Source organism: Castanea sativa, chromosome 5 (genome assembly GCF_040712315.1).
Source record: "Castanea sativa cultivar Marrone di Chiusa Pesio chromosome 5, ASM4071231v1".
In the NCBI taxonomy this organism is placed as follows: Eukaryota; Viridiplantae; Streptophyta; class Magnoliopsida; order Fagales; family Fagaceae; genus Castanea; species Castanea sativa.
The window spans coordinates 10,817,001-10,889,089 of NC_134017.1; the positions used below are offsets into that span (position 1 = coordinate 10,817,001).

General features: G+C 33.9%; 4 protein-coding genes across 4 annotated transcripts; 2 read left to right on the top strand and 2 right to left on the bottom strand.

The window, feature by feature from the left end:
- Window positions 1-1,855: 1,855 nt before the first annotated feature.
- Window positions 1,856-14,136, bottom strand: LOC142633645 (uncharacterized). The gene is made up of 4 exons (XM_075807885.1): window positions 13,745-14,136; window positions 12,947-13,033; window positions 8,103-8,624; window positions 1,856-3,950 (listed from the first exon to the last, which is right to left on the bottom strand). The coding sequence occupies exons 2-4, from the start codon at window positions 12,991-12,993 to the stop codon at window positions 2,630-2,632; spliced, it is 1,890 nt and encodes a 629-aa protein (XP_075664000.1). The 5' UTR covers window positions 12,994-13,033; window positions 13,745-14,136; the 3' UTR covers window positions 1,856-2,629.
- Window positions 14,137-29,788: 15,652 nt separating this feature from the next.
- On the bottom strand, window positions 29,789-42,425 carry LOC142636011 (protein ROOT HAIR DEFECTIVE 3-like). The gene is made up of 23 exons (XM_075810071.1): window positions 42,167-42,425; window positions 40,329-40,478; window positions 39,786-39,852; window positions 39,599-39,701; window positions 38,044-38,114; window positions 37,822-37,885; window positions 37,669-37,734; window positions 37,538-37,585; window positions 37,390-37,452; window positions 37,224-37,280; window positions 36,529-36,687; window positions 36,378-36,446; window positions 36,158-36,249; window positions 35,554-35,632; window positions 34,888-35,053; window positions 34,452-34,576; window positions 33,371-33,633; window positions 33,188-33,284; window positions 32,938-33,102; window positions 32,189-32,293; window positions 31,569-31,663; window positions 31,370-31,466; window positions 29,789-30,501 (listed from the first exon to the last, which is right to left on the bottom strand). The coding sequence occupies exons 1-23, from the start codon at window positions 42,168-42,170 to the stop codon at window positions 30,256-30,258; spliced, it is 2,451 nt and encodes an 816-aa protein (XP_075666186.1). The 5' UTR covers window positions 42,171-42,425; the 3' UTR covers window positions 29,789-30,255.
- Window positions 42,426-51,962: 9,537 nt separating this feature from the next.
- On the top strand, window positions 51,963-58,801 carry LOC142636877 (WD-40 repeat-containing protein MSI4-like). The gene is made up of 15 exons (XM_075811166.1): window positions 51,963-52,344; window positions 53,480-53,543; window positions 54,070-54,156; window positions 54,294-54,356; window positions 54,489-54,554; window positions 54,702-54,776; window positions 54,976-55,051; window positions 55,342-55,567; window positions 55,908-55,989; window positions 56,291-56,364; window positions 56,554-56,665; window positions 56,791-56,865; window positions 57,839-57,906; window positions 58,099-58,198; window positions 58,401-58,801. Exons 1-15 carry the CDS (start codon window positions 52,217-52,219, stop codon window positions 58,494-58,496), a joined length of 1,392 nt encoding a protein of 463 aa, XP_075667281.1. The 5' UTR covers window positions 51,963-52,216; the 3' UTR covers window positions 58,497-58,801.
- An 8,015-nt stretch (window positions 58,802-66,816) lies between these two features.
- Window positions 66,817-72,036, top strand: LOC142636105 (transmembrane 9 superfamily member 7). Its single transcript, XM_075810183.1, has 7 exons — window positions 66,817-67,099; window positions 68,385-68,549; window positions 68,679-68,788; window positions 68,976-69,084; window positions 69,161-69,273; window positions 70,353-70,503; window positions 70,601-72,036. Exons 1-7 carry the CDS (start codon window positions 66,986-66,988, stop codon window positions 71,756-71,758), a joined length of 1,920 nt encoding a protein of 639 aa, XP_075666298.1. The 5' UTR covers window positions 66,817-66,985; the 3' UTR covers window positions 71,759-72,036.
- Window positions 72,037-72,089: the final 53 nt, after the last annotated feature.

Consider the following 72,089-nt stretch of genomic DNA (forward strand, 5'->3'; position numbering starts at 1 on the left):
TGAGAAAATCAAAAGGCAAGCTACTATTTACATCTGAAAAGTCTTTTCTTGGGCAGAGTGGTTTGAAAAACTGAGAAAAGTTTCAAGAGAGAGAGAGAGAGAGAGAGAAAGAGAAAGTTAGACAGCCACAAAGAGAGAGAGAAAGAAAGAGAGAGGAGAAGATGAAGATAAAGATGAAGATGCAGTAGTAGCAGCCAAATCAGTCCACACCCCCGACTTGAGGTTGAGAATGTAGAGATCATCGTCGGTGGAAGGTGAGAGTGACAAAGAAACATTTTTCTTTTTCGGGTCTGGTATGCATTTACCAGCTGGAATCCGATATTTCCTCCGGTATGACCGAAATGACCCGGTATGGGCCGGTATATTTCCCAGTATGAAACAACCTTGTTTCTGTACTAGCCAAGATACCGAAACGGTAAATACCTGCCGTACCGGCCGGTACGGTACGAAACAAACTTCCTTAGTATGCATAGTTAGTGTCATCAAATAAAGGAGGTATGATAAGAGACTGTCCTCTATCCGTGACAAACAGGGGTCAATGGATCACATAGCAAATATTAAAACCTAATCAGAGTGTGCCTGCTCTGATACCACTTGATAGGCCAAGAATATATTGACCCCTTGTGATGAATTAACCAATTAATTAGTCAAGTTGATTAATTAATCATATTAACATACAATATACGTGGCAGCACAAACAAATTACCAACTAAAATAAAATGCAGCGGAAAATAAAGTAGACACGGTGATTTGTTTATGAATAAAGAAAACCTCCAAGGCAAAAACTCCACCGGTTGATTTTAAGGTCACCACTCCCGAGAATCTACTATTATCACAACAAGTAATTACAAGTAAAGGAATCTCAGTACCTTATACCAATCTACAGTTGAACCCTTACCACAATACACAATTGGACTTGTTCCGTAGTAACAATCTCTCCTTTAATGCACGGCTCCCAGTACATAACTAACCAATAAATGCGCGGATCCCAGTATTCGACTTAATCACCAACTTGAGAAAGATGTTGGCTGCAAAGTTCTTCATTTCATCAACACGATCAAGATCATGAAGCTGCTTGGTCATAAAACCTAGCAGTGTACAAAAGTGGTAACTTCTTCAAGAGAAAGAAGAACTAAGGCAAATTAAGTTTCCGGTCGCAATTTGTATGAACGACTCTTTGCTTCACACTCGTGCAATTGTGCAACTTGTGACGACCCTTAAAAATAATCTTTATATATGTTTAAGGTTGTGAGAAAAGAAAGTTCAAACATCTATTCACACATTGGATGAAAATCAGAACTGAAAATCTATTTTTCATAAATCTCAATAGATACCCTATCTATCGAGCAGCTGTCGAGCATTAGGCTAAAACAGTTTTTTAAACCTTGATAGATACTAACTATCGAGATTTAAAAACCAGCACTTCTTCATTTGTTTCTTGGACAAATTCGCATGTCTTTAACACTTGATCTTGAAACCTTGTTCCTTGAAGTATTAAACACATCCTAAATCTACCAAATTACAAGTAAAGTGTGTTTTGTCAAAGGATTAGCCAATACATGATAAAATTTGTTCCTAACATAAATCTCATATGTCCTAACACTAATATTGTGCATTTGGATGATTCAAAAAGTTATATAAACATGAGTTTATGCATTAATTTGTGATGTTTCTTTTGGGAAATTTTACACCTTCGAGGTTTTGAAATCCAATTTTTGAATAAATGAGCATTTTTTTTTTCCTCCTATGTATGTGTGTGTTTTAATGTGCGCTATATATGTGTTCCAGTTTTTGGTATTATTCATTTATGAGAGATGGATGTTATTGTGTTAATGTTATAGGAGTCTAACACTAATAAACCTTAATGCCATTTGATTTTCATAGGAATTGAAACTTCATGGAATATGTTAGTGTATTGGGAAAAATTTTCAAATCATAGCATCTAGATAGAGATGGTTTCTTCGAATAGAATGGTACCCCGTGCATAGCCGAGTCTTAAGCTAGTGAAAATAATGGCAAGACTTCTACTGCTAAGGAAGTCGACAACTTCAGCCAAGAATCCATGCAATAAATCTACAACATTTAATGCAAGCTTGTGATATTTCTTCACGCATGCTATTTGTTGGATTGCCAATCTTGGGCTTGGTTGAATATCAAGTTACCAACTTTTGACAATTCAAGTCATTCCAACAGTTTAACAAGCTCATTTCATTTGGTTGGAAACTTGATGAAAAATATTTTGAAGTGTACTAACTCTAATAAAGAAATCTTAAGTAGGAGAAAGTATCTCATGCGCCCAACGCATGAGACATCTCTCTCACTGACAGGTGGGCTCCACACTAATAAAGAAATCTTAAGCAGGAGAAAGTATCTCATGCACCCAGCGCATGAGACATCTCTCTCACTGACAGGTGGGCCCCACACTTGTGGGACCCACCTATCAATGAGAGGGATGGCTTATGTGCCGGGCACATATAAGATTTTTTCCTTAAGCTGTTAGGAAAAGTTTGAGGTCATGCATAAGGTGAATCCTATCATGATATTCTAAAGAACTCTAGCGAAAATTGTCTTACCCATTCTACACATCCCCCAACTCCTATAATGTAAACATCATCTGGAGTGCAAATCTTCAGCACTCAATTAGAGGGACTAGTGCGTCTTTTAGGGCTAGTGGTATAGCAGGTGGAGGAAGATCCTCCATCCATACTTGGAATGATTTAACATTCCATGCATATTGAGCTAATGCATGTGCCACCCGATTACAACTTTCATTTACAAACGTGAAATTACACCTCTTGAAACTTACTGTATGGAGCCTCACATCAGCAACTAGATGCCCTATTGACACTGAATTAGAATTCCCCGTCTGAAGAGCCTGCATTAGCATCTGACAATCTCCTTCTAATACCACCTGACGCAGGCCATGTTCTCTGGCAAAAATTATGGCTCTTCTTGCTGCAATAGCCTCCACAACCCCCGGTATTTGTTTTCGAGGACCTCTCAATTTCTCACTCAAAGCCGCCGTGATTCGTCCTTCACTGTCTCGAATAACAATACCAACGCATATCTTCTGAGATTCTGGAAATACAACTCCTTCAAAATTTACTTTAAAGACATTAGTTTCTGGAGGTGTCCATCTCGCTACTGGTGGTTGAGGTTGCCCCTGTTTTTCATCCTTTAACCACACTAACTCTGCTTTAATTGACCCCACTTCCGAACCCACCCTTGTCTTATTTCTACTCAGCCAAACCAGCCACAGTAGATGAGCAAAAAACTCTGCCTCATCTTGATTCTTTTCGAGTCCAATCCACACCAGTTCTTGTTCATCTCCAAAATGACGTCCCAAAAGAGAATCTAGCATAATACTCTTTTGCCAAACTTCCCTGCCTTGTGGTTGTGGACAAGACCACAAAGCATGCACAGCGTCCTCAATACTAGTGGTTTTGCATTTGCAGGGCTCACAGCCGAGGTTTCCCACTTTTTTCCGCCTGAACAGAGCCTTTAACCACATATCCATTAACCATATCATGTCCTTTAACCACACTAACTCTACTTCAATTGACCCCACTTCGGCACCAACCTTTTTTTTATTTCTCCTCAGCCAAACGAGCCACAGTAGACGAGCAAAAAACTCAGCCTCATCTTGATTCTGTTCAAGCCCAGTCCACACCAGGTCTGGTTCATCTGCAAAATGACGCCCCAGAAGAGAATCTCGCATATTACTCTTTTCCCAAACCTCCCTACCTTGTAGTTGTGGACAATACCACCAAGTGTGCACAACATCCTCAGTACTGGTATTGCAGCAGGGCTTAGATCTGGGGTTTTCCACTATTTTCCTTCTTAACAGAGCCTTCTTAGATGGTATAATATCTCCACATGACCTCCATAAGAATGTTTCCATTTTATTTAATATCACGTTCACAATGTTTTGGACACATTCTGCCTCAGACCTGTAATGGAGAGAGAAAGAGAACAAGTATAAGCTGCGATTCTAAATCGGCTATGACAGGATCCAAAATTATAATTTAGTAGGTATATGGAATTCAGTTTAGTTGGTAAAAACTGAAATTGGGACCCATATATGTAATTGAATGCTTAAAGCTAAAATTTAAAGAACTACCCTCATAAGATCATTCACAGTGGGAATGGCATATATAATATGTTGGTAGTATTTAGCATTTAAGCCCTAAAACTCCCCAACAGCCGATCTTGCAAAACCTAACTATTACAAAAAAAATTTGCAATTGTCTAAATGTAAAATTGCACTATAGCACAATTGTAAAACTAAATAATAGTTTTTTATTCAATCTAACTTTTTCTCTCTTTATTTTATGTGTTTTTCAACTCCTCTCTTCGATCTTGCACAACAGCCTCTCTCTCTCTCATCACATCTCTGTCACAGTGGGCATATTCTAGCATGGGTCTAGCTTGGGTTGCTCAAGCTCGCCGATGATGGGCTGTGATTCTTGCCGATGATGGGTTGCTCAAGCTCAGTGAAGATGGGCTGGGTTTTCTATCTTGTGGTGCGATGGAGGAAACATTGTTCTAGTGGCAACAGTGGTGGTGTTGATCTAGCGGCGGCGGTGCGATGTGGGTTTGGTCGAGATTTTGCTTAACAACTGTTTTGGTTTTGATCGAGGTTGATCTAGGTTTTTTTTTTTAATATGGGTTTTTGTTCCAGTGGGATTTTGGTGTGCAGTGGCAGTGGCAGTGGTGGCGTGGTGGTCATGGTGGAGGTGCAGTGGTGGTGACTGGGAAGTGGAGGTGCAATGCTAGAGGTTGAGGGAGCTTGTGAGCTTGTGAGACCCACTAATACTAGCGATGACAAGTTGTTGATGAGGAACTGAGAGTGAGTGAGAACCAGAGAGAAGCTTTATTGGTTTGGGTTAGACGAAACAAATGGGAAAACACAAAGAAAGAAAAAACAAAAATGAAGATGGAAGATAAAGGAGAAGAAGGTGAAAAGTAAAAGAATGAATGAGTCAGGAAGATACATATGCGTGTGGAGGAAAAAATTGGGAAAAAACAAAAAAGAAAAAAATATATTTTATTGTGTAGATATATTATTTTAATGAGTAGAATAGGAAAATAAAAGTTGGGATGTTAGGTGTGTTGTAAAATGGTATGGTATAATTGATAAAGTAGCTTTTTGGGATGGTAAAATAGGATAGGATAAGATTTTGGGATGGGGATGCTCTAAGAGCATTCCCATCAAACATTCTAAAAAATTTAACATTTACTACCTCAAAACACTACTTTTACAATTTTAACATCTCATTTTACAATATCTCAAACATCAAACATTCTATTTTTTTTACAATTTCATTTAAATATTCTTTCTTTTAATATTTTTTTCATTTTTATTATTATTTCTCACTCTCCCTCTGCCTCTCTCTCCCACTGTATCTCCATCTTTCTCAACCCGGTCTAGAAGTTTCTCCCACCTCCATGCCCTGAGCTTTTCACCTCTAACCACGGCACTCAACAACATTAAAAAAAATATAAAAAAATATAAAAAAATCCCACCCACCACGCGGCCTGAACCCACAACAACCAACCACCAAATCAATCAACCCACACCCATAAGCCAAAGCCGCCCCAATCAACTTATACCCTCGACCATAAAACAACTCAAGGCTACCGAAACCCACCCACAACCCAGATTCGATTTTACAAAACCCACCCACTCATACCCACGACTCAAGGCTTGCGATGGCTCCGGCGAGGCGATCTTGAAGAGCCGGTGAAGCGATCTTGCGGGGCGGGCCAAGGTGATCTTGAAGAGTGTGAGGCTTGCAGTGGCTTCGGCGAGGTAGACCGTCGGAGACGAAAAGCATAGAGGGAGAAGAAGAGCACAGAGAAAGAGGCAGAGAGAAACAGAAAAAGAAAAAGAAAAATAGACCTGGAGAGAGAGAAAGAAAGAGACATGAGAATAAAAAACCACTTTTTTTTTGCAATCCAAGCTACAGTGAGCTTGTATTGATACAAGCTCACTGTAGCAGTATGCCAAAACTTTTGCCATTTGATATTTTTGATGGAGTGGTTTTTTTGGTGTTTTGATGGTAAAATTTAGCATATACCCCTTTTAGCATCCTTAATGGGAAATGCTCTAAGTGTTGCATTTTAGTTAATTTTAACAATACAATTATGGATTGTTCATTGGCCCACTTCTTAATTTCCACATATTATTGTGTTTGAAAGTTCCTAGGTTTTACATACTTTGCATCAGTTCATGCAAAAGTTTCTATCTATTTTAGCATAAAAACCTATTTTATCTATTTTACATAATCACCTCTCAAAAACATTTATATCAAATTATTTACTTTACACTACAATTTATTAATACACACACACACACACACATATATATATATTAATAACTATCTCGCTACATGAATAAAGAAATTATTAAAAAATAGATTTACATGTAAACAGTAATTGCACTATTACTGTAGCAACAATGTAAATTTACACAATTTTAGCTTATTGATGTGAGTGATTTTTGGGGATAGATGTACTAAATTTAATCATTATGCTATTATACATTGCTAATGCGAGTGCTCTTAGCGTTCCATTCCTTAACAACATGACACCTTAATTTAATGTAAAATCTATATATTTTCAATATATATATTTTGCCATTTGCCAATGTATTACAACTATCATTATGGCCATCCTCGCTATATATGTAGTTATGTATACAATATATTATAGTGGAAGTTCAATAATAATTCAAATTAGATTCTAATATCGTTCTAAACTTGAGTAAAATGTCATTTTAATTAGATTTCATATGCTCTATTTACGTGCAATTTTCCTAAAATTAAAACTACTCTAGTCTGTTTAGAACTACATCAAGCCTAATCAAAACCACTTCTTCTTTTCTTTTTTTGATGAGTAAAAACCACTTCGAAGCACACTGAAAATTATACCTTCTAATTTATTTTAACTATTCCAAGTTTTTTTTAATTAAAAAAATTAAATTAAAAAAAAAACTATCTTATCTATATTATAAACTATTATTAATTCAAGTATGAAATTCAATGAAAATTTTTAATATATTCAAAAAATTTGATATTCCTTTTCAATATATCTTTGTAATAACCCAATTTTAATAATTTTTTAAAAATATATAAATCTTTTTTTTAGAGATAAAAAATATATAAATCTTTGAATAAATTACTTACATGACAATAACAAAAATTACGTTATGACATAATAATTAAGTGTATAAACAATTCAGCAATTCTTTTAGACTATAATAGAGAAAATAATAATGAATACTTACATACTCTAGCAAAAATGTGGTCCATACAAGATTTTTTCAAGAATTAACAAAAGTTCTAGAATGAACATCAATAGTATTATTAAAATTAGGTAGAGATATTTAAAACGCATCTAAGTTTATCCTTAAATATGTCTTTACCTATACAGGGAGTTCCAAGCTAGTAAACAAATTAATTTGAAGCTCTTTTTTCAATAAAATTTTATTTTTCTCAATTCATTTATTTAATTATCATTAACTCCTTCACTACTTTATAATTTATATGTATGGGCTAAGGACAATATAATTTTAAAAGATATCCATATGTTAATCACCTTTTTTTTTTTTTTTAGAAATGTTATGTTCATAACATTATTACAATACTTTTACAAAAAAATTTTAAGTGCTAAGTTTTTACGGGTTGTTACTGGTAAGACAAAAAAATCATTTTAGTGATAGATTTAAATTATGACCAATAACATCAAACTACTTATGATTTATTGTACGATATTGTGAAAATGTTATGGACATAACTTTTTTTTTTCTTCTCACTGTTCAACATTTAAGATTTTTCTGTATCAACTCTCTAAAAAAATTCTATATTTTTTTCTTTTGACAAATTTAAACTCACCATATTCTATACTTCAAATTTTGTAATTTTACTTTTAAATATTTATTTATAACTTTTTTGGTAGTCAAAAGAGGAAACCATCAAATCATATTTTGGTTATATATATTCAATCAAAATTCTGTTCTATTGTTCCCGCTATAGTTCATGCCATATATAGGAAGAATTTTTTGAAACATTTTAAAAAGATAGTATATCAAATTAAATTACCTATCTTGCAAATGCCACCCCGAGAGATTGGCCACTTCTCTTAAAGCAACTTTCCATGTTTGTACCTTCTTTGTGAGCTCCTTTAAATCTTTTTCGTATTTAACAAAAGCTTGTGCAAAAGTTCCTGTTTGTTTTCGTACCTCAGATGGATCCACATAATAAAAAACAGGTAGAATTGTTATTCCCGTCTCTTTTCTACATTTAATGATTTTTGCAAGTTCATTTAGGCACCAAGTAGAAGATGCATAATTTTTTGAGAGAACAACAATTGCAAACCTCGATTCTTCTATTGCTTTTGATATCTCTGGTGAAATTAATTTTCCTCTCTCAATTTTTTCATCGTCTCTAAAAGTGAAGATGCCTTTATGTTTCAAAGCAGTATATAAATGGTCAGTAAAACCATTGCGGGTGTCCCGGCCTCTAAAACTAATGAATACATCATACGTCCATTGAGGTGTAAATGAGGAAGATGGCGAAGATGATGATGATGATGAGGTTCTTGAGGAAGCCATTGAATCTCTCCTGGTAAATCTTGGAACATCAATTTAGGGGGAAAAAAAGTACACTCAATTATAACTGAAGTAAAAATTATGAGTAAAAATGATTTGATGTGGATTTTTTATTTCAAGCATGCAGTGTGTAAAATAGCTGAAGAAAGGATACAAGCAGTGCGTATCTACTTTAGTTTTCTTTTATCCGCCTAATGATGCACTTCAGTCATTAATAAGGACGTCTCTCTTTTGGACTAGCATGATCCGTAGAGTATAAAATAATATAAAAAGTTAGACAGGAAATTTGTATTCTTAATAAATAGTATGGCTGATTTTTCTTTTTCTTTTTTGGGCATCTCTTTGATATCTAGGACAATTTTTAAATGTTGTTGTAACAATTGTTTAAATTTAAAGTTTTGTTATCTAAAATTATGCATAAAAAACAAGTTTATGAACTGGATAGTAAGGGGCTGTTTGGTTTTTTTTTTCATCACTCATCACTCCTCACTCAATTTTCGTCACTCATCACTTATTACTCATCACTCATCACTTAAAATACCTCAATGTTCTAATACTACTCGTTTGGTTTTTGTTTTCACTTTACATCACTCAATTTTTTTTTACTATTTGTGGGACCCACTGCCTGACCCAATGTCATTTTCTTTTCTCTCTTTTTTTTTTTTTCTTTTTCTCCTGACTATCATCTCTTCTCTCTACCTCTTGCCCATCGTTTCTTTCTCTCTCCCACCACAGCCACCAAACTCACAGGAAAAAAAAAATTCAACACCAAACCACCATCGGCGCCAACGGCTCGTGGATTGGAGATCAAATTGCGTTGAGATTGGTTCGATGCTTGATTTGCGGTGGTAGATTAGAGATCAGATTGTGTTTTGGCCCTTTTGGGTTGCATCTGGGTTGATGCTATGGGTGCTGCGATGGCAAATCGGTGGTTGATATGTGGGTTGGTAGATCGGTTACTATGTTTGTATGTGGGTTAAGGTTGTGATTTGTGGTTGTCTTGGTGGTTGATTGTAACATGGCGTCGACGACGAGACAGTCTTCGACGGAGGTGGTGGTTGCGCAGATAACGTCGACGAGGTTCGCGTCTTTGATGTTGGGGATTTTGTTGGCTCTGACGCTTTGTGGATTTGTGACTTTCTTCATTGGGTTTTTGTTGATGCCGTAGGTTCTGGGCTTGAAGGTGAAAAGGAAGGAAAAAAAAAAGAAAGAAAGACTGAACAAACTGAAGAACAGAGAAAGAAGAAAGAAAAGCGGGAAAAAAAAAAAAAAACCCCAGCCAACAGAAGGAAGAAAGGAAGGAAGAACGAACTATGATGAAGAACAAAAAAAAAAAAAAGGAAGGAAGAACGAATTGACAAGAGCGAAAAGGAAGAAAAAAAAAACAACGGAAGAACAGTGGAGAAGAAAGAAAAGTGTAGAAGGAAAAAAAATAAAAGGTCAAAAGTTGCGGCTGACCCTGATTTGTGGGTCCTTCCATGTGTGTTTAATTACCAAAATGCCATTAAAAACTGAATTTTGGAAACTGAAAACACCTAAAATGTGTTTTTAGTTTCCATAACTCATAACTCAAAAATCAGAGAATTGAGTGATGAAAACAAACACTGGAAATAGAGTTATGAAAATCCAAACAAGCTTTTGAGTCATGGGTCACACCATTTTTGAGTTATGAGTTATGAAAACAGAGTTATAAATTATGGAAACTAGAAATCCAAACACCCCCTAAATAACATCCGATTGGAACCGAATTTGACATTGATGTTAAGAACATAAAAGAGCCTGCAATCTATCAATTTAGATTTTTAAGATATGTACTTATGTTAATTGTTTTAGTGATAGTAACAAATCTCTATCCAAAATTTTATTACATAAGCAAAAGTTGCCAACCTAGCCTTAAGAATTGTTAAATATTAGTTATGATATATTCCATGTTGAATATGCTTGAAGAGATGCGGAAGAATGAAGCATAAAATAGAAACACAAAAACATAAGGGTTATGTATTTCAGCCTTGCGGCCTACGTTTATAGAAGAAACCCTTAAGAGCTACATTTTTATTATTTAAGAGTGTAAAACAAAACTTGTGTTATAATGAACCATAAAATAGAAATATATAATAGATTAAACCCTGCACTAATAAATTTCTAATACAATTAGGAGACTTGGTTTGCACACAAAATAAAATTAAGTTTGGGCCTATGTTAATGGACTAATATATATCTAACAAAAAATAATAAAATTAAGTAAATATATTCTCTACAATTTTATATTTGGCTCCCTTTTCCAAAAGTTTTGGCCCCCTCTCCTACAATTTTACATTGATTTCATCATAAAGAGCACTTGCATTAGTGCTTGTTTAATAATAATAAAAATACCATATTTTAGCCAATCATGCAAGCCCAAAATTAATCCACATCAGACCATACAAAGTTGTGTAAAAATACATACTTATTACAATAACTATGTAAATTACATTAGTGCTATTCATTTTTGCATTTATTTTTTTATTTCACAAACCGCCCCTCCCCCTCCACCATTTTTTTACCCAATTTTTCTTGCTTTGCCAAAGGCTCCAACTCTCATTCTTTTTGTCCACAGCTCCCCTCCACTGACACTAATCTCCTCGGATGATGCTCCATATATACACCACTCCTTTGGTGTCACCTATTCACCCACACACAAGTCAAATTGACATGTTCATAGATCTCCCTTCTCAATTCAGAATATTTCTCCTCAACCCCCTCTCTCACTCTCTCTTTGCAATGTGTTGTGTGAGGCCTCTCTCTCTCTCTCTCTCTCTCTCTCTCTCTTCAAAATTTATGAAAGCCAGATCTTGGCACTCCCTAATCTCTCGCCCCTCTCTTGAATTGTGAATCTATGATAAATAAGCTTCTTGGCTAAATGATACTAATGCTAATTGTGACAAGGATAAATATTAGTACAGTAGTGCTACCAGATAAAGGTCAGGTAAACGTGTCGTTATCTGTTATGGTTAGAGGACTCTATCAGTGGATGTATAATAGAAAAATTCGTAAAATTTACACAATTTTGCTTTAAAATGATTCACATCAGTCAATATATAATTATATAAATTTACAAATTTACTTCTGTAACCATGTAAATTTATACTAACACTATTTATTTTGCATTTAGTTTTTTATTCTTTTTTTTATGTATCCCAATGATGAATAAAGAAGTGAATGATAGTTGTTGTATATAATGAAAGATAAACAATCAAAAAAATTTATATTTTAATAAAATGTAAGGTAGATAATTTGATGTGGAGTGCTTTAAAAAGTATGTAAAAAAAAAAAAAAAAAAGCATGTTCTTATCATAAAATAAACAGAAAATTTTTCTCGAGCGGTTGTAAATGATCTTAGAAAATTCTCATCAAAGCTTTCAAAAAATTTAGCATTTAGCATCTCAAAAAGTCACTTTATCAATTTTAACACCTTATTTTACAATACACCCTACACCAAAAACTCTATTTTTTTACCACTTTATTTAAAATAATACAAACAACTTATTAAAATAATAAATAAATTAAAATAAAATAATAATAAAAACTACATCTACAAACACTAAAAGCAACGCCACTTATCTAAGGAATATAATAATATTTCTTGTTAAAAGATTTGAGCTACAGTAGACTACATCTATGACAGTCTATTGCAGCTCATATGCCAAAATTTATAGAAATAGCATCTTTGTTGTAGAGTGTTTTTTGTGGAATAGAGTGCTAAAATTTGGCTTTTTAGCTTTTAAAAGTCTTATTGTGAATGCTCTTACAAGCGATGGAATATTGCATAGCAGGGGTAGTTGGAAAGTGGGAACATACCAAAATTGAAATTGGTATTGTATGTTTACTGATCCTGCCTACCTGCTGGTGAGTAACACTATTTTCTTGCAATGAATTATTAACCTGAAGTTTTTGGGACTAATTTTTGGTACAAAAGATTTGTAAGATAGAGAAAAAATGAAGTATCTTAAATTAAAAAAGAAATAAATAATGGAATGAAAACATAATAAAAATTGATGGAAAGAAAAATTAATTTTTATATAGGATAAGGCAAGAAATTATTTGAATTGTTATGTTGTTTTAAGTAGTAAGTTGGAACATAAAATAACCATAATTAAAATGACTTTTATTTGTTTAGTAGATCATGGAATATTCAACTACAACATTTGATTTCTATAAAAAAAAATTAAAATAATAAACTAATCTGTTCACAACCTTTAGTGTTAATATCCTAATATCTAGAAATCTTCAAACAAATATTAAATTATGATGTTAATGAACACGATAAAATTCAATGAGCTTAAAGAAGCCACTTACCTCAAAAGGCCAACCAATGTAACCTCATTCGGGCACCACAAAATCATCCAATCCAATCTCTAGTTCCATCACCAAAAATCTCAAAACCTAGAAACACAGTGATCAAGTTTATCAATAACAAGGTCCGTTGCAAAGTTTACCGTCATCCTGTCTTAATAAATTGAAAAGATCTTTAAGATGAAATCAAGGCCTAGAGCCTAACTAGACTATCCTATAGCAGAGACTCATATTATTTATGAAAGAAACCCATCTCACATTATTGCCAAATAATACTTCCATTTCACCTCATTAAATTAAAAATTAACACAATAAAACAACCCCAAAAGAAAACCCACAACATCAAAAAGCAATCCTAATGAGATAGGATATAAACCCAAAGAGATTAGAATGTGGGTCATTGAGATTGGCATGGCTTTTCAAAAACTCCCTTTAAGACTAAAGAGTATTAATAAGTAACAAAAAAAAAATCACAAAAGTTAAGAACGACTTACTTACTGCCACCCTAGGATTTTGGCAAAAAAAATATAGACATGTTACGGTTCTCAAATCTTAAATTTCATTCAGCAAACAACCCAAAAACTCCATTAAAACAAAATAAAAATAACCCAAATCTTTTCTAAATCTCAAAAAAAAAATTAAACTCTGAAAAAATCGCATAGCTAATATATATAAGGGGAAAAGTTTCAAAACCTCCCGTTCCCTCCCATTTTAAAATAGACGAGTGACGTGTAAAAACAATGATCCAACGGTTAGGAAATTAGCAATTTGTGTTTTCAAAAGATAGAAGCAGAAGCAAACCTTTTTTGAGATGAAAGTGCAGGAAGAAAGCATGGGTTCTTCGGAATCGGAGCAACGCAGTCAACGGCGGTCTTCGACGGCAAAACTTCAGGCCACGCGTGGATGGACGCCGGAGATCCGTGGCGTTGGTTTCGTGAACCCACCAGCAAACGGGAAATCTGGGACGGCGCGTGGAGGGGCGTGTCTTCGAAGATGGAGAACGAACTCTTGGGTTTTGCAAATCGGAGGCCAAAGAAGAGATTTGCAGCGTCGGTTTCGTGAAATGATGGAAAAAAAAACTAACAGATCTCAAGGGAGGCTAGCTTGCTGAGTTTACCAAGCTACTGTGCAAACAAAGAAGAAGAAGAAGAAGAAGAAGAACATCAGCAAAGGAAACAGAGGGGAAAAGAAGGGAGAGAAAGAATGAAAAATAATGCTATGAAAATTGTATTTAAAGTTGATATGTTCTGACCCGTGGTGGTTTGTTTTGAGCCTTTTGGATATACTAATGCATTGATATAAAAATTAATTTGTGAAATAAAGTATTTTTATAGTCATGAAATTCGTTTATTTAAGAACTCCATTAGCTTGGCCTCCTCGAAAAAATTTCTAGCCTCGTCACTAGCACAAATCATGGAGGAGAGCAAGGGTAGTTTGGATATAACTGAAAATTAAAAATAATGTAGTAAAATAATTTTTAAATATATGAATAGTATCGTGAGACTATTTTTAATAAAAAGTTACTAAAAAGTGATATTTATGGGTCCGTAAACAGTACACAAATGCACTGTTCACACAGAAAAATAGCTGAAAAGTCATAATTTGCGGCTACTGTTTATGCACAGTATATGAACAGTAGCCGTTGTCCCTTAAAATCTGAAAAGCTGCAAAAAAAAAAAAAAAAAAAAAAACGTGAAATGTAAACGCAATAATCCCTATCCAAACTCAGCCTAAGTTGATAACCAGATATCTAGTGGCAAATAGGCAAGAGACCAAGAGAGAGAAGAGAGATTTCACTGAGAGACATATATACGTTCGGTGCCAAAGTGGGAAAAATGCTCCCTTTTAGAAAATAATTTAGAAATATGTAACTCTTCTCAGTAAAATATCTCAGTTGTCGTAATCTATTTTGACAAAATTGAGTTTTGTGTAAAATTGTGTTTTTTTCAATAAAACTTAATATTAGTAATATTGAGTTTTAAAAACATAAATATTTTGCTAAATAATTTTAAAATAAAAATATTTTGCTAAATTATTTTTTAAAAATAGGTATTTTCCCATCTTGGTCATACGTTTGGGAGAAGGGTGTGAGTTTGTTCGTGCATGTGAAAATGAAAGAAGAAAAAGAGAAGAAATAGCTTAGATCACCGGCCAAGAGAGAGATATGTGGGACCGTGTAAAAATCAGTTTTAATAACATGAGTATTTTGTTAAATAATTTTAAAATAAAGACATTTTGCTAAATTATTTTTAAAAAATAGGTATTTTTCCATCTTGGTCATACGTTTTGGGAGAGGGGTGTGAGTTTGTTCGTGTATGTGAACATGAAAGAAGAAAGAGAGAGGAAATAGCTTTTGCCTTAGACCACCGGCCAAGGGAGAGATCTGTGGGATTGTGTGATTGAGAATGAGTGGGTAGGTAGGAATGTCACGTGTAGGGTCCAAAAATTCTGACACTTATTTTTTCTTTTCTTTTTCTTTTTCTTTTTTCCTTTTGTCGGTAAAGGATGTGCTCGTACGGGGTCACATAATCTCTACGTAATTTACAATGTGAAATCGAGAAATATAGATAGTAAAGTGAAAGATAACAATGTATTAATATCTATACTCTATAAATAAATGAAATAAAAAGGACAGTTGAGTAGTTTGTATTTGACAAAATGACATTGTAAAGATTAAAACGTAGAATCGGAGATTCTTTTTTATGTTTGTTTGTTGTGTACAATATATTTATGTTTCTCTCCTTAAAAACTTTAAATCAAAAGAGTTAAAAAGCGGAGGAAGTTTCATCATATTGGCTCTACCTTTCTTCCCTTATCTCTTTATTTGAAGTGTTTAACAGCCAACTACTTTACTGATAAACACAAAGTGAAGCAACACGGTAAGGGAGAGAAATAGTGAGAGAGAAAAAAAGAAAAAAAAAAAAAAAAGTCTGGCATGACCCATGAGCCAATTGCTTCCATTACAAGAGAGAGTAAGAAAAAGAAGGTTGGAGAGATAGAAAGATGGAGATTTTGTTTTAGTTTAGCTCATTCATTTTATTATTATTTTTTTATTTGATGAAAGTATATTTATCTCATTTAAATGTAGCTTCTGCACATGGGTTCATCTTACATGTGGATTATTACTTTCTTTCTTGCTTTTTTTTTTTTTTTTTTGAGAAAAGTCTTTCTGGTTTGTTATAATTTGTTATATGCAGTCATGTTTCTTTTTTTGGTAAAGTTATATGTAGTCATGTTGAAATTAGTGTGTTGCTGCTAAATAGAAGTGGACCCCGTTTTAGTATTTTCGTCCTAGAGGTTTCCTGTTTCCTACTCTCTCTTTTTTTTTTTTTTTTTGAGAAAGTCGCATTTCCTACTTTATAATCTACTGCTGATCCATAGATTTGATAATAGCTATGAATATTTTGAAGCATTTAATAGTATAATTTCTAAGCAATTCAATAATTAAATAATTATAAATAAATTTTTTTTTTTAACTTTAATTGTAATCTTTCTACTGGTTAGCAGGTGCCTTGCACGTGCATGCTGCAAAACTGGTCAATAATAAAAGCAGCAATTCAAATATAATTTCATCTTCATATTTCATTTTCTTGTCTTTATATTCTCTTTATTTTACAATAGGTTATCAGCACAAAACTTTAGCTAAATTCTAAAGAGGAAGTTGTCCTCATTCTACCTTGGAAAATTGAAGGTTATTTGTATGAGATTACAACTTAAGTTTCTCCTAAGAATTGTTAATTTTAACATATAACTTATTTATTATCAGACTAACCCATGCTTACAGATTTTCTACTTATTTAATAAATTAAAATATTATGGGTTTCTTGTTATGGCAATTTTGTCAATGATAAATTATGCAATTCTATTACGTTCATTCTTATCTTAAGCATATTAAGTTTATAGATGATACATGTTTATAAATTTTGGACACAAATTAATAAAATAATTATGTATCAAGGATCCTTGATGAGATCCCTGTTGATGTAATAAATCTTAGAGATACTATTATGAATGGCAACCAAACACCCCCAACAAGATTTCTTAAAAAGCAATAACTTTTATTTGTCATTATCTCCATGAAAAAGGTCCCTTAAATTTGTCGAAGAAATACAAGTTTGAGAAGAACTTGATCATTTCAAAAACACAATATGATGTGTACATGAAGTTACAAGCATTGAAAGCGCACATAAAGTTGCAACAATTTGACATTGCACTTGAAGTTGCAATAATCCAAAAGTGCACGTGAGTATAATTTGGAATTTAAATCAACTCACAATTAAAAGTATGAGATAAAAACACACATATCATGCCTCGAATATGCTCCTGCAATGTCAATATCGAGAATTTAAGTTCAAGAAGTATTCTGAACTAATTTAATTTGTTAAGTAAACATTTATGAGTTTCTATTGAGAAATCACCAGTCATGCTTGACTAACTCCACACCATTCCCTGGAGTGAATGGAACTTCATTTGAAAGAAATGGAGTAAATGTAACTCATCTTGAAGCTTTTGTCTTCTTTGAGAATATAAATTGCACGGTTGAGAATCTTATTGATGATCAAATGATCACACAAATTAAATATTTACTCTCATTATATCATCACATTATCCTATGTAAATTATGTTTGTGTTTAAATTAATAAAGTTCAATTTACATTTAACATATGATCTCATTAATTAATTAGTCGAAGAAGACCCTATATTTAAAAAATATCAAGAATTATTCTAACACACCTAGAAACCTATTCATTGTTCATGCAGATGGCTTGTCAGCTATCCACTCACTGCATTAAGGAGACAAAAATCTAAAAGCAGTATCCTAAAGAATCCTTTGCTTTAGATTTAAAGGATTTTGTCTCACAAATGATTAGCTTTCAGCTGCTAAGCCCCTTCCCCCTTCCCCTTCCCTCTATATATACGTGCGCACGCATCCATTATAAAATATGCTAGAAACCAAAGAAAAGACAGAGATATATAATTGCTATCAACGATATGATTTTCTTTTTCTTTTTTTCTTTCCATTCTCCTTATGATCTTTGTGTATCTCTACATGTTAATTGTGCTATACTATTATTCTAATTTGTATTCTAATTATCATCTATAATAGATTTAAATTTGCTTCATTATGTATTTATTTTCTTTCAAAGATTAAAATTTAATGTATATTTTTGCATATTTGAAAGAGACGTGGATCTTACTAATGGATTTAAATTCAAGATAACTAGAGAAGATTTTTGTCTAGTAGACAATACAACAACGCACACAATCCTTAAAGATAAGGAATATTTTCAAAAATTAACATTAATCAAAGTTAAGGTCGATACCATATCTAGTTCATCAAACATATCTGAAGGCTCTAGATGAGTAAATTTCATGTTGCCTAAGTGCACAAAATTTTGTTTTGATGATGCTTTGTATTCTTTTAAATCTAGAAGAAATTTACTTAGCTTTAAAGATATACGTAGTAATGGTTATCATATTGAAACCGATAATGAAAGCAGTGAAGAATATCTTTATATTACTTCAATAATTTCAAGCCAAAAGCTTGTATTAGAGAAATTGCATATTTTCTCTTCTGGGTTTTATTATACTACAATGAGAACAATTAAAGCAAATGTTGCATTGCACCAGTGCTCTAACCTAAAGATATTTATGCTTTGGCATAATCGTCTTGGACATCTAGGACTAGCAATGATGTGTCAAATCATTAAAAACTCTCATGGACACCCCTTAAAGAATCAAGAAAAATCTTTCAACAAATGAGTATTCATGTAGTGTCTGTTCTCATGGAAAATTAATTATCAGACCATCACCATCAAAAATTGTTTATGCATCTCCATCTTTCTTAGAAAGAATTCAAGGAGATATTGGTGGACATAACATCCACCTTGTGTACCATTCAATGTGTTATTATTTTGCAATTGTATTCAAATTTCATCACCATGACCACCAAATTTCCTTTATCTTTAAAGTAACGATTATCATGCTTGACATTAGTTTTACATTTAACCCTGAAATTTGAATTGCATAAGAAATCTATATTTGAATTGTTGAGGCTCAAAAATGGCCAAATACCCACAGATGGCCGAAATTTTCAGCAAATTATAATTGTTCGTATGCTTTATATACATCCAAATTAGCACCGTGTCTCACTTACCAAGCCGCGCGAGGCGCAACGTGGACGATTGCAGCCTTGGAGTCAACCAAATACACATTAAATTAAGCAAAGAAAATACATGAAAAATTATTTTCCAACCATATACATCCAAATTAAATGAAAAATTATTTTTCAACCACAGTACAACGATACAATGTCAATGATTTCTTTTATTCAGTATGCTACAGCTTCATATTAGCATCAATGTTAAAAAGTTTTAAAAAGTCAACCTATTTGGTAAGCAAACCCACTAGCAAAGAAAATACAGTAATTAGTTTAAGAATTGTACCTTTGAGTTTGAAAAATCAAATTCAATTTACTCAAAATGGAGAGACGAGAAGATAGATGTGAGAGGTGATCAGTTGGATCAAATTTGGGATTTTTCAGGTGGAAAGAGAGCTATGGACTGAGTGAGAGTGGAGGGGAGGACTTGGGTTTCTGGTGAGAGGAGAGGAAAAGAAAGATGGGGTTGATTTCAATGGTGAGGAGAGTGAAGGAGATCAGCAAGGGACAGGAGTGAAGGAGAGGGAGAGTGATTGAATGAGAAAGATATTCATGGCATGAGAACATATTGTTTTCACTTGCTGTGGAACTCGATGTTAGAAATTGCGAATTCCACTTTATTTTTCTTTTAAATTTGTAAAGAACTCCAGTTCTTAAATATCAAGTTCAACTTTAAAAAATTTGCAAAGAACTCGAATTTAATTATATCAATCTATACTTCAATTTTGCAAAAAAATTGCGAGGCACTCAATTTGCAAGAATTTTTGTGGGCAAATGCCACATCACCTTGTGCTGCTATGGCAAAATCCTCATGGAACTCGATATATGTAAAATCAAGTTCTAAAAGGGTGGTACTCTGCTACAAAATTCACAAACAATGCTACTTTGTTGAATATTTTGGACATTAGTGCTATTTGCCAATTTTTCTCAAAAAAGCTTTATTCTCTATTTTTAACATTGGTATTGAGTTATCATAAGCAGATATGCATAATACATTTTTATGGAAAAATGTCAAGAGACCTCCTAAACTTTGAGCTTGTGGCCAGCAAATCTCCTAAACTTTTATTTTAGCCAGAATACTCCATAAACTTCACTCATGTGCCAAATCAATGCATTTTTTGCTACTATTTAAACTCACTAACATTGCCAAATCAAATTCTGAGTCAAGTAATATTATTAATAGATTACCTAGACAAATAACAAAAGCAATGCCATTGAGAAAATTGTTGAAATTAAAGAAGAATCAAAAGCATGAGAAAAGGAGAGAGAATACTTCTACAAGATAAAACTCTAATCACTATGTTTTTACTGTGTGCTCAATTGTCAAGTACAATGAACTATATTATAGTATGAGCAGTGTTTATTACACATACATGAAAAAACAACTAAAATCATGACTTCATTTTTAGCTATACTAAATAACGGAAGTTACAATAAATATTTTTAATAAAATGTTTTATATTGAAACAAATATATTAATAATTTCATGTTTAATCCAAATAAACAAACAAGTTGAAATGTGATTAAAAGATGATAACTTCACAAAATGTCGTATACATCTCAATTCCAAAAGATTTTCTTTCATTGTTTTTTCTTCTTCCCCAAACAATATACATATTAATGTGTGTGTGTGTGTGTGTGTGTGTGTGTGTGAGGATAATAGGAACCGCCTTGGGTCCATTGAAATATGGACACATGTCAAATAATTGTGAACTGTCGACATTCCAATACGTCTAGTGCACAGCTGCATTGAACCCAACTCTTGCCCAAAAACTTAGTACCCTAATAGTAAACCACCATTTATCCCAAAAAGTTAAATAATAGCTTTAAAATGTTGTATTTAATCTATATATACTATACAATCGGAATCAAAATCATCTGTCTCATACTCTCAATTCTACCTATGCTCCACAAATCAAAATAGAGTAAGTTTGGTACTTCAACTAATTTCACAACTTTGCCAGATGACGACTCGTGGGTGGGAGAATTATTGACCCACCATTATATTTTCACCAGTTACAACTCATCACATAAGCAAGTTATGTCAAAAGTAATGGAAATTGTTGTGGCACTAAACTTACTCATCAAAATAAGCCACATGTCTCTTAATTCCTAATTTTAAGCTATTTTATTCAACTTACCTAAAATATATTAGAAAGAAAAAACCCAGCACATATTTGTCCCAAACCCTCCCACCACCAACCTCCGCCCAAGGTCATTGACATGAGTGCACTGGCGCCGTCAACTCTAGTCATAGCCACTAGGTCCAAAGACTCCAAATAGATCTGAATTCAATTTGAATGCCCACAACCACCACCATCATTGTTGACTTTTGCCTTGTCCCTTATTCGCTCCCAGACCATTGTCCCTACCTTCGCCTACTTCTCGTCTTCTTGCGATAAATGCCCAAGTAGCACAACCTGAACACAACACTTAGAAGATTTTGATTCAGTAAATAGAACATGCAGGTGGTGGTGGTCCCAGGCCCTTATTCTTCTTAATTTTGATTCGAATGTTTGAAATTTCTAACTATGTTTATTCTTCTTAAGGTATATATTAGTTGGAAACCTTCTTAATCATGATTCAAAATTTTGAAATTTTGGAGTTGAACCAGCGGGGGAGAATATAATCATCACCTCATCAGTATAAGAATACGAGAACAAGACAAAGTCAACAATAATGGTGGTGGTGAGTATTCAAATTGACTGCCATTCTTCCTGGACTTGGTGGCGGTACAGTGGCTATAACTGGAGTCGACGACACCGGCGAACTTATGTCAATGGCGTTGGACAGAGGTTAGTGGTGGGAGGGTTGGGGATGAATATCTGCTGGCCGGGTTTTATCTTTCTTATTTATTTTACGCAAGTCAAATAAAATAGGTTAAAATTAGGAATTAAGAGACAAGTGCAGAGAGTGGAATAAAAAGTGTGAGACAAATGATTTTGATTCATAAAACCAAAGTATGTTGACTTTTTGTTGACCTTTTCGTATTGCTTCATAAACATTCGAAGCTCCATAATTTTATACATCATTTTAATTATTAACTAAAAACCACACCAAATCTTTGAAAACCACCCGATTCTATTTCATGTACACTTCTTTGCTTTCTCCAAACCCTAAAGTAGCCTCCTCTATCCGTCTCCACTAAGAGAGAAAAAATTCTCTGGTACGCTTGTTCTTGCTCTTTCTTTTTTCTGTTTTTTTTTTTTTTTTTGCTTTTGTTTTTCCTTAACCCTTCTCAGCTGAGTCTGTTGGAGGTGATCTTGCGGCTGATTGTTCTTCCAGGCCCAATGAGATTTTACATAACTTTTGTTGGCGATGAAGTAGTGCTTTACATTATACAGTATAACTACAAATACTGCAGTAAGTTTGCTAACTTTTTGTGTGGTTCAAAGATGCTATATTCTTTGTTATTTTAGATTTTATGACCTTAAGCTTTACATAATGGAGACGTGATGTATAGTGTTTTACATTATATAGTATAACTACAAGTGCTGCAATAAGTTTGCTAACTTTTGTGTGGTTTAAAGATGCTATATTCTACGTTATTTTAGATTATATGACCTTAAGCTTTAAATTATAGAGACGTATGTTAGACTGTCTCACATCAAAAGTAGCTTATTACATTTATTGTACACGTTTTCAATTCTTTTTATGTGGATGCTTTTTCACAGCTGTGGTAAGGTCTATACACTATATGTTCAAAATGTTATCTTATGTTTTCTCTTATGGTGTCAGGTGTCTTTGTTTATTAATTGAAGATTACATTGGAAGCCTATATTATTTGCTCCTTCAAAGTCTACTAACTATATAAAAAGAGGCAATGCCTCTACAGTTTTTTTTTTTTAAAGTTAATTTTTGTCTTTTTGTGAAGCTAAAACGGTTTTAGCTGAATAAAACAATAGCAATTAAAGGGAGAGAGACAATAACAAAGGGAGAGAGGTGAAAGGTCTGGAACTCTCTCCCAACTCTCCATATCTCTTCTCTCTCCCTTCTCTCTATCATTTCAGCGAAAGGTCTCCCTTTTCTCCGTACCAGATTGGCTCAAGCATAAGTCAAATTTCTATCCGGGAAAAAAAAAAAAAAAACGGACTAATTTTGAACCCCAATCTCTAGAGTTTCACTTAGATTAAAGTTTGTTATATTATCACCTTTTTTTATATATAGAGATGTGATATATTATGATTATTATCACTTAGTTGGGTGATCCAATGAAGCAGAATATTGCCAAACCAATCCCAGTGGCCCCTTATGGGCTGAAACGATTCAATTTTGAGAAGTATTATTCTAATCCCAATTAGGATTAGCGGCTTAGGTTTACCTCTGAATCCTCTTTTCCCTTTTATAAACAAATAGTAGTGTATCCAAGAGTTAAACCCTTTTGAATATACACCACTGTCAGTTTCTTTAAGACATTTTCCTCTCTTACGTGTGTGTTAAAAATACTTAGGGGATGTTTGGTACTGTTGTTTGTTTGGGGGTCTTTTTCGGTTGCTCGACCACATGTGGTCCTTTGGGGGGGTGACCTTGTTAGGCCCGAGTTCTTTTTGGGGAGTTGCATCCTAGAACTCAACATTGGGCCACGTAGTCCAACGGCTACCGGTGTACCTTTTAAGCCTACCAAACCATTAGAGCCAAAGTTTAAGAATCACGATATTGGTTGAATAAATATGTATCATGTTCTTGATATAATAGGTTTGATTAGTAGTTGTAACAACGGTTGAGATAAAGTAATATTTATTTAGAGGTAAAGCAATCATGTACTCAATAATGTAAATTTAAAGATAATGAAGCAAAGTTACTTATTTTCGTATAGTTTATAGCTCAGGTGTGTAGCAACAGTGAGCTAATAGGATTCCAGTAGACTGCCAGCGATAGAGGCTAGTTAAGCTTGCCCCTCCTTTGTATGATTTATAGCCCAGCCGTGTAGTATCAGTGAGCTGATAAGATTATACCAGAATGCCAACGGCAGAGGCTAGTTAAGCTTGACCCTCTTATTATGCAATTTAAATGAGTTTAAGCCTTGGTTTATGGTTGTAATGGTAGTTGGAATAAAGTCAAATGTATTTAAATATGAAGTATTCATGTGCTCAATAATGTAAATTTAAAGATAAGGAAGCAAAGTCACTTATCTTTGTATAAATCGTAGCCCAACTGTACAGTTTCTGTGAGTTGATGATATCCCAGCAGAGTGGCCCCAGCAGTAGAGAGGCAGTTTGCCATAATAACTTCAAGATCGAAGGGGAAAAATGGGTGCAACTGAAGTGAGAGAAAGTATGCCCAGTTGTGTGTAGGGGCTGGTTAAGCTTGCTCCTCTTATCATGCACTTAAATGAGTTTTCCTATTGACAATGCTCTTTTAGTTATTGTGAAGTTATGAGTAGTGTTGCCTTTCATGAAAAGGGCTTTTGTATGGAGTATTTGTGCCTTCTAAGAGAAGGGCTTTATGTAAGATGGATTTGTGTCTTCCATGAGAAGGGTTTTGATGTGAGATCTTGGTGCCTTCTTGGAGAAGGGCTTTAGTAATAAAAGTTTATGCCTTCCATGAGAATGGCTTTTATAAGAGAGATAGAGAAGAGTATTGATATGTGTTTATGAGCAGCAAAACAGTAGAACTTCAGAGTGAGAAAGTATGAGAATGGAGTTTAGAAGAGTGTAGTGAGTCATACGTAATGTTGTAGTAAATATGTATGAGATTGTATAAGAGAAGTGAAGAAAGAGATGTTTTGTGGGATATAGTATTTGTAATATGTATGATATATGAAAGTATGAAAGATATGGCAGCTGAAGATAGTAAAAATATGAGATTACAACCGTTGGAGAAGTTGTAGAGATTGCTTTCCAAGAGGAAAGATTTTGTAGGAGAAGAGTATGGAGATATGTATAAGTATTTGGAGATGGGAGCAGTAAGATAGGTCTATTTTCTGAGTATGAAGAGTGAGAGAATCAGTATAAGAGAGGTAATAGGGTTGTAGTGTGTTTAGCAAAGCTGCTAGGATTTGCTGCTGGAATTTGCTGCTGGAGGGTGGATGATTGCTTATGAAGGCATTTGTGAGCTAAGTGCTGAAGAGTTTAGTTCTTGATTTTGAAAAAAACTCAGAACTTCATTCAGATCTTAGGGAGAGAGAATAGAGAGGTTTGTGAAAGAGTTCTTCTCCCTTTGATGTCCCCCCCTAAGGTGTTAATGAAGGGTCCTATTTAAAGCTGAGTTTAAGGGGGTATTTTAGCAAAAAATCTCAGCCAAAATCTGTCCCAAATAGCAATGAATTTTCAGAAAATCCATCTTAAGATTTAGGCAAAAATGGTAAGTTTAACTTCAAGATGTTCTTGCTATTTCGGGTAAGAGCTGTTGGGGAAAAAGTAACAGAAAAGGAATGTATTTCAGCAAGAGAAAAAATGGTTAGTTTAGTTGGTTTTGGTTTTAGCCAAATATGGAAAAAAAAAAGTAATGCTAAGGCTGCTAGGTCAGCTGTCACATCTGTCCTGAAAAAGCTGTCCCAGCTATTAGGAGCAGCTATCCCAACTGTCAGGAGCAGCTGTCACTTTGGGCAGAAGCAAAAGAGGTCAGTATAGTGATTGAAGAGTCTTGGAGAGGTTATTCAGCATTTACTTTATGGTTTTAGCTGAAAATGGTAAGATCACTTTCAAGGGTATCTTGCTATTTTAGACATAGCTGTTGGCAGCTGGAATTTCAGCATTAAATGGCTGCTGACATCACTCTCAATCAAGTGTCAAGTGCTGGATACACTGCTGGGGGTCTGCTGGAAATGTTTCTCCTTTTGGGTGTTTGTGTTTTTGGTGCAAGGTTCCATTACAACACATTTCTAACAAGTAAGAGAAGGATTGGTTGAAAGGTAATGAAGGTTTAGAGATTTAGTTGAGGTCCCATTGTGTTGTAACTTAATCTTGGTGAGCAATAAAAATATTTAATGCTCTGCTCTAGCAGCTGGCAGAAAAATATATGATCTGATTGTGGCAGACAGCAGCTGGGTATGGGTGATATAATGGATATTTTGCATATAGTTAGAGATGAATGATAGCCGATCAAATTAGGCCATGTGTTTAAGTTGGATTTTAGCTTAAAGTAGTAATGGGATTATGTAGAATAATATAATGAAGTTCCCAAATTTGTATAGCAACAGCTGGGAATTGAATGAGCAGTTATATTCCCAGCAGCTAGATGGCTGGAGATATTGAATATGTGTCATGTGATGAATATTAAGCTTTAGGAAAAGAGCAATGGGAAATTTTATCATTTTAAATGCTACGTGATAAGAGATGCTTTCCATATGTTACCCGTCACACACGGACTCGTTAGAGTTTAGGGAGTTGGAGAAGACACGCAAAGCAACATGCTTCTTTTATCAACTTTAAATCACTGGAGCTTTATTGGACATACCTCTTGGCCCTCCAAACCACGACTCCCAAAGTTTCCCCGAAGAGACTTATGAGCTTGGATCATAAGCCGAAGATGAGATGACGTACCTCGGGTTTTGTTGTGATGTTGTGTAAATATGGGCTCTTGTTGAAGAAGTCGCTTGCCATAAGTATAAGAAAGGTGACATGGGTCATGAGCTTTGATTCATTGTGTGAGCCCAATCCATATGTTGATGTGGCATGGTTTGCCAATGAAGTAATGTCATGTGGGCCAAAAAAATAGTCATCAACATTGTTTAAATGACAGTTTTCAGTATTTAAATAACATTACACGTATTTTTCATACTTTTTCACCCACACGTATTTCTACAAAACAACAACAACGTTACTAGAAATCTCTTATCAAATGGGCCCTTAGTATTTAGTATTCTCGAAAGAAAAAATAATGGGTTAATCCCAGATTGGAAAATGAATGCAAATTAAAGAGATTTAAAATTTGTGTTATGTATCCAAGAGTTAGGCCCTTTAGAATATACACCATTGTCATCTTCTTTAAGACCTTCTCCACTCTTTTGTGTCAATTTCAAACTAAAGCTCTACTCTCGTCTACACTGATATTGCCATGGATTTGATGCTATGCTCATGGAAACGCACATGGAGGAGGATCAAAGAGCTACCTGCGGATCTGTTACCATGTTCTCTTCCTCACAAAGAACTCAAATCCTTACATTCGCTCTCAGATCAAGATTGAACCCAAAACCATATTCATTTCCTCACTCACTCCAGTACTGGTTGAAGCTTTGTGTAATGACTATGTAGTAAATCCAATTACTAGGCAACTCATATTCGACTCATATAAGGGTGAGGGTTGGGATGGCGGTTTATATACCGTTATGACAATCATGACCAGCTCAGTTATAGGGTGGTGCTAATTCGTGGATTCAAAAGCAAGTTAAAGAAAGTTGAGTTTGACATATTTATATCAGAAACCAGTGAATGGAAGAAGCCAGTGGTGGTGTTTTGTCCGGATAAATTTCATTGTCGTAGTGTTTCCTATAAGAATTTGCTCTTCTGGTGGGATAGTAAGCATGGCCGCCTTATTGGGTTTGATCCATACAACAATGCTCGTTATCGTTTCTTTGAGCACCCTGAAAAGTTGGAGTGTGTCGCGGTTGCTTGAGGGTATGTCAGATTTTTAAGAATCCAGAAAGGATTTTACGTCTTTGGGAGCTCAAGGACTATGATGATGATGATGGAGGCAAATGGTGCTTGGAGCATGAAGTTCATTTTGACAAGATGGTTTCAGAAAAATATTCTCACCTCAAACAATACATAGGCAGACCACATCCTCCAAAGCTATCACTAGCCTTTCATCCAAACGATGGGGATATCATCTATTTGATGATTAGATAGGGGGGTATCATGTATTTATCTGCAAACAATATCAAATATAAATATCATGCAACATGAGGAGAAAAACACTAGAAGTGATCTTTCATGAAGAATTCACAAGAAGCATTTCTCACCCGGCTGATGATGTTTTCACTTTGGTTCTCCCATGGTGGCCTACTCGTATACCTTCTCTCTTAGAGGATAGTGATAGTGATACCATCTAATTATCATTCTTCTTGCTAGCATCTTCCTCTTTTGATTTGCGATATGCCTACATTCATTTTATTGGTATTGAGTCTATTGACATTGATAAAAAGTATTATCAAATTTTATGGTTAATTTGTTTATCAATTGTTCTTTTTTTATCTTCAATGATAGACATCGGTAATCACAAAACATAGTAACTCTCTCTTTCAATAAAGAAACACAACAACAACAACTAACCTTAAGCAGCTTTGATAACACTAAATATTGGACATGGAATTAATGTATCCTGCCCCCAATAGAAACAAAGGTACCAAAACAAGTATTAGCCCATTTATTTTCATAAGCTATTGAGCTCTTTGCCAACAATTATGTCACTACATAGGTTGAGCCTTTGGCCGATGTTTACATTGCAACATGTGTTGGACTTCAAGGCCCACAAATATAAGTGGGCTCACCACTAAAGAAGTGCTCCTGGAAGCACACAATCAACTCTTAGAAAATTGATTGACAACTCAACAACTTCTCATTCCAATGTATATATATCTTCTTGAATAGTTTTATTTCACACACTTACAGCCATGAGTTCTCTTGTAAAATGCAGTTGTGTGTACTAGGCCAAAATGGCCATATACCCCTGTTTAAAAAAATATGTTTAAATCTACTACTATTTGTAAAATATTTAACAATCTATCATTTTCTTAAAACTCAACTTTCATAAATAGTAGTAGATTGCAAAATATTATTAAAAAAAAAAGTGGTATTTGGCCATGTTAGCCGTGTGTACTGCGTGTACTTAACTGTGTGCACCAGTAATTATCCTATTTTCCTTACTAATCTATGTGAAAAAAAAAAAAAAAAAAAAAACCTCTTTCCAGACAAAGAGGAAAATCACTTTGTAAAGCATGCAAATCCCCATATTCTTCATTTTAAGTTATTTAAGTCTAGAACTTTCCAGCACAAAGTACAAGATTTCATCACTTCGTGAAACAACTCAGCTCCTTTTCCTCACCAAAGCTTCTGGAGAACAGAACAAAGCTCAAATCACCTCACTGTAATGCAGCAGCACATCTTCCTCTCTACTAAAGTTGCTGAAGAGATTGGAATGCATTTCATGAGGTTTTCACCTTTGTCCTCCCATGGTGGCCAACTCCCCATACCTTCTCTCTTATAGAATGTCAACTAATGTGCCCCCATGGTGGCCAACTCCAGTACCTTCTCCCTTAAAGAACGTCAACTAATTTATCATCCTGCTCGCTTGCATTTTCCTTTTCTGACTTGTGTTTTACTGTCTGCCCACATCTATTTTATTCGTATTGTTAATGATAAACCATAATCAAATTTAATGATCACTTATAAACTTTTTATCTATACATTATTAAGTTTGTATCTTAAGTATTACCGTCAGCATTGATTATCACCTTCTATTTTTACATTCCCCGATAAACATCAGTAATCAGACTACAACTATCTTTCAAGTTTCAAACTTGTGTATAAACTTTTCCCTTTGATAAATCTTAACATTGCGCATAAAATGTATCCTACCCCCAGCAGATACTATTTCTGCTTTCATGTTATTTATATAATGTTTAGGGTATAAGATAAATACACCTGCCTCTAATTGATACTTCACTTCTTTACTTGAAACTGTGAAAACAATGTAACGGTGACAGTAAGTACTAAAGTTTAAAGGCAATAGGAAAGGCACTCGAAGAAAGAAATAAGTGCTAATCAATAAACACTGATGATTTATCAACCTTACATAAATTAGTCTCCAACTGGTTTTCGAACCAAAGTAAAATATCAAATAAGAATGTTCATTAACAAATCTAGTTATATTACAATCACACAGCGTTACAACTCACAAGACAAAATTGAATAAGAACAAGCATAATGAACCATATCAGAATATGACAAAGAAGAAACCTGTTGATCATCCAATAAACAAAATGGAAACACCTAATTTAAATATGGAAACTACTGATGGGGCCTCCTGAGCAACAGCCCCCGTATGCGGCACTCGAACAAAAATCAATGCCTTAAAAATGTATTCCTCTCGCATGCTCACAAGAGCTAAGCTTCATGGGCCATAAACGTGCAACATCCGACCAAAGAGCAAGCAAGAAGACACCAGCACTTTAAAATGAAGAATTTCTATTTAATCCGATGGATAAGTTCCTTTAGTCTTCTTTTGCAGGACTGGAGTATTCAGACGAAATTACTTCAGATGAAGCACTAGATGACGTACTACTGCTGGCACTTACTCCATTCCTAAAGCTTCTTGATTCGTTTCTCTGTTGATCATTAGTTGCAGGGTTTCTATTGGGATCATTAGTCATAGGATTTTGCCCCTCCTCTGCTAATCTTTTAAGAAGATTCATGACAGTGGGAAGGAACTTGGAGGACAAGGAAATAAGCCCAGGAAGCTGTCAAATTACACAGTTATAAGCTTCATTGGAAATTTTTCAAAAACAAAAAACAGAAAATAAATAATTAAAATCACTGAAGGGTTTTTTTTTTTTTTTTTGCCACAATTATTATTCAAAAGGGATTTGTTGTCATAATGGGAGGAGCAAAACTTTAAAGCTACTTAATTGGTATTTTATGGTTCTCACTTATTGGCGTTTCTTGTACACAACCCATGAATTAGGTTCAGCCCCCTTTTTCGGAAAAATTATCATAAAGCGGCCCCCTCACAGCAAGTGGGTCCAACACGCCCATGAGACCACAGGCTGAGAGAAAACCACAGCATAAAATGGGTCCATGTGAAACTACCTATCTGTTGGGGCTTTTCTTAATGAATTGTCTTTCTGAAGAATAGTTTAAGATACATATCAACTGCATGAGCCTATAGTTTTGATAAATAAGTTACTGCTTGGCCTAAACAGCATGCATTCTTAATCTCTCAATAATCCCTATTGAAGATAAAATATACAAGCAGGCATCAATTTCAAAGGTAACTTCCAAGAAACAGTTTTTCTAAACCATAATCTACAACTTTACGAAAAGAAAAAATAAAATGACAATAATATGTCTGCTATTTACGGGAACTCATTGTGAACAATTTCAACCATATGGATTGGCGTCTTTGAGATTTGAACTTTAATTCAAGAGCCTATTGTTATATAGCGATTAAGTAGTTGAAAAAGGACAAAGTCTCAAAGTTCAGTTTTTAGGTGCACTTTCAAACAGTCAACCAGTTGTAGAATTTCTTAAAATCTATGTTCCAAATTAATCATCAATTGACAATAAACTAATGGGGTTTAAACAATCACAATTGAATTTACTACTCACAGCGCCATTGCGAAATTCACCCGAAATGTCCAGCTGCACCCACAAGGCTTTGAATAGTAAAAAACCAACAAAGATGACACCCAAATACAAAGGATTTCTGCAATGAAGACATACCAAATTAAGTTAAACCATTATACATCAGGGGTATATACATGAACCTAAACAAAATCAAATTTCACAATACATGAAAAACATGTACCTTAGAAGTGTCATAAATTCATTGAATCCCAAGATTACCATGGCAGCAATGGCCCATGGTGGTGGCAACCAGTTGTTATTACGCTTGTTGGCTTCCTGAAAAATCATATAAGAGTGAAAGAAGTTAGTAAATTATTTCCTAGTAAAATGACAATGATAAAGATAGTCTTCTGATATGCATTTGTGTACATCTTCAACTATAATAAACACAGATGTGAATAAAAGAAATTGCAAATCAAGATACTGAATAATGCACCCTGAGAGAAATGCTGCAGGTAGTCATGTTGTGAAGAGATTTTATTAGGCATACAATAGTTCTAATTGCTTATAGAATAATATAAAATTAAAAAAATTATATAAAAAATGAGAGATTAACAACCTACAAGGATTTTTTTTTTAACAGGACTATTTTTATAATATTTATCACTTCCTTTCTTCTAATATTATTATATAAGTAATATTACACAGGCTTCCCACCAGCAAATTTTAAAACCAATCAAACTAGAAAATTATGGCAGAATGAAATCCAGTATTCAGCAATTTTGGTTTTCATCCTTTTAAGAGAATCAATATTTAAAATGAAATGAATCATCTAAATCATTAATATGCAATATATCATGCCTGTGCAGCAATGGCCTGAGAGACAGTATATTCCGTCTCTGACTTGAATTGTCTCCACAAAGATTTGCACTGGACAGGTGAAATCAATGTTTTCTTTGGTGAAACCTGCATGGAAGAAACCAACCACATTAACTAAATGGAGCTTAAGAGCAAAACAATGATACAAAACACTAAAACCAAGCAAGAGAGAGACACACAGAATTGAATCATAATTGAGCATCGAGTCCACTACAGAAGCTTGCTCACCTAAATAAATCAATTTCTGAAATCAAGACTATATTTGTATATATAGTAACAAATTTCTTGTTCTTTTTTTACTTTTTCCTTTTTGTTTCTGATAAGCAAACATGTACATGTCATATACTCAAATTGAACAAAAAGGCTAAATCCCAATTAAATTTGAGTGGGCTCTTTGGATTATTGTCAACTAATCAGAATAAGTATGATGTACTTTTTGCCACCATAATATCCTATTCAAAATTAACATGTCATATCATATACATATCCAAATTTTTCCTTAAGACTAACCCACTTGCCAAATTGGACCTGTTGACAGATTTGGTCAGAGCTAAAAGGACCAGATCTTGAACAGTAAATAAGGGTCCAAACATTATGCCAGAAAAACTTTTCTAGAGAGAACCGTGTTGTTTCATTTTACATCTGTTTTATTATATTGAGATTTGAGAATAAAATTTTTAGCATAAAATTATGAACTCCAGAAGAAAGAACTTCGGTTAAACAAAAGTCACCTCTTCCCAAGTGCTTGAGGCCAGTGGATCAAATGATGTAATGCTCCTATCTTTAACAGCACCATTCACGGATTCCACCAAAGCAACAGATAGTGTACCCTCAATGTTATCAATATGATCATCATCCAAACGGGTCACGGCCATAACAGCCAGAAGCTTTAAGGACTGGACAAATTAATAGGAATAATTAACAGACATGCAATACACAGTTAATTATTAACAGAAAATATTTATATAAACTTTGGCATACTGCAGAGCGAGCAATTTTGGTGATTGCTCGAATGTCTTCCTTCCCAGTCCAAACCCGCGGCATTGAATCGGAATCATGACTAAACAATGTTGTAAACCTGTTTGCAACTTAAAGTTAATCCCAACAAGAGGAATCTGGAAAAATATGAAATAATTAGAATCAGATATTGCAAGGAGTTGCTACCTGTCCTTCATGCGGATCAGGACCCTTCCTGCTTCTTCTCTTGCTTTTGCTTCAACCACTCCTCTTGCATAGTCCTTTGTACTTGCAAGCATTTTATCCTTTGTTTGTTCATCCAAGTTAAAACCAGAAAGCGCATCAGAGAGCCCAGAAACAGCAGCTTCAGTCTCACGCCTAAGAAGTTTCCTTATAGCCGGCCAGGTCTCATTACTAGCTCCATCTAATAGAGCTTCCACAGGTCCTGATAATGCCTCTTTAAGCTTTGCCTGCAAATTTGTTATAATCATCAGCAAGGTTATCATAAACTGCTTATTCTGCCAACTTTTACTATCTAGGCACTAAAGAAAGGAAACAATTCTACATATATTAAGAAATCCATAACCATATGAGGTAGAGTTATAAAGCACAAGGGCACAAGAAGTTTTTGTAGAGACCACAGGCTCTAAAGAGAAAACCATGATGGTTAATCTGAAATATCAAATGTAACAAAAGATCTCATGATATTAAAAAAGTTAATAGAAAAATCAGATCAATTTCCATCGAGGGTTTTTAAGCCAATTTTCACAGATTTTGTTTAAATTGTCAAGGTTATAAAATTGATGGTTTAATGATATATGTAAAGCCAATTTCCATAGTTTTTAATAATTATGGATATTACTAGTTAGCTGTTAATTGGAAACCCAAAAAAAATTTATTATTTTCAAATTGATAAGTATACAAATCATACAAAAATGCATACTTGTTTTGTCGGCCATGACAGACATGATCACATCAGACTTGCATAATTCTTTATTCAGAGGATTTTTCTTTTTTCTTTTTTTCCTTTCTTTCTATCTATTTTATGGCAAATCTTCTTTTTTTTTAATTATGGTGATTTTAAAAAAAAAAATTTATAATTCGATAATTGGGAGAGAGGGGATTAGAACCCTGGATGTGTCCTTTAGAAACACCAAGAGGTGCCAACCAAACTATATAAGTATAGTTCCCATCAGACGCTGAAGTTAACAAACCGTTTGAATCTTAGCATTGTCACTATGCTTGAATAAAATCAGTTGAGAATCAAAAAGGCTACAGGTTATTATACCTCATACAAAGAAGTAAGTTCAGAAAGCTTGGCAGCACGGACAGAATCAATATGTGCATCTATATCACGTCGAAGTTTATCCCTCACTTTAGATGTGTCCCAGTTTGCTTGTTCAATAACAGCATCTGCAAGGCTACTGCGTCAATATAATCATCACACTCAAGTGCCACACCACTGAAACCTATCCCCAAAACTAAAAGCATACAAGACTAAAACCCTATACCTCTCAAACCTATTCAGACTATTCCAAGTTTTATTACTTTCATAAAATTTATTCATATAAATGATCCAAAACCCCTTTTAGTCTAAAAGACAATTATAATTAATCCGTTATCAACTTGTTTTGTCATCAATAGTTTCCTGTTTAAAAACTCTTTTTCTCCATTGATTTCAATTCACTTTGGCTAACAAAATGGCAGTTTCAAGTTTAACACACCTGCACATCCTTCGTCAAATAAAGCCATACAAAACTGTGCGCAGTTACAAGAGGCCAGAGAAAATGCTTCCCCTCCATTCAGAGCTTTATCAAATACTTGCTTGAATTTTTCTAAAGTTTCAGAACGAATGTGTCCCAGCAGGGATTGGAATGCCGGTTGGATAAGCTAACAAATCAGAAAAAACAACATAATTGAATCATTAAATGAGTAGACACTGAATCATAGTTTTTATTGTCCAAAAGATAATAACTAAGAAAAGTTGAAAACCTTCTGAGCTTAGTCAAAAGAAATCATTATAACAGCAACTTCAATGCTTTAAGAAGACCTAGAAGCTCCATTTAAAGCTTTCCCCTATAAAGATATGTGCAATAGAGTTTTTTTATTTCAAACATTTATTCTCAATTTCATAAACATGCAATTATTGGTGACCAGCTTGTGAACATAGAATAGAGAAATTATCAGATCCTATAAAACCTATCAAAAGAATTACAGAGCTCATTCAGATACTGCTAACAAACCAACATCCTAAATTCCCAGTTTCACATTGTACTCCAGTCATGTAATTACAGGACTGTACGAAGCCTTGATCCCAACTAATGGGTTCAGCAACATGAATGACAAAAACAGGGGGAGAAACTACCAAATTGCACGCAGAGATGAATTACCTGCAACAATTTCTCCTCAAACTGCCTCCGCTTTGCAGATCGGACACCTTCATCAAAATAGGTAGCTTCTGCATCATACCTAGAAAGACAGAAAAACAGGAAGTTTTCAGTACTGAGGAAATTCATCATGAACAGTATTTCTACAAACACAAGAAGAGGAAGGAGGGAGATGATTATAAATAATATCATCCACACTAAAGCTTATTGCTAAAGTTGACATGAAAAGATTTAGAAACCATACATGGTGACATGAGGCACTAATAACCAACAAGGCAAACAAAGCCATCAGGCCAAATAGAAACAATTCATAATCCCAAAAGGCCAATGGGAAACAATAACTACAATACTACCCACCCTTCAAAAGATCCTCCTGACAAGCTTCTAATCCTTATCACAAGAGGTGTACAATTGAGTATTAATATACATCAACTATGCATGCATCTAGTTCATTGGTCGTTATCTAGGTCCTAGACCTACTCAAATCTGCCAATTGTTTACAAGCACAAGCAGTGACCAGGAAGCATATCCATCTTAAGTTTCATATTTCCTTGGCTATGTAGCATATGCTGCTAAACCAATTAAAAATTACACGAAACATACTTACTCTGATAAAGACGAATCAAGAATTGAACTGAGCTTTTTCCCAAATCCAGAAACAGGACCGGACTGCACAGCCTCTTCCAAATGACACCAATCCTGTGGTCATTTGTTGCAATTTGGATGTTGGTTGTTATTATCTTGGCAAAAATTATGGAATTTAAAAATAAAAAAATATAAATAAATAAAAGGAAACAAAAAGCCTAGATTATATGAACTGCAGGTACCTCATTTGAAGCAAAAGAGGCATACTTTTCATTGGCAATTTCTTCACAGCGTACAGTAGCCACCATGACCTACAAATGGATGGATCTTGCATGACATAAACAACAACATAATATGCATATGCTACATATGGCATCTGGTTAACAATATTACCTTGTGAGCGGGAAGGTCAAGGTCCTTGTTCTCCTTGATAACTTTCCAAATTTGCTGTGCACTAAAGGAAAAACCAGAAGCAGGAACTACTCCCCGTCGATCTCCCGCAAGCCCCCCAGGGGTAATGGAATGAAAGAATCGTTGCCTCAAGCTAGCAACCTACTTTTTTAACAATAAGTCAATAACTAATACAAAAACACACACAAATATGTCTCAGATAAGTTCGCCAAGCCAAAAGGCCCAACTCTGCTTCAAACTGAAACCCAGATTCTAAGTAATGTAATGGGCAAAGAAATGTATACAATTAAAATTATTAATTAAAATAACAGCATGCTGGGAGAATTTATAACTAAAATCATTTAAATTCAACATCTAACCTAGCCCATTACTTTAAGCAATGCTATTCTAAGGTGCCTAATAAATTCAATAAGGTAAACTTTGAAAGCAATGAATAATGATAAAATAAGGGCAAAAATGAGCAAGATAAGAAAGATTCATCAGCATGGTGTTACTCATAACTTTTTAATCAGATCATTACAAGAAATCTGCAATTCCTTCTCTATTTCTTTACAAACAAACAATTCAAGAAAATAACCAAAAAAATGGGCTCAGTTTAACAGTTATGAATAAACACAACAGAATAATATCATTCCAAGGCAGTCCCAAAAAGAGGGATAAGAAGCATTTATGTGTACCTGCTCTTTAAATTGCTCTTCTTTTTCTTCATAACTAGAGAGAGCAACAACTTCAACCTGACCATTTAATCATTAACAATAAAACCATAAATGTATGATAACTACTCCCAACATAAGGTATAAGGACATGTCTAAGCTAATCTTGCAAAAAAGCATGGCATCTTACATTAAAAAATTCGCTTAATGGAGTTTCCTTGTGTGCATGGGGCTTAGGAACAGCGTCCCAAATCTGAAATTAAATAGAATTAAAGAAAATATCAATAATCAACAAAGATCAACCAAATAAGAAAAGCTAAAAAAAAAAAATCCCTTACCTTCTGAATATCTTCTCTTAGAACAGGTTCTAAATTTTCTAGTGGAGTCTACAAACAAACAAGGTTTAACACAATTAGAAATTTTTCTCAACTCAGAAAGGAATAATAGATCAATATAGAGAGGAACACACCCTTGTTTTATCACGTATGACAAACATCAAAGTCGTTTTGCGTGGACTAAACAATCGCATCATGACCTGCGTGCATATGCCAGCATACAGTTGACTTAATAAAACCTTCCAGAATCGAATAATCACTAATATATCGCAGGAACATGGACATACCTGGAACACAGTCTTTAGAAGAGGCTTATTTGCAGCTTGCTCACGGCCAATGTCATGACACCACCTAGATAAAAGGCTCAAGAAGATTAACTTCACAATCTAGAAGAAGTAACAATGCAAGACTATAAAAAACAATAATAAAATAAATGTATAAATTTTAAGAGAGTAGAACTTACTAGACTAGGATACTTGTAAATTTCTCTAGTTTTACAGAAAACTTACATGTTTATTAGCACTATATCTGAAACAGCGAGAGCAAAAAGGGCACTCTGCTTTTCAAATGCAGTATCATCCTGAAACAAAGATAAAACCCATTAAAACACAGCAAGATGCTGATATCCATATCACCACGTATAACTACATCCATAAAGAGTCATGATATATGAAATTAACTTGTAACTAGAATTTCGCCATTCTGACTTTGGGGGAAAAAAATCATTTGTCACAATGATGTCAATAATTGAATGGCTTGTTCTTATTTCTCTAGTCCCAAATGAAGATTGTACATAACAGCTTAATGAACCTGGATTGAATCTTACAATTGACTTATAATTAACAAAACAAAGGATGTATTTTTGATCAGTAACAAAACAAAGGATTTATTACATTTTAAAAAAATTTAAACAATCAAAAAAAATTCCTAATATAATCTTGAAAATTAAGGACATCATTGCCAACCCGTAATGCAAAAGTTTTTCTCTTTAAAGTATGTTATTAATTCCGTTCCAGACCCCATTTCAGTTTGTCTAGTGAAATGGAATATTTTGGTACCGGCCTTTCAGTGTACCGTTTCAGGGTGTTTTGGGATTCCAATATATATATATATATATATATATATATACATATTCCTAAAAAAATTTGAGAAGGCATATAAAAATAAATAAAAGCACATAGCACATCTTTTAGTTGTACTGACTGTCCTTCAGCCCAGACTTTTTTTTGTTCAGCCCAAACATTGTAAAATGTAATTGCTATCTACTAGATGATAACTCCAAAAAGAAAAATAATGGTAATAATAATAATAATCATCCAGCTAGGTTCACATTCCACATAAAGACAATCTAGACACTTCCTTAAAAGATTCCATAGAATATGCCATCCACCATTTAAAATCCTAACTGTCCATTATTCAATTAAACTCTCCACATTCTCAGTCCTTCTCTTCACTCAGTTAATTCAGCCGCATTCCCTTCCATCAACACCTCAGTTTTCTTTTGATGTGGGTTTTGTGCCGGCAAAGAGTTTTGAAAGGTGATCAAGAAGAAATAGAGAATTATGGTCCAAATGGAGATTAAGAAGAAATGTTTGATGGCAGTGAAGGACGGCAGCTCAGATGGTCAGATATGAAGTAGAAGGTAAAAAAAAATCCCAAAATCCATACCAGCTGAATCTTGAGTTTCGGCTGGTATTTACCGAAATCCTCTGAAATGCCCAAAACACACTGGAATGACCCAGAATTGTCTGAGGTGGAACAAGGGGGATTACCATTCCAGTTTCCATACCGGTACGGTATTTTCCATCCATTCCAGCCGGAACGGAATGGAATTCATAACATGTTTATACTACATGGCATGGGCACTCGAGCAGAATGCAAAAATTACCATTATGGAACTTATGACACTAGTGAATATATGTGCATTACAGGAGCAGTGAAAAGTAGATTGAGATAGAAAATAATAAGACAGAACTGCTTATGAGGATAACAATAAGATTCATGTCGTGATTGGAGCAATTTGAAATGATTAAATTTGTTTAAAAGATATCAGAGGAAAGGCACCTCTCCACGTTCTCTTCCATCTGTACCCTCCAAATCCATGACAAGAGTACAAGGCTCGATACCAGCACATCTTGCCAACCAAATACCTTTAGTTGTTTGGGACCTAAAGACAGCAAATCAAGTCAGTTCATAGATCTCTGCTGAAAAACATGAATACTGCAGTATTAAGAGAATTATGATAACATGCCTTCCTTTAAAAGCATCCATCTCCCTGAAGTTGGTACTGAACAAGTGATTTAGTAGAGTACTCTTCCCTGTTCAGACCACAGAAATTGATGTAAAACTCTTGATTTTTCCATGAGTAAACAATTGACATAAGCAACAATTGGCAGTTGCAGGGTTCCAATAGAAAATAAATTATATTAAATTGCCATTATGGAGAAAAAGGTGAAATCCTAGTATGTAAAAGCAAATGACAAAAGGAGGGTAAACAAAATTCAGTAACAGTTCAGCCAAATCAGATAAACGAAAATTAATATTTGACATCAGAATGATAGCCATGTCTCAGATTCGCAAGATTAAAGTGACCCACTTCCACTTAATGTCTCAACATACATAGCACAAAGTCTCAACTCAAAACCTTGTTCCACGTTGTTCACAAGAACAACATTGTTACAGCTTTACAAGATTATTAGAAGGAAATCTATTGCATGTAAATCCTTCTCAAAAAAAGCATAACTTTCAAATAAAAATACTTAAGATCAAAGAGCTTATGAGGAAAAATGAATACCACTACTTTGGGGGCCCATGATTGAGACAACAGCATATGATAGTCCACATTCAGCTAATCTTATCTCTTTGATTAATTTATCAATTCCAGTAGCATTGAACACACCATCTCCATCAATGAGTTGAGTGGAACAAGACTCCTCACTATTTGCTGCATAAGAACATAGTTCATATATTGGTGAGAACAAGAAAACAAGTCAAGGCTTCTAAGTATTCAAAGTTCTCATATACTTGACTAAGCAAGAAGTCGCATAGAAACCTCAAAATGAATATTTCGCCGTGCATTCTAATGACAAGCACTGCTATGAGAAAATTTCTTTGAAGATTGAAGACTATAAGCTGGCAAAACACTACTCCCTTATTTTTATCAAATTAACAACCATCTTTTTCCAACTTCAATAGTGCAGCCACACACTAATCTAAACAACCTTATCATACAAGTCCCTTGATTAAGTACAGCATTTCCTTAAAGGCTTAAACCATAGCCATCCATCTATCTTCTTGCACCAACTAAATAAGCAGGCCATTGAGAATCACAACATTTTGCACGTAAACCTGTATTTGGCTGCTGATAAAACATTTTTTAGAATTCTTATTCCCCGCGTTGCTTTTGTAAAAGTAAGGAACAACAAAAGAAAAAGCTGTGCAAAACTAGAAAACGGAGAAAGCCCAATCCTTTGGGGTTTTCATGCCAACTTCCTTATCTTCCTTCATTAAAAAAGGAAAACAGCGTGCACAAAGTCAAAAAGTCCCACTACTCGTGAAAACTTGCACATGACAGAAAAAAAGTAGAAGAGAGAAAACTCGGAAAGCTAAAAAAAAAAAAAACACAACCGGTTCTTGCTCCTTTGCTCATCTGTGTGTTGCAACCATGGCTCGTCCCTCTGCTCCATCCTTATGGGCCCTTGCTGCTTTGATCTTGAGTTTAGGCATCGCAGTACTGGTCTTACCTCAATTAGTTCGGTGTGTTGCAACCATGACTCATTCCGAGGGCCAAGAAAACTTTGATCCATCTTTATCAACCCCAGCATTGACACATGAATATCAGGTCTTTGTTAGTTTTCGCCGATATCCGCACAGGCTTTAAAAGCCATTTTTTTGCCGCTTTAAACCATGAAAGGATTGGTGCGTATAGAGATGACATAGATCTCCCTAGAGGGGGAGAGATTGGACCTGAGTTGTTGAAGGCAATTGAGACTTCAAGGATTGCAGTTGTTGTGTTCTGGAAAAACTATGCTACTTCGGATTGGTGCCTTGATGAGCTGGTGAAGATCATGGAATGCAAAAGGCTTTTAAATCAAAGGGTGCTGCCTATATTCTATGATGTACTCTCAATCCGAGGTGCATGTTATGCGGTTCCTCAAGTAAGGCAAATAGATCACATTACCCCCAAGCCTTAAACACCATAAATTTCTACTTCCACGCCCTAAAAAGCTCCAAAAACTAAAATTCACGCCCCAATTTATCATCTTTCCTTTTCCTACACTTTCTCAGCAACCAAACAAAAAGCAACCCAATAATCTATTGACGATCCACAAGCAAAAAAAAATTAATAAAGCTCAAACCCTTAAACCTAAAATTCAATTTGACACAAAATCAATCAAAAACTAATTACACCCATTAAATGAAACAAAAACCCCATTAAAAATTTTGACAAACCCAGTTGTAACTTCCACTTTTTCAGTTAGATTGGTCAATGCAATCAAAATAAAATTAGAAAAAAACCCCAAATTGAAATTCAATTCAATACGATACTAACAACAAAGGAAAACGTAAAAAGGCAATAATTGTGTGATAAATTAAGTGAATTAGTATAAATCAGATGGATCAGAGAAATACCCATCAAAAAAAATTGAGTTTTGCTTCCGATACCGAGCTTCTGAGGAATGTGTGAAACAGGTTGGAGATCGATAATCAACTCAGACAGAAACAAAGAGAGAGAGACAGAGAGAACAAAGAGAAAGAGAGAGAGAGAGAGATCTGAGATGGAGAGGGATTGATAGTGTGGGATTGACTGTAATTGGAATGGTTCCTAATTCCCTATGATGGGACTCATGGAGGTAGTACAGCAACGAGGGCCTCTCTTTGGTATCTTTTTGGGTAAAAGTTTCATAAAGTTTATTTTAAAGTAAAATTAAAATTACAAAAATATTAAAAATATAGTAATATAATATAATGTAAATTTTATTAAAATACACTGAAGGTTGGGTTAGTGCCAATTTTGTCCAAAATATTTCAAAATTGTCTAATTTTTCTAAACTCAACTTGATTCCTAAGACAAAGAAGAGAAAAATAACTAACTTGTCTAACTGTGTTTAGAAACCAAATTGGTTAGTTTAAAATGTTTTGGATTTGATTGGTATTAGCTCAAACCTGTTAAATGGCTAGAAGTATAAAAAATTTTACAATCAAATGATAAACTTGTATTGAAGTAATATAACTCTCGTATGAACTCAGAACTATAGCTAATTCAATCCTTGTGAATAAACTTATGATAAGTTTTTTGAAATTTTTATTGCAAAATTATGTAAAAATATTCAAGATTATACAAAATAAATTTGAATGCTAGGTGAGTGAAATATTTTTAAAAACTTCATATTTTTGGTATGAGTTATATTTGAATTGAAATAAGTCAATCAAAATAAACTCATCTAAACATATATCTCTTGACAAAAATTACTCTTTCAAACACCTATTATAGTCTCTTGTGCTATTCTCGTGTGATAGAAGGTTCAAATTCTTTTTTTAATTTCAAAATAATAATCAAAACTAATACCTTTTATGTAAGAATATAAAAAAAATTATTATTTATTAGAAAAAAAAATATGTAAGTGCATTGAATATGATCTATCTAATTAATTAATGAAATACATGCACATATTAATTTAAATAAAATAATTTTTTTTTTTTTGAGAATCAGAAAATTATTCAATGTAATAATGAACAATAATTAAGAAAATTACACGAAAAGATAAATTGAATGCATTCATGAAAAAAAAGATACAATTTATTAGGTACAACACCTTTAATTGTCAATGTTGTTGTGTGGTAAACTTTAGTTAACTCCATCAGGTACAACACTTTTAATAATCTGTAACTAAATAATTTAAAATAATAATAATAATACTTAAGTGCTTAAGGCAAGTGAAAAACAAACAAACACTTAAAAGAAGTTAATCAAAATGTTGTTGTTTTATAATATATCAATGAATTTTATAATATTAAAAAAAGGCACAAATATATGACTTTACAATTATACAGTTGATTTTTTATTTGTATTTTACCAATACCTCCTTAAATAATAGTATTTCACTCCTCTCACTTTTGAAATATATAGAAAGAAATATGATGGGATGAGTATTCATTATTATTATTATTATCTAGAAACAAACATACACACAAGTGAAAACAAATAGGGTTCTAATACAAGTCACGGTAATGTTTTAGACAAAATAAAACAAGTTATACTACACATATATGTTCTTTATTACCACTACTCTCAAACAATATTATAGATAGAAATATTCCATAAAAATTCCTTCCAATCAATTATATTCTATTATATATCTGTTACCTCTCAAACAAGCTTTTTCTAATTATAGCCTTAAATTCATATTAGAAATTAGTAGTAGTTGCTAATAAATTTGTACTAACCATTTGTATAATTACAACAATTCTAATTATAGTCTTAAATTCATATTTATTAGAAATTAGTATAGTAGTTTCTAATAAATTTGTACTAACTATTTGATATAATTACAATAATTAAGGCCAATGTGGGGGACATGTAAATATGAAACAATGCAAACCCCAAGTTCCAACCTTCCCCCACTGCAATCGGAGATGCCGCATATATTAAAATTTGTGTCCATCACAAAATTTATGGTTGATGACGTGGCAGGATTTCATTGGTTAAGACTATGGAGATTGTCTACCATTGACATAAATGTGTACAATGCCCATGGTTTGGTAAGATTTTAGGCTCTAAAGAAAATTGGGACCCAATTACACCGACCCTAGTGGGACCCACCTGCCGCCCATGTATGATTTCTAGGAGTAAAAGTGGACGGTTTGATCGAACGGTGAGTGCGTGGGGATACGGACCAATCAATATCGTTCATAGTGCAGCTTTCGGTCTTTTTAGTTGTAACTTGGGTACTAGTGGATTCCCACATGCAAATTCAAAGCATCACATAGACCAACATTCATTTGTAGATCTGCCCATATAATACATAATGTTATATATAATTATTTTTTAAAGCTCCATACAATCCATTTTTCTATACTATAAAAAGGTCTTTAGCAAGCTGTATTTGACTGGATTAAATGTAATTGTATTGATTGGAATCATTTGGTGTAGATTTTTTTTTTTTGTTGGTTTATTTAGTTTAGAAAATAAGATATGAAAAAATACACAGTATAATTTTTAAAAGTTGTATATAACTGAATAAATTAGATCAAATTAAGTGCAAAATAAACCTAGCCAAACAATGTACTAATAAGTATCATGACATGTTCTTAAGTATTAAGACAGTCAACAAAAAGCCTTATAACTCAACTAATTAGCATATTCAATGTTTGATTTCGTTCTCCTTGTTATAACTATTGAATTATTAGAAAGTATTAAGACAACTAGGTTCACATTAACAAAGGCAATGGAATTTGAGTATAAGCACCGAGAGATTTGTTAGTCGTCTAACACCTCCTAGTGTTTAAAACAAAGATGTCAAGTGTTCAAATATCATCTCCCCCATTATAATTATCGACTCATCAAATAAGAATTTGGGTATAAGTAAGAACTTTTGAAGCCAGTGCTCTAAATGTTGTTCAACATCTATCGAATTCCCCCCCCCCCGCCCCCATTGAGTGATCAAACATATTGTTGATGAGATCATATTGATTTTGAACGCCTTTTTTGAATGGTTTGTATGTGTTTGGATCCAAATGAATCTACATTTGCGTTTTCAGCGTTTTCCTCTTTTCTTTTCTTTTCTTTTTTTTTTTTTGCTACATGCATTTCAGCTTTAGGGAACAAAGTGACTGTTCACGCACTGTTCACACTGTTCATGCATTGTTCACGCACTATTTACGGGACCACAACCACTTTATTCAAAAAAATATTAAAAATTAGTCCCACGGCATTATTCACCCATTTAAAAATTATTTTGCTACAGTGTTTTCAGTTTTTAGTGTTTAATTTTCAGTTTTCAGCAAAATAAGTTGTATCCAAACGGATCACTTGTATATCATACCCATAGAAAGGCTAATTTTATTGCTGATAGTTGAATGGGCCAATTTGAGATATAGAGTTACCCTTATCCCTTCCATTCCTAATTGCCTTGTGGAATTAATAGGATGACAAAATTTGGTTACAAACTTAGTTGTAGCCAAGGACTACAACTCTCATTAAAAAATAAAATAAAATGGCTACATATTTTGAGAACCTAATCATTGAATTGCATGTTCTTTTATGTTCTTAATACTCATGTCAAATTTTGTGCATATCGGATATTATTTAATATTCGATCCATAAACTTATATTTTATGCATAATTTTATACTACAAAAATTTGAAATTTGAACATTTGATTGATGACATAGCTATTAATCTTTGATTATCTGAAAATTTTGCAAGCATAGAGGATATTAAAAGAAAATGTTATTCAATGATGAATTTGTCAAAATTCATATAAAGTAAAAAGATTAAGTAGAGTTTATCCATTTGTTACAACCAAATTTGTAACCAAACTTTGTCCTTGTCCTTAATAGAATGAGTATGGGGTCCCCCTTTTTGTAACTTGCTAATATTTTTCTTTTGTTTTTTTTCCCTAATAAATAGTTATTACTTAGACAAACAAAATTTAATAATTAATGAGTGTCCTAACGACACACGTTAAGAAATAATAAACATTCAACTATGAGATTGTATTTAAGATAGTTATAATATATTTCTAATCACGTAGCTCAAACATTTGTCCCCCTATACCCCCAAGCACTTATGTATAGAGAAGTGTCAATTAAACTACAAGGCTCTTCGCTCAACTATGAGATGTAATGCATTTAAAAAAAAATCAAACATACTTGTCAATAATTCGAATTCATTGTACACATAAATTTATTGTAGTTATTTGTATTTTTCTTTATATGTATGTACACTGTAACTATATTTTTTGAACATTTATAAAAACATTTTTAATGGAGCATTCAATAAAACTTGACTTGTGCCCTTATGGAACTCATCAACAAAAGTCAAAATAATATCATGGCATGTTTCATTCAACATGTTATGAATTTTTTTAAATTTGACTCATGTATGTCAATATTCTTACACCAAGTTTTATATTATATGCTCTAAAGTTAAAATGCCACACAATTTTGTATCAAAAAAAAAAAAAAAAAGTACCACACAATTTCGCCTTTTTTGGGGGAAGGGAGGGAGGGAGGGAGAGGATGGGTATACAAAAAAGAAAAAAACACAATGATTGGCTTGCAGGCAATGTTTAGTTTGAAACTTGAATTTACTTTCTATAATACTCAACGATGTCTTTTGACTCTCACAATGCATTTGTGAAATTATTTTGGTAATTCTACATATAAATTATATGGCATGATGATTTTTGTCCATCTATCTATAAGGATTAGTAAAGACCAAATTAACATTAAAATTTAAAAGGATTAAATGGTAATTTTATTAAAAACTTAATTCTACTTTGCTTTCAAAAATTGAATTATCACTCTTTTTTCTTTTTTTTTGAATTATCATGTTGAAAGATCATCAAACCATAACAATTTTCAATTGACAAAATATATTATTGGAATTAGGGTTGAACGTATGTTATTATGAATAATTAATTATGATTGGTTCATAAAAAGAATTAATTATAATTAATAATGTGTCAAAAATGGACAAGAGTGCATAGGATGAATGTAATAAATAATGGCTATTTTAAATTATTTAGATATTATCTTCTTATAAAATGGATGACTAATTTTATCAGAAAAATGATGACTAATTAAATTTTAAAATATCCTTTTGGGGTGTTTAATTTATTGTAATGTGATAGTGTGAGTTCCTTTTTTGGAAAGTACCCAAGTCCATTGATAACATTGGGTTCCTTTTTTGGAAAGCAGCTAAGTCCATTGATGACAAGGGATCTTGGGTCTCCAAGGATGGATGGTTGGATTGGGTCCAGTTCTCCACGGTCTATTGGGGTCGTTATATGAACCGGTTTGTGCACAACTCACATAAAGCTCCTCAAGGCAAAGATGTGATTTCCTCCTAAGCAATAAGTCTCCTAGAATATTTAAGACTTATCTTTTATTGTGTGAACATTCAAAAGAGTTCCATCACTTAGTTCTCGGAGTGTGATGTCGTGATACCCCGAACGTGATGTCTTGGTTCCTAGGGGTACTAGACCTGTAATCCATGGAACCCAGAATGCTGATTCCTTGAACTGCATGATCTTCCTCCATGCTTATTATGCAATTGAGTTTTGTCGTTTCCCTTTACCTCTATAGGTCCTGCATAAGAACAACTACATAATACACATGTCTTTAAATAATGATTAATTCCTCAAATTAAGATATACATTATAATACATATACATATATGTAAATGGATTTCATAAGAACGAGTTAGCCACAAGGATCTTGGCCCCAATTCTCACAGACTTAGTACTTTTGCACAAGACTTATAGGATTTGGAACTCAAGTCCAAGTAGTTTTGCTTGGGCATTGCCTTCCAAGATAGTCAAGTGAGAAGGATTTTGTGGGAGAGAGTGAAATTTGATGTGTGCATGTTTTGGCATATGTTTCTTTGGAGACTAAGTGATATTTTGAGTGATCTTAAGGATATGGGACGAATTCCTCTTCTTTGGCTCTCTTATTTTGTTCATTTTTCTCTCCGTTGCTAGGCTATTAAAGTTCAAAGAATTATCATTTTGAACTCTCCCTTTTTCCCTCCATCTGAATCCCCACTTTTCTCCCTCCCTTCTGTTATGCCTTAGTGTTCATTTTATAGTGGACATGGCTTGGTACCCCAGGAGAGGACGTCCTTGGTCTGCTAGGTAAAATCATGTCCTCTGGAATCTAAAAAAGTGCATTGGGCAAAGGTTTAACTTAATTAGACAATTATAACTCAAAATGGGTGTTTGTCTTTAGCTACAAATGGAAGATTCCTTATTGGAAAGTCAAAAAAAAGTGGGTGGACTGCTCAATGTAATGGATGACAGCTTTGATTGAAAATGACAATTGAGAGAAAGTTGTGGGGAGATGTCATGCATATAAAGGAACTAAGTTTTCCATTGGTTCATGCATTCAGAGCAAATATATGAACCAAGGGAAATAGTTGGTATCCTCCTTTCACCATAATTCACTCCCCTACTAACCAAACCACTTCTCCCTTACTACCAACTCGGGATCCCATGAGCTTGGACCATGGGTTACAAAGATAATACCTGGTTCTGCTAGATTTTTTAATGCCTTTTGCTGGAAATCTAGATATACACCTTGACTTTCTCAAATATCAGCCAAGGTTCTCTTCTCAAAGCTTCAAAAGGACACATCAAGGTCCTAGGGCGTTGATGTTGATTCATCTTGCTGCATATTATCTGGCCTGACCGAGATCCTTTTTCTTGCTGCATGTCCTCTGGCCTGACCAAGTTTAGGTCATCTTCTTTTATTATTATTATTATTATTATTATTATTATTTCTTTCTTTTTTCTTCTTTTTGGGACTTTGGGCCTTCATGGTCCTTTTTAACTTTATGAATTGGCCATTCTTTTGTTAAGACCCATGGTCTTTCCTTACTTTTCATAGAATGGGTTTTCTTTTTCAAATTTTGGTCCTCAGTAGATAGACATTATGATAATGTAGATATTATAGCGTTTAGTTTTTTTTTTTTTTAGAAGAAATAGCGTTTAGTTCATTTATTTGTAAACAACACAAAAATTTCACATTACCATAATCATTATAATATGATGATTACCTTATTAGATGGTGGTAACTTTATATCTTATAAGGATATCAAATACACCTTTGAAATAACCAAAACATTATATTAAATGTATCTAAAGTTTGGTTTAAAACTCATAATTATCTCCAGGAAAAATTAGAAAAGCGAATAATAAGACTAGAAGTATGTACCATAAGTCTGGAGTGTCTATCGACACCATGACCATTTATTAAAGTGTCGATTGACACTGAGCCTCCAAGTCGGCACTTGAGTCTTAAGAAGCCAAAATGCAACTATTTTGCTTAGTTTTATGATTTGCACTCCTATTTTATCATCGTATGGAATAATTACGAGCTTGATAATTATGAAATGAAAAATCCTCTATAAATAAATAACCACACACATAAAATTGTTTGGATGATAGAAAAGCCCAATATGGCTGAAATAGTAAATCTTGATCACATTCCTCTATTTGCTGCATGACATTGGAAGCAAGCATGATCACGTGGGCAAGTCTGTAATGATGATGGGGTGACCAAATAAGCATTCCATAAGGCAAAGCCAAGTGGTCATTGAAAACATTTCGTAGTTTGACTGTAATTACTGATAGAAAATTGTTTGGAATGTATTAAGACAAAGCCTAAAGATCTCTAGACCTTGATCAAATTCGACATAAGTTTGGGTGTCTAGTTATGGAATTTCCTTGTTATTTGATCAAGTCTAAAGTCTCTGTCTCTCTCTCTCTCATATCCCCCCCCCCCAAAAAAAACATATAAAAATTTCAATCATATCTTTTTAATATGATTGGGTTAGGTTTGGGTTGAAGGTAACGATCAAATCTACACAATGACTTAAATAGAAGAGTAAATTTCACAAACCTACTATGAGGTTTGTGATAATACTAAGTCCAAAACATTTAAAACCCATCAATCTAGTCCTCAAATGACAACTTTGTCCCTAACTTGTAATCTCTCTTCTTTCTCTCTCTCTCTCTCTCTCTCTCTCTCTCTCTCTCTCTCTCTCAACCTAAATCATAAAATACCCATTTAAAAACCCATCTTCTTCGTCTTCTTCTTGCTCGCCTTAGGAGAATTCAATGCCTCTTCGAGCGCCGAAGCCGGTGCTGAAATCTTAGCTTAAGCCTTAAACAACTCATTTGGCAACAAAACCTTATCGATCATATAGATCTTGATCAGCGACTCATTGATCAAAGCATGGTGGTGCTGCTGAATCTCTCTTTTTCTCTCAACTCTCTCCCTCTGACATTCTCTTCTCTTTTCTTTCTCTTAGCTTTCTCCCTCTCATGCCCTGACTCTCTAACTCTCTTTGTCTCGTGATTTTGGGTGAAGGAGGAGCAGTGGTTATGCAATAGGTCGGTGGGTTGTGTTTTGGGTGGAAGTGGATTATGATTTTGGGTAGGTGTGTTGAAGTTTTGTTGTTTGGTTTCGATTTTGTGTTGGTTTTTGGGTGGCATCATGATAGTGGTAGTGGTTCAATTATGATGGTTGTGGGTGTGGGGGCTACGAATGATATGGGTTTGTTCTGTGGTGGGTTTTTTGGGTGGCTATGGGTGTGGGTGATATGGGTTTGCTAAGCAGTGGGTAGGCGGTAGTGGGTGTAAGTAATATGAGTTTGCTAGGCGGTGGGTTTTCTAGGCGACTGTGGGTGTGGGTGATATGGGTTTGTTAGGTGATGGGTTTTGCTAGAGAGAGACAGAGAGAGAGAGAGAGAGTAAAAGTTAGGGACAAAGTTGTCTTTTGATGACTAAATTGGTGGGTTTTAAAATGTTTTGAACGTAGTTAGTATTATCACAAACCTCAGGGTATGTTTGTGAAATTTACCCATCTAGATTGGGTACTTGCTAATCAAGGTGGGATTATGTGTAAATTTTATATGCAACATCCCTATCACATAAGGATGAATCTCACACTTGTTGGATCTATTCCTGAATGAGAGAATGTTGCATACTAACATATTACACAGAAAGTTAACGAGCATAAATTCATAAACTTAGTATGTATAGAGATTCAATTCTTCATTCTAAAACCTTAAGGTTTTATTTTATTTATTTTTTTAATTTTTTTATATCATTTGCCATATTGACTTTTGGGACTACCTTTTGATAGCTTTTATGAACAAAAAATCATGTGACCATCATACCAGTAGTGACATAAATCAATTATTGAATATATTTAATATGAACGCATGATGGTTAAATGATTTTTCCGTCCATAAGAGTTAATAAAAATTAGTTTCAATGTTCAATTTGGCAAATATATATATATTATAGAAAGCCATAAGAAATAATTGAAATCTTAGGAGGTGTTTTGGCAAAAAATAATGTTAATGATCTTTAGGTTAGAATTTTATAATGGAGTAAATTGCAATCAAGAAATGATGTTTATTTATGAAAATGAAAAGAAAATAACAAATCTTTATTTATTTTTAAATATCGGTAAATGTATGTTTTTTTTTATAAAACAAGATAAAATTTTTATTTTAGTATAATCGAAGTGTGCATATTAGAAGTTTCTGACGAAAAGATAAAATTCTAATAACTCTGTTTGATAAAAGATTTTTAATAATGATGGTTAAGTATTTTGAATATACAAATAAATTAAAAAGTGTGGTAAGAATAGGTGAAAACTGGCATTTAAACACCCAGCCAAATTGTCACTCACCTTTGTTCTCCTGTAGGAAACACTGTCGTTTTGTTAAAGCCCTGACAAGTGAGAAACACACAGATTGGTCCATTTTCCACTTCTTACATAAAGAGAGTGAGTGAGAGAGTCTGACAGACGGACAGACCCTACATTTTCATAGGCGGGAAATTGAAACCCACCTCATCAGCTTTGATATATAAAACAAAAGCAGAGCAAGAAGAAGAAGAAGAAGAAAGAGTCTCACAAAGAGAGAATCAGAGAGAGAAAGAGAGAAATGAAAGAGAGAGGGAAAGGAACAGAGCCATCAGTGGATGAGAGGTACACTCAATGGAAATCGCTGGTGCCAGTGCTCTACGACTGGCTCGCCAATCACAACCTCGTTTGGCCTTCTCTCTCTTGCCGGTCTGTACTTACTTCTCTCTAAATCAAAACCCCCCATTACTCTCTCTTTCTCTCTCTTTAGGGTTTCCATTTTTGTTTGATTTTGTTGGGTTAGTGTCTGTTTGGATGCTGGGAAAAGTGTTGGGAAAGCAAAGGAAAAAAAGAAGAAGTAAAAGAGTAAAGTAAAGTAGATTAAAATGATGGGTTTTTGGTTTTATGCTGTTTTGGGTTCTGGGGTTTGATGAAAATTAAAAACAAATTGCAATGTGGGTTCTCCGTACTATTTTGTCTTGAGGGTTTTGTTTGCATTTCAAGGTACTTGCTTTTTATTGTGTAATATTGCCTATAACTGTCTTTGTGGATGCTGGGAAAACCGTAGGGAAATTAAAGGAAAGAAATAGTTGAATTAGATTAAAATGATGGGTTTTTGGTTTTATGCTGTTTTCGGTTCTGGGATTTGATGAAAATTAAGAACGAATAGCAATGTGGGTTGTCCGTACTATGCTCTCTTGAGGTTTTTTTTTTGGGTAGTTAAAGATAATTGCTTTTTATTGTGTAATATTGGCTTTTTTTTTTTTTTTTTGGATGCTGAGAAAATGTGGGAAAAGTAGATGGAAAGTGGAGAAAAGAAAAGTGGGTTTAGAATAAAGTTGTGGGCTTTAGGTTTTATGCTGTTTTGTTCTCTAGAATGTGAAGGAAGATGGGTACTAAACATGCATTTCATTGTTTTTAAGATGTTAAGAATACTGTCTATTTTAAAGAATGTTTGTGAATTTGTAGTACTAAGTTAATTTTTAGATCTGTTTTGGCAGGTGGGAAAATGTGGGTAAAGTAAAAGAGAAATGAATCGTTTGGGATATTTTCTTATGTCTGATTTAATTTCTAAACCATGAATGCAATGGAACGGAAAGTTTGATTGTGGTGGTGCTCAACTACATGTCTCATATCACGCCTATGTAAAAATTTCACTTTATGGGTTTTGATTACATTTGTTACTGTAAATTATTTGGTGGGCATGTGTTTGTCCATATAAATCTTGTAGTTAGGGTTTCTCATATGGAAATGAAATGAAGCTGCTAGGTAACATAACTACACTTTAGTCATGGTTCAAGGTTCAGAAAAAGTAAGCTGATCCTTTACTTGTTGGTATTGATAGATGGGGTCCGCAACTAGAGCAAGCCACATACAAGAATCGCCAACGTCTTTACCTTTCGGAACAGGCAAGATATTTTCTGTCTCTTGCAGTGTTTGAATCTGTTTTTCATTGTTGATTGTTAAGGCATTGTGTTGATTTTGGAATGTTAATTGTAAATCAAAGAAAGAAATTACCAATGAATTTATTTTGTAATTGTGGGAATTGGTTCAATATGTTTGTTCTGGAAAATGAGTAACTCTGAAGTTAAAGTTCAGTAATAAGTTTTTCTAAGAGCTTAACTCTACAATTTTAAAACGTTCTCATAAGTGCCTGGTTAGAAATTTGTTATGCATTCTAGATTACTTATTCCAACCGCCAGATCTTTGCTGCTGTATTTTATTATGTATGATTTGTAGTAAGTTATTAATATTGTTGAACTTGTCATTATTTTCATATTGTGCATTGGTGATTTACTTGCCTGCTCATATGGAGTTGATATTAAGTCACTGTGTGATGTCATTGTCTGTTGTTTGTGCATCATCTTGTTTACTCTGGGATTGTATATGTTGATTTATCCTAGTGGTTTTATCTTTTGTTGTCTTTTTAATCAGACTGATGGCAGTGTTCCAAATACCCTTGTCATAGCAAACTGTGAGGTAGTAAAACCTAGGGTTGCAGCCGCAGAGCACATATCACAGGTGATTTCCCTGATGGAACATGCATTATTCATAATCCCCCTCACCCACTCTTCCATTTGTTTTTGGTGGTGGTTCTGTGAAGATGTTTGCTCATCAGTTGCATTCTCTTGGCATGCTCTGGTTGCTTGATCTTACAGTTCAATGAGGAAGCGCGTTCTCCATTTGTAAAGAAGTTCAAAACTATTATACATCCTGGCGAGGTACATGTGGCTTTTAAAGAAAATTACATTTCTACTTAAAATGGCTGCAAATGAGGATCTTTTAGTCTTACTAGCTATCAAATATCAATGATTACAGTTGTTTTTGTTCTTATTCTTATTATTATTTTGCAGGTGAACAGAATCAGGGAACTCCCACAGAATAGTAAGATCGTGGCCACTCACACTGACAGTCCTGATGTAAGCATTTATCTTCATGTTGCCCTTTTCTTTTAAATGCGGATTATCAAGATTTCAAGGTTTTTAAATCTTGTATTTTGTCTTTGACTATGAAGTTCATAAACTGGGGAAGCTCAATATGCATTAAAGTTTTGAGTTTATGATCAGGTCCTTATTTGGGACGTTGAGGCTCAACCAAATCGTCATGCTGTTCTGGGAGCTACAAATTCTCGTCCAGACCTGGTGCGCGCTGTGCAAATGAAACTCTTTTTGTTATCCTTTTCATGAATGTTTTAATACATTGAAATTTTTTTGTTATTTGTCCTATTTCATTTGCCCCCTTTGTATCTTTATATATATATATATATATATATATATATATATATATATATATATATATATAAGGCAGGCAATTGTTAACTCTAAATGCATTGTCTTACAGATACTGACCGGGCATCAAGATAATGCTGAATTTGCTCTTGCTATGTGTCCTACTGAACCCTTTGTGCTTTCTGGAGGTTGGATTTCTTTTATTATCATTTTATCTAATGTTAGATAGTGTTAGTGTGATGGATATATTTATCTTGTGCCTCTGTCAATGTCAGCTAACTAGCCATGTGTGTGTGTGTGTGTGTGATATTGGGTTTGTAATTGAATAACTTTGCTGCATGTCTATACCCCAGATAATGTCAATATTAAAACTTCTTTGTGATGTTGAACTTGAGTTGATCATCTTCTTCCTCTTTTTAAGTTATGAACTATATCTCCTTTCAAATCATATCATTTGTTGGGGAACTTTCTGTGCCAGGCAAGGACAAGTCTGTAGTTTTGTGGAGTATTCATGATCATATCTCGACTTTAGCAGCAGACACAGGGGCTACAAAGTCTCCGGGGTCTGGTGGCAGCAGCGCTAAGCATGCCTCTAAGGCTGGTGGGACTAATGATAAACCTGCAGACAGCCCTTCTATTGGTCCACGGGGTGTCTACCAAGGGCATGGGGATACCGTAGAAGATGTGCAGTTCTGCCCATCAAGGTGGATTTCATCAATCATAGTCAAATGCATTATATATGGTTTTGTGGTTCTATATTCGTGATTTTTCCACATGGTCTATAACTTATTATCTGTCACATATTTGCAATTATGCATTTAATTTAGTGATTAACATGTTCTTTATTTCTTGTCATTTGACATCATGTAGTGCCTGGGAATAACTCGGGAATTACCCCCATGTAGATATTTCAAGAGAAAATAAAGCTCTACCCTATTTCCTGAATCTTGTGTCTTTTTTATACTTATATTGCACAGGAACTGTAGGTGCTGTTTTTCCCTGATTTTCTGATATGCACTTATTATTTGTTATTTGTGTTAAAAGTGCACAGGAGTTCTGTAGCGTAGGCGATGATTCTTGCCTTATATTATGGGATGCAAGAGTGGGATCTTCTCCAGTTGTCAAGGTTGCAATTCTTCCTCTTTTGTCTATCAGTTTACTGTGCCATGGCAAGCTGTGGTACAATACCAAAGATTTTCTAAGTATGAATTACTGACATATAAAATCTAAATATTCATTTGATTATTCTAATAGGAATTTTATATATTTTCCCGTCTTGATTGTTTTAGGGATCCTTTTTCTTCTCTACAGTGCTCTTTATTGTGCAAGTTTTGTGTTGTAGAATTGAAATTGCTGCTGCCTTCTCTTCTCATGGCTTTGCATTAAATGTTTGATGTGACTCAGTTATTTGGTTGTCATTTGGGCAGGTTGAGAAAGCTCATGATGCTGATCTTCATTGTGTTGATTGGAATCCTCATGACGTAAATTTCATTCTGACAGGGTATTTATTTCTCTCAGGCCTTGCATAATGAAATCAATCTCTTGGACGCTTCACAATGCAGAATGTGTCATGATCTGTGTGCTTTTGTTTCAATGTTTTCTGTTCCTGGACCTATTTGAATTGTCATTTTAAAAAAAATAGTTCATACCGTTATTTGGTTTACTTAAATTTGCTTTGCTTTTCCTATAGGTCCGCTGATGCTACCGTTCGCATGTTTGATCGCCGTAATCTCACCTCTGGGGGTGTTGGATTGCCTGTTCATAAATTTGAGGGTCACAGTGCAGCTGTCCTTTGTGTACAGGTGATAGAAAAGTTTTGGGATTATTTTCTTGGCTTTATGTTACATCATGCCTTTTGTTATATATTCAGGATTAGGACTTTTTTAGTTATTTTTAACAAAAAATAAAAATATGCATTTGTTTTCAGTGGTCTCCTGACAAGTCATCTGTCTTTGGAAGTTCTGCTGAGGATGGCATTTTGAACATTTGGGATCATGAGAAGGTATGAAGCTATAATTTTTCTCTGTACAGCCTTGCTCTCTCTCTCTCACACACACACACGCACACACACACACACATGATCATAAGACAACATATAGATCATATCAAAAAAGAACCAACAATGCTGTGATGGTAAGAGATGGAAACCAATAGATATATGGTGAACTGACAGTAAATGAGGAAAGTTATTTTTCCTATAATGATCAAATGCAGTGTATAAGATGGTTCTACATATGTATGGGTTGATTTGTTGGGGGGGTGGAATATATGCCAAGCCTTCAACCAGATTTCCAGTGTCACAATTTGCCTGTTACAAATGTGGCTTGCATTCACTATTTAATTAGCGAGCAAACTGATTTCCAGAGGTGATTTTGATTATTGATAAGAATTGAGGGTATTTTATTTATTTTTTATTGTTCCAAGTGCTGTTTTTTGCTAATCTCAAGCTTCTCAGGAAGTTTTAGAAGTAATCTGGTTTCGTTCACTGGTATTATTCTTTAGTAGTGAGGGTATCAAATTATCAATCCAATGATCCCTACTACTATGACTGATTATAAGTATTATTCTGTATCACTTTATAATTTTTTACTTTTTGCGTGGATGATTTTAGTCATACATGGGTTTGGACTTTGAAGTATTTCTACTTCAGTGTTACACAAACACCAAAGTGATTCAGAGTGGTTAAGTGAGATTTAATTACTCCAACTAGATCTTCCCTGCTTTCACATCACTCTTGTACCCATTTTTCCCCTTTAATTTTTTTTTTTTTGGGTGGGGTGGGATGGACGATGGTTGTGTTCCCTTTTCTTTTTATAATTTTCAGTTGTATTTCTGTTGAATCTGGCTATAGGAAATTATCAATTTTGTTTATTAGGGTTCGTCCCAATCTGAAATTCATTGCTCAATTCTTGTTTAGTCATTGTTGCATTTATGTTTCTTGTGTTGTGCATGTAACTGATCCTATTGCCTTTCAGGTTGGTAATGTTGGATCAAAAATGCAAAATGTTCCTCCAGGCTTATTCTTCCGACATGCTGGGCATAGGTATGAATTTGTGTATCTTATGTGTGTGATTTGCTATACAAAAGACAAGAAATTTATACAGGTTTTTTTTGGGGGCTGAATTTGGTATTTGTTACTACTTGTTTATTGGATGTTAATGCACTTATCTGCTTTCTGGATGCTTTTTTCTGAAGATTTTGTACACAATACTTGATTTCTATTTTATGCATGTAGGGACAAGGTTGTGGACTTCCATTGGAATGCATCTGATCCGTGGACAATTGTCAGTGTTTCCGATGATTGTGAAAGTACTGGAGGAGGTGGTACACTGCAGGTAATCAATAGAATGTGCTTTTTTTTCTTTCTTTCTTCTTTTCCTTCAGTAGTTTAATAGTGAAAAATATCAGAGGGATGGTGTTTTGCTTGAATAATAATCAACTTGCATGTAAAAATAAAATGTACTTCAAGATATGATAATATTTTGGGTTTATGCTGCTGTACATTTCCTTGATGAAAAAGTGATGGTTCTGGTGCAGATATGGCGGATGATTGATTTGATATACAGGCCCGAGGAAGAAGTTCTAGCTGAATTGGATTCATTCAAGTCCCACATTTTAACATGTTCCTCTTGATGCCTATTTAAAAAGTTGTTCAACTTTCGTTTTCTAGTTTGCTGAAGCTAAATGACTTCCACCTAAAGTTTCCAAACCTTGGTAGTTCAATATTTTGTTGGTTCCGAATTTGGCTATTAAAATATCCTCTCTTTGTCTCTCTGTTCATTAAGGGCAAAACTGAGCTCCTTTTGTGTTATTTGGTCACTGGTACAGTTTAGTCATTTAGCTGGACCTTCATTTCATATACTAGTACTACCCTTGTGTGGGAGTTTTAAACAAATGACATAGCAATTCCTCTTAATTGTTTTAACTCCGTTCATCAACAATATGTCTATTGATACAATGCTTTTATAAAAAATTTCACAACAAATTAAAAGTGGTGATTGGTGCATAATAATAGTATCAGTAGTGGACATGGATGAAAGTGATCTTCAATTACAATAGGCTATGTCAATAATTGTGAAAATATTGTGTCCTTAATACGTTCATGGCATTACTCTTTAGGAAAAAATTGGAAAATAACACCAAGCTCCAAACAATTTTGTTAGTAAGCAACGCTTTTAAATTATTTAGGAAATTAACATCTTGAGTCTTGGAGACTTGAATTTACCATAGCAACTCAAGTCTCATAGACTCGAATTCTAGTGGAACTCAAGTATGAACCACTTGAGTTCTTGCTATGCACATTTAAAGAAAACAGAGATTGAGGAAAAACAAACGCCTGAGGAAGAAGAAAAGGTCTACAACAAATCCTTTGCTTAAAGCCCTTGTCGTTGTCGCTTGGAGCCTTTGCCGCCTGAGTTTAGTGTAAGCCAGCCGCTGTCATCTAGATTCAGTCTGAGCTGAAGGGTGGTTAGGGAGATCTGGGTTTGTGGGCGGAGCAGAGGGCGTGGTTCTTTGTTTTTGATCTCTTTGGGTTCGTTGTTACTGTTACGGGTTTGGGTTTGTTGTTTTTTATCTGCCTTCTTCTTTGTTGATCTGCATCTACTTCTATTTTTTAGTTAATCTCTGCCTTTTTCGTTGCGTTCTTTCTTCTTTGAAGTTCTTTGAATTCTTTGTTCTTTGGCTTCTTTGCTACGTTGTTCTTTGAAGTTCTTTGTTCATTATGGAACTTGAGTTCCACGTGAAAAAATCATAAAACATGAGGCTTTGTAACTCCAGTTCAAAGAGTAAAATTGGTCTCTCAAACTCGAGATGTTAGTTTTTTAAATAGTTTAAAAACGTTCCTAACTAATAAAATTGTTTGAGGTTTGGTATTAGCTTTCAAAATTTTCCTTACTTTTTGGTCAATGCGATGAGTACCAGTAACAAACATTAGAGGCTTTGGAGGGGGGAAAAGCATAGGAAATAAGACGTCAATCCTCTTTGGCCTAGTTATATGTATTCCATCTTTTGTTACTGACATGAACATTTGATCTTCGTTATTTGCTTTCTAGACAACAATGGAATTTAATTTATGAGTTCATCTCCTGTGCCCTTTGAATGGAACACAATGCAAAGGCCTAGTACATAAGAAAGAGTTCTATGAAACGAATGGAACTTGGGCAACTTAAACCATAATATGTACTTAGAAATCTTAAAAGTTTTGTTTAATCTCTCACCTCTCTGCATTTTTCAAGGTTAAGATTACAACTTTCATTGAGGTGGAAAGTATATCAAGAAATAAAATACCCTCCCCATTTTATTTTAAATGTAAGACATCTCACAACTAATTAAAAATAGGAGGAAGTATTTTTTTTTCCTCCATATCACCGGATGTGAGACATATGACATTTATTTGATTTATAAATGTCGTATGTCTTACATCTAAATAAAATTTGAGTAATTTTAAAGGATTCAATGAGAGGGAGTCTTATACCAATCCAATTTCAACTTTTGCTAAAGGCTGAAAGTAGATTAACTTAATCATTTTTGTAATGCATAAATCATATATCTATACTATTATTTAAGGGGCTTCTCCTGTTTGGACCGGTATTTCTTTTTCTCTAAAATACCCCTACAGTCTATGTTTAAGTAGGGGCAAAACTTGGTAAAAATGCTTCTTTAACTTCCACGTAAAACATTATCTACAAAATAGGACCATACACCCAGTACACTCACGTTGGTACAAATGCATAACATTCATCACACTCTTAGGGTTTTTTGTGATTTGGAAAATGTGTAGTATTCCCAATTTATAATGAATGAAAATTATTAACATTTACCCAAAAAAAATAGAAGAGTACGCGTGCTTAGAGGCTAGTAATATTTATTGGAAGTAGAACAAAATTCTTGTTAGTGATCACATGTGGATATTTCATGCCCTGCAAGTGCCATTGGAATTCCCCGAATAGGGTAGGGATAACTTGGGCTTGAAATCTTATCTTCCGAATTTTTTTTGAAAGGGGTGGGGGGGGGTTGGGTGGGAGGGGGAAGATAAAAGAGGGAAAGGAAAAATGAGGATAGCATATTCCTTAATCCTTTACCATCTTGCAATAGAAGTATGAGTTAATGGTTGTTTAGCACGTGAAAAAATTTATGTAAATCTCACACAAATTGTATAGGGAAAATAATATTAATTTTATTCAATACTTGAAATATAGTTGTAAGGGCGCGGTTTGGATCCTAAGCCCAAAAGCCAATAGGATTAAGGCCCAATGAGCCCAACACAATGAATTTGTAGAGAGTGGGTTGAAAACTAGGCTTTAATAAGTTGGATAACAATTATAGTGGATCTAGATGACAAGAAAAACCAAGATAAACAGGTTTTATGCAAAGTAATCTTCCTCTGCAAAGTCCGAGGAGAATAGCTCTTGTATATATCTCTCTTAAACTTGATTACAATTTCAGTTTTTGTTGTTATAGTGTTTTCTCTACAGATTCTCAGATGTCCCCTTTGTAATGGAGTCTTTCTTCCTTATATTCCCCTGTTTTGCTTCATCTCCATCCTTCACGTGTAGGTCAAGTTGCTTGCTTTGATCTTGTTCCATCAGCACATTCATGAAGTCTTAGAGGTAGCTGTAAGGCTGAATATCACTATTCAAGTATCACCTCCACATTAATGCGGTCAGAGAGTTAGTTGCAGATCGTTCAATGCGGTGGTAGCAGCTTTCTCTTAGGTATTTCTTAGCTTCCCTTTCTCTTATTCCCTCATGATATTTATCTTTATCAGTAAAATCCTCTGGAGTGTTGCTCTTGATGACAGATCAAACCTTCTGACCTCTGCTTTGCTTAGCCGAAGAGGCATTCCTCCTCGGACTACCTTCTCAAACCTTCATGGCCAAAATCCTTCCATAATTCACTGATTCGTACTTCTTTGGTAACATCTACTTATCCTTAAACTACTAAATGTCCTGAGACAAAGCCCATGGCCCAATATACATTCTTGGGCCTTTCATCTCTACAATAATTATAGAGGATGTTCTTTTATTAAATGGTTATCACATAATTGATATATTATTTTAGTTAAAAAGAGGATGATAAAAAGACACTCTGTATCATCTCATATGTAAATATATGCAACCGTAATGGTTCAATTATTTTATATATATATATATATATGTTGTAAGTGCACAATTGCACCTGGACCCAAGAACAGTTACGGGCTCAGGCCCAATGAGCCTTAAACAATATGAATTTGTAGAGTGTGGGCTTGAAACCCAGGTTAGAAGTATGTGAGGATTAAATGACAAGCCAAAGATTGCAAACACTCAAAAAATAATGGAGAATATTGTAAATCAACCTCCTCGGATGTAAGCCAAGAGTTGTTATTATATTATCCTTTTCCCTTTTTTCTTTTCCTCTTTCTCTTACAAAGAAGTTCCTCCCCTCTTTTGTGTTCTAGGTTGCCCATTAAATACTCCTCTTTTTGATACTTTGTACACGTGTTGTCTTATCTCCCCCTTAGCCTAGATATTTCTTTTCTCAGTGCCTTTGAATAGTAACCAGAAGTTTCCCTTCCACTGTTCAGGTGTCACCTCCCCATTAATGCGGCCAGGGTGGTAGGTGCAGGGTCTTTAATGCGGATGTGGCAGCCTTTATCCTTGGTATTTCTCTAGCATCGATGCTTCTAGGACATTCAAGGGTTCACCCCCTTTTACCATTGGTCTTCATCGTGTCATTCCCTAACCTTTACAATGAAGTCCCGGAATCTCCGATGTCCGTCCGAGGGGAAAAACCATCCTCGGCTATACCCTCGGATCCTCGGCGAATGGGCCGACCCGTAGTACTACCAAGTTCTAAACCCAGGAGCAGGTCGGCCTTCCTTAGCATGGTCCAGAGGCCCATATACCCAGCAGGATCTTTTTACTCCCCACATATGTGATAAAGTAATACCCTATTTTAACCATTCATAAAAAAAAACCCTATTTTAACCATTTGAATTAAACAAGTATGATACAGAAAATAAATAAATAAATAAACATATTGTAAAATTCTCCATCATATTACTAGAAGCCAAATAACCATAAATTCTAATACATGTGGCTTCATGAGGACATCAATCATCATCCTTTACTTCAACGCATAGTTTATTATGATATTTTAAATACTTTTTATTCATTTTTATTAATTAAAATGTTAGAACTCGTAGGATCGAAAGGATATTTTGTATGAACTGGAGTCTAAAATTCCATTATTATTATTATTATTTTATATTTGAACCTCTAGAGTGTTTTGGCTAAATATTGCTCAAATTAGAGTCTATAAGCTATGTGTATACTGTTTAAAGTTTTTTTTACTAAATGAGGAGAGAAGTGAAATTTGGTACCATGACTATTGAATTACTTAGAAAAGTGGCACTAGCTGTGCTGTTTTTTTCAAGGGAGAGGAGAAAGAATGATGCGACATATGAAAGAAGAGAGAGAAAATGAATTTGGCATTCATGGTGCCACATTTGCTACCCAATTTTTGTGTTTGCCTGTGCTTGAAAATGGAGAGAGGAGGAAGAAAAAAATGTTGGATAAAAGTGGAAAGTGGCATACTAGGTGCCAAAATAGGGGAGAGAAAATTTGTTGCAAATATGGCACCCTAGGTTCCAAAATAGGTGAGACAACGAGAGGAGATATACTTACCTTGTTAGTCAATTTTGCATATTTTATTTGATAGGAATAATTTCTATATACAAAACTACACTTATCACACGTGCTTTGCATTTGCGATGAGGCTCTTTTTTTATTTTTGAGTTTAGTGTTATAATTTTCTATTCTAATGTCATAAATTGTAGAGGCTCGTCAATCAGAAAATTTCCAATGGTATAAAATTAGCAATTTAGTTTGGGCATTTGAGGTCAAAAAATTTGTAAGTAAATAAAAATTGAAGTAAATAACCATAGAGACTCAAACAATAAAAATTGACTAATGACCTTGTTTTTCAAGGAAATCTCCCCTTATTTGAATCTCTTATTTTCATGTCTTCATGTACAAACCAATTCCTATAAAATAAAGTTACTAATTACACTCTTTTAAGTTTCAAATTCTGTAGTTCAAAGTTACAAAATTACAAAAATAATGCCAAAGAAAAAAAAAAACTATTTGACACATGTGTCTCTACTCATAAAATGGATGAATACAACAAATAATAACTTCTAATGAGAATTAAAAGGATATAAAAAAGGGTAAGAAAATGGTGTCATCCCTTGACCATTTTTCATCGTTTGACTTTGATCCCATTTGATCCTTAGTTTTTTAGTTTTGCCCCCCATAAAACCAGATATACAACAACGACAACTGCTCCAATAACCCTTAATATAGTCATATACAATTTTTATTATTCCAGAAAATTTTCCTACAATTTTCTTAACAAATAAATCAAACCCCTCATACAACAATCAAATCATATGAGCAATAATCGAAAAAAAAAAAAAACAGAATTAAGAATGACCTGGAAGGGAAGGACTACACCTTCTTATAGAGAAAGAGAGATTTTTTTTTTTTTTAGGTGTTAAAGTTTCAAATTGTAAAGAAAAATTGTAACTATCTTATCTTTTGATAATTTTTTTTAAAAATAGTATCTATTACTGTATTTGTTTTTAGAGATAGTTATGGTATTTTGGTAGGATTATTTTTCGTTATATTTATTTAGAAACTTTTTTTTTCCTTGTATTCAAAATGATAATTTTTAATTTTTGTTTTTGTTTTTTGTTTAGTTAAGCCTATCTAATTGATGTGATAATTGTATGGAGTGGAATAAGAATGAGTAGTTTTTTTTTTTTTGTGGAAGAACCGAAGAAGTAACCGTGTATGTAATTGATTTTTCCCCCCTTTTAGATAGATGTAATTGAAGTATTTGAATTCAAATAGATAACAAATACATTCTATATATAAAAAATATAACAAGTACAAATAGCTAGGAATCATTTGGAAGAAGTAAACGTGTATGTAATTGAAAGTTTTTTTTTGGATAGATGTAAATGAAGTATCTAATTCCAAATAGATAACAAATACATTTCATTAAGAAAAATGAAGAAGATAACAAATACAAATAGGAATCAGATTTTTTTTGGAAGAAGTAACCGCAGATGTAATTGAAGATTTAAAAAAAAGAAAAAGATAACAAATACAAATAGGAATGATGATTTTTTTTGGAAGAAGTAACCGTGTATGTAATTGTAGTTTATTTATTTATTTATTTTTTGATAGATGTAATTGAAGTATTTGAATTCAAATAGATAACAAATACATTCCATAAAAAAAAAAGATAACAAATACAAATAAGAATCAATTTTTTTTGGAAGAAAAAACCGTGTATGTAATTGAAGTATTTTTTTTATAGATGTGATTGATTTCTTTTTGATAAGATAATTGAAACATTTGAATTCAAATAGATAACAAATACAGTTAATAATCATACATTTGAATTCAAATGAGTGATGAGAATAACAATTTTTTTTTTCTTTTGTACATGAGATAGTATTACTCTTTTATCATTTTTTGGCTTTTTTGTAGGAAAAAAAAATTAAACTAAACAATATGTTATTTTAAAATTTATATGAGGATATTTTAATATGCCAAAAACTAAAAACGAAACTGAGGAATCTGTTATTAGTAGAATAGAAGATAGATGTACTTTGATAAGTATAATAAATTACGAGTCCCCATTAGTTTGTGCATTACATCATGTATTTGGTGAGATATTTGAGTGCTTGACTCCATTAAAAATACTAATAAATGCATTTAGCCTAAAAGTCTTTTTTTTTTTTTTTTGAGGGGACACTTTAGACTTAAGAATAGCCAAACGCTTCATTAATTTAGGATAAGAAAATGTCCACAAGTCATTAGCCTCACTTGAGAGCTGGAACTAGGCAAACAATTCGATTAATATGGGACCAAAATATTTTCTCAACCATTTAGGTTTTTTTTTTTAAATTATAAAATTATTTTTATATATATATAATTTTTTTAAAAAATAATTAGAAAGTAATACAATTATGAAGCCCCTTCAGACTTTGACATGAGTGTTAATTTAGTTTAGATTTTTTGATTTAAACGATTACTCCCAATACATTAAGCCCGTAATAAATTAGACAACATTTTCATATCACATTATGAATGCACGATAATAAAATTAAGTAAATCATGTGATCAAATGTGTTATTTTTTAATGAAAAATATTAAGAAAATGCTTAATTTGTTACAAACTAAAGTGCAATAACTATGAAAGGATTATAGGTCCGTTTGGATAGAACTTATTACTGAAAACTGAAAAATGAAAACATTGTAACAAAATAATTTTTAAATGTGTGAATAGTGATGCAGGACCTATTTTTAATAAAAAAATTAATAAAAAAGTACATGTACAGTGCGCGCACTGCGCATATTTCCCCAGCAGCTGCAGCAGAAACCAAAAAAAAAAAAAAAAGCAAAGCGTGAAAACGCAGCATTTATAATCTCTATCCAAGCGCTACCTAATTGTTATTATTAGTCCAAATAACAAGATTAACACTCACATTAAAATTTATTAAAAGCCAAAAAAATAAAATAAAAAACTAATGGAAAATCATGCCTAAAGTTTATAAACTGTTTCTTATTAAATAGTATTAGATTTTTTTATTTTATTCAAGGTAGAAATTATATTTTAACTTTATTTTACTAGTTTTATTTAAGTGTATATGTATGTGAATAATTTAAAATCTTACTATTGTCTTCTACATTTTACAAACACTTATATTTAAGATTTTTTTCTACCTTCAAAGTAAAAAAAAAAAAATATATATATATATATTATTGTAAACTTTTAATTTTATCGATTAAAGTAATAGATTTATGAAAATCAGCTCAATTTGAAGCAAAGAAAAATGGTAAATTATTAATAATAAAAAAATATTGCGAAAATTTTCTGTTCTTCTAGATTTTCTCAGTGAAAGTGAAACCGTGCAAGTAATAATTGCAAAATCCGGTCTCCTCTCTCTCTCTCTAAAAAACCTCAAACCCCATCTCCTCTCTCTCTCTCTCTAAAAAAACCTCAAACCCCATCTCTCTGTCGCTCCCCGTGGCTCTGAGCACAAACAGAAGAAGAAGAAGAAGAAGAAAATGGGTACACTGTGTGGCCTTACAGTGACCACAATTCTCTTGTTTTTTCTCCTCTTCGTCTCTCTATCTCACTCCTTCTACCTTCCTGGCGTTGCTCCTCGCGATTTCCAGACTGTATGTTCCCTCATAATCCAAACCCACTTCTCAAAATCTGTGCTTTATTTCATTCTTTCACCTCTCATTGCTTGCTTTCTTGTGTAGTTCTTTTTTTGGGGTTTCTTTATTTTATGTGTTTTTTTTTGTATTGTTTGAGTTCTCTTTGCTTTATGTGGGGCAGTATTGGATCTGGGTTTTTGAGTTTGATCTAATTTTATGTTGTTTTGGATCTGTGGGATTGTTTTTGAGCTGTTTTTGGATTATGGGTTTTGTTTGGATCTGGGTTTTTGTTGAAATTTAGATCAAAGTTTTGATTTTTGGGAATTGGGAATGTGACTTGGGTGTCTGTAATTTTTTTTTTAAGGTTTTGATTGGTGTTGTTGGGTTGTTCTGGTTTGTGGGTCTAGAAAATGATGGATTGGTTTGATCTATGTGTCTGTTTGGGTTGCACTCAAGGCCTTGTTTAATGTTTCTATTGGTTGAAAGTTAGATATGTTGGATAGCTCATGTGTGTGTATCTATGGGCATGTTTGGATTGCACTTAGAGGCTATGTCTAATGACTCTATTGGTGGAAAGTTTGAAATTTTGAATAGCTTGTGTGTGCATGAGATAGCCAATGTGATCAAGTATACGATGCGAATTGCAAAGTGATCCAAGATAGGATATTATATAGGTGGTTGGAATGTTTCACTACAGGATTGAATATAGCTTGGATTGCATTTTGGATCTCCTAAATATGTTTGAAAGTTTTTGTTGAGATTTACATAATATTAGCTGCCATTCTGATTGCGAAGGTTTATAAAAATTGGTGCTATAATCACTATGGGTATAATGATATTAGTTTCAGTCTTTATAAAGATCTCATTTTTCCAAGTGTTTACCATCTCTATGATGATTAGAGGCCAGCTCAGGAAGTACTATTTGTTCAAATATATTACACAAAAAGTGTAAATGAAAGACAATTGATTCAAGTTACATGAACATGAAGTTCAACTGTACATTGAGCTGAACTCTTGAACCATATTTTGTTTTCTATCTTTTACATCACATAAAGAAGTATCCTTCTTTGTAGGAAAAGTTTGTGAATTTGGTAATGATTTGATTGGAGATTCATGATTATTTCTTATTAACCTCACTGCACTTTATAGCTTATAACGATTTTTTTTTTTTGGGGGGGGGGGGTGTTTATATATTTTTACTTCATTGGAAAAGAAAAGGGCTGGGCCTATGTATTTGATTTCCTTGCAGTAATTTTTTTTTCTCATAAATTTCTTATAAATTATTATTGTCTACTTTGAACAGGGAGACCCCTTGCCAGTCAAAGTGAACAAATTGTCATCTACTAAAACGCAACTTCCATATGACTACTACTATCTAGACTATTGTAAGCCTGCCAAGATTGTGAACAGTGCTGAAAACTTGGGGGAAGTTCTTCGAGGTGACCGCATTGAGAATTCTGTCTATACTGTGAGTATCTTTTACCTTTTTTCTGTATTAGAAATCTGAATAGGAAAAAACCTTTTCATTTACTTATTTCAGTTATTGTTTCATTGTCTATTGACTCTTGTTTGACTAAATTTATGAATTTTACGCCAGTTCCAAATGAGGAAGGAGCAATCATGTCAAGTAGCCTGTAAAAAAAAGCTTAATGCTGAAACTGCTAAGAATTTTAAGGAAAAAATCGATGATGAGTATCGAGTTAACATGTAAGTCGATGAACTGGCTGTATATTGTTCATGAAGTCTGCAGTTTTTCTAATTTGCATTAGTATCTTTTAGTTTTCCATTGTGGGTTTTAAGGATTTTAATTATTTTCCTAAGTGAAAGGCATTAATTTATATAGAATGTTTAGTATATTCCTCTTTTTTCTGAAATCTCCAGAATGCACTTGCAGGATTTTAGATAACCTTCCAGTTGCTGTCCTTAGACAGAGGAGGGATGGAATTCAGTCAACAACTTACGAACATGGTTTCCGTGTTGGGTTCAAAGGAAACTATGCTGGGGTATGCTTCAGAAGCAACTTATTATTTTAGGGTTTTTGTGTGTTTATTCTATCTTAAACATTTGTTTCTTTTACAGAGCAAAGAGGAGAAATATTTCATTAATAACCACTTGAGCTTTAGAGTCATGTATCACAAGGATCTTGAGACTGATTCGGCTAGGATTGTAGGGTTTGAGGTTACTCCAAACAGGTGTGAGACTCTTTTCCTCTTTTTTTGTTTTTGATATATGGTTTGTGTGAACAATGACTTAAAGGCAAATCAGCTGCTAGTTCAGATTCTCAAAATACAAATGTAGTAGATGGAAAAGAAACAATACTGGTCACATTTTGGAGGGTCCTTTTGTTGCAAAGTGTGGGGTTTTTGCTTGGGAATATATTTTCCCAGTTATTAGGTGTAGACAGATGTAAATTCAATAATTAAATTGAGAAACGTACATGTTTTCATCTGATGTATTTGACAAAAAAGGTGGACCGTGAATGAGCTATCATGGCACCTACTCCCCTTGTTAGAGTAAAGTGGAGGGTGGGGTAGTCGGTTCCACTTGGTGTGTAAGTACATAGAAAAGTGAACTGCTTAGATGATCTTACCAAGAGACAAATATTCTAAATCCACTACATCATCATAAAGAAGGGCTGAACTAGTGAAGAGTTGTCTATGGATTGAAATGTTTTGATTTTTTTCTCTGCTTTTTTACACCTATGGTTTGAGCTAGTCTTACTCCCAGAACTTGTCAGATGCTGGCAGTGCTGTTTGCGTTATATTCCTTTGCTTCATTCTGCTTCTTTGGTGTAGAACTTGGACGTTTCTTCTGATATTAAAGAGTTACTGTGGGAAACTGGGAATTTATTTTTATTTTTTTGATAAGTAACTGGGGGAATTTTATATGAGATGCTTGTATATGTTGCTTGTTTTTGTGCTACATGCTGTAACTTTTTCTGCAATGGCCTGAAAATTATAGAAAAGATGAAATGTAGAAGCTCCCTTGTAATTTCATACATTCAAATTGATTTAAAAGAATGATACCAATTTAGATTTTAAAAGAATAATGCCAATAAGTTTAAAGAAAATAGGAATTTTTAGAAAATGCCCACAAAGTGCATTTGTAAGTTGTTATGACTGGCTTATTTATGTTCTTATGTACTTGGGTAACACCCTTTCAGCCTTTTAATGAAATTTTACTTGTGTGTGTGTGTATATATATATATATATATGTAAAGCTTATTTATGTTCTTGTCATCTCTTTTGACTCTTGTAAATACTGTAAACAGCATTAATCATGAATACAAGGATTGGGATGATAAGAACCCTCAATTAGCAACGTGCAACAAAGACACTAAAAATTTAGTGCAAGGTAATGTTGTTCCACAAGAAGTTGAGACAGATAAGGAGGTTGTTTTTACATTTGATGTTTCCTTTAAGGTACTCGCTCATCAAATCCTTGCCTATGTCTCTCTTCCATCTCAACTCCTTCCCTTGTATAATACATTTAACTAACCTGTGTTGGTCTTTTTCTCAGGAAAGTGATATCAAGTGGGCATCTCGATGGGACACATACCTCCTCATGAATGATGATCAGATCCACTGGTTCTCCATCATAAACTCTCTGATGATTGTCCTTTTCCTTTCTGGCATGGTGGCCATGATCATGATGAGAACTCTGTACAGAGATATTGCCAATTACAATCAATTGGACACCCAAGATGAGGCTCAGGAAGAAACAGGATGGAAACTTGTCCATGGAGATGTTTTCAGGGCACCGATCAATTCTGGTTTACTTTGTGTTTATGTTGGTACAGGTGTGCAGATCTTTGCAATGACACTTGTGACAATGATTTTTGCATTGCTTGGGTTCTTATCTCCTTCCAACCGAGGGGGGCTTATGACTGCCATGGTTCTGTTGTGGGTTTTCATGGGCTTGTTAGCTGGTTACTCCTCAGCACGCCTGCACAAGATGTTTAAGGGCACAGAGTGGAAAAGGAATACCTTGAAAACTGCATTTATGTTTCCTGGCATTCTTTTCTCAGTATTTTTTGTTCTGAATGCCTTAATTTGGGAGGAGCGATCTTCTGGGGCAGTGCCCTTTGGAACAATGTTTGCTCTTTTCTGCTTATGGTTTGGTATATCAGTGCCCTTGGTCTTTGTGGGTAGTTACTTGGGATTCAAAAAACCAGCCATTGAAGACCCTGTGAAGACTAACAAAATCCCCAGACAAGTACCAGAGCAGGCATGGTACATGAAGCCAGTCTTCTCTATACTCATTGGAGGCATTCTTCCATTTGGGGCTGTTTTCATTGAGCTCTTCTTCATCCTAACATCAATATGGCTAAACCAGTTCTATTACATCTTTGGCTTCCTTTTTATAGTCTTCGTTATCCTTCTAATCACTTGTGCAGAGATAACAGTTGTGCTCTGCTACTTCCAGTTGTGTAGTGAAGACTACCACTGGTGGTGGAGATCATACCTGACTGCCGGCTCCTCTGCCCTCTACCTGTTCCTTTACTCTGTCTTCTATTTCTTCACCAAGTTGGAGATCACAAAGCTGGTTTCAGGCATCCTTTACTTTGGGTACATGGTAATTGTATCCTATGCATTCTTTGTCTTGACGGGAACCATTGGCTTCTATGCAAGCTTTTGGTTTGTTCGAAAGATTTATTCCTCTGTTAAAATCGACTGATCTAAAGATGCAAAAAGAGGTGATGAGGATGAGGATGAATTCCAGACCACAACAGGAAGCACAGAAGGGATAAAGCTTAAATTGAAAACTATTTCGCAATCTCTTCAAAACCTTGTCTATGTTGACGGTAGCATGGTGCTTGGCCTGTTATTTTTTTTACACCTTTGTTAATGTCATGAACAGTAGCTTAGTAGTTTTCTTGCAAGAAGCTTGAGTAGTGACTAAAGTGTGGATACTTACATAATATCCATATGGTTACAACTGATCTTTGATGTGTCTCAAGTGGTTTGATTTCTTGTTATCTGATAAGGAGCACGTATAATTGATATTT

What these genes read in the sequence shown, in the direction of transcription:
- LOC142636011 (XM_075810071.1), bottom strand. An exon ending in TTCTAAAGACTGTGTTCCAG is followed by an intron (nt 37,735 to 37,821) that starts GTATGTCCATGT and finishes ATATGCACGCAG; the next exon opens with GTCATGATGCGATTGTTTAG. An exon ending in CTCAGGCCATTGCTGCACAG is followed by an intron (nt 31,664 to 32,188) that starts GCATGATATATT and finishes ATGATTTTTCAG; the next exon opens with GAAGCCAACAAGCGTAATAA.
- LOC142636877 (XM_075811166.1), top strand. Translation starts at nt 52,217, where the DNA reads ATGAAAGAGAGAGGGAAAGGAACAGAGCCATCAGTGGATGAGAGGTAC. An exon ending in ACCCTTTGTGCTTTCTGGAG is followed by an intron (nt 55,052 to 55,341) that starts GTTGGATTTCTT and finishes TTTCTGTGCCAG; the next exon opens with GCAAGGACAAGTCTGTAGTT. An exon ending in TTCCGACATGCTGGGCATAG is followed by an intron (nt 57,907 to 58,098) that starts GTATGAATTTGT and finishes TTATGCATGTAG; the next exon opens with GGACAAGGTTGTGGACTTCC.
- LOC142636105 (XM_075810183.1), top strand. Translation starts at nt 66,986, where the DNA reads ATGGGTACACTGTGTGGCCTTACAGTGACCACAATTCTCTTGTTTTTT. An exon ending in TTTGAGGTTACTCCAAACAG is followed by an intron (nt 69,274 to 70,352) that starts GTGTGAGACTCT and finishes TACTGTAAACAG; the next exon opens with CATTAATCATGAATACAAGG. An exon ending in CATTTGATGTTTCCTTTAAG is followed by an intron (nt 70,504 to 70,600) that starts GTACTCGCTCAT and finishes TCTTTTTCTCAG; the next exon opens with GAAAGTGATATCAAGTGGGC.
- LOC142633645 (XM_075807885.1), bottom strand. Translation starts at nt 12,993, where the DNA reads ATGATTTTGTGGTGCCCGAATGAGGTTACATTGGTTGGCCTTTTGAG. An exon ending in ACATTGGTTGGCCTTTTGAG is followed by an intron (nt 8,625 to 12,946) that starts GTAAGTGGCTTC and finishes AAGATTTACCAG; the next exon opens with GAGAGATTCAATGGCTTCCT. An exon ending in GGGTGGCATTTGCAAGATAG is followed by an intron (nt 3,951 to 8,102) that starts GTAATTTAATTT and finishes TCTCCATTACAG; the next exon opens with GTCTGAGGCAGAATGTGTCC.